This window comes from Nicotiana tabacum, chromosome 6 (genome assembly GCF_000715075.1).
Source record: "Nicotiana tabacum cultivar K326 chromosome 6, ASM71507v2, whole genome shotgun sequence".
Lineage (NCBI taxonomy): Eukaryota > Viridiplantae > Streptophyta > Magnoliopsida > Solanales > Solanaceae > Nicotiana > Nicotiana tabacum.
The window spans coordinates 126,464,959-126,537,047 of NC_134085.1; the positions used below are offsets into that span (position 1 = coordinate 126,464,959).

Here is a 72,089-nt window from a genome sequence, read left to right on the forward strand (position 1 = left end):
AGTCATAAGATCATCTTCCATGAGGATGAGCTACCACCTGAGGGGCTGAATCACAATCGAACATTGCATATTGCGGTGTAATTTGAAGACATATTCATTTCCAGGGTCTTGGTTGATGGAGGTTCAACCCTAAATATTTGTCCATTGGACACTCTGAAAAGGTTGAAAAAAGGTTTCCATGAAATACCGGTAGGAAGCATGAACATGAAAGCTTTCGATGGGTCCCAAAGGGCCACAATTGGGGAAATCAACCTTTGCTTGCAGATTGGGCCAACTTGGTTCGATGTCGAATTTCAGGTACTCAACATATCAGCCTTATATAACCTTCTGTTGGGCCGATCGTGGATCCATGCCACTGGAGTCGTGCCCTCCACACTATATCAAGCCGTGAAGTTTGAATGGTACCGCCAGGAGGTAATCATCCACGGAGATAGAAGTAACCCCATCTACACTAGTCAAACCATCCTGGCCATTGGACATAGAAGAAGGCTAGGAGGGGAAACCTATCATCACATTGAACGTGTCAATGCCGTTGAGAAGGATAAGTGGTAGAGTAACAAAATAGAAAGCATACTAGTATGGTCTAGATATGAACCAGACAAAGGGTTGGGAAAGAACATTCAAGGTATCACTAAATCGATACAGCTGAAAAATCATGGTACCACCTTTGGACTCGGATACCAGTACATATGGAAAGAGTATAGGGATCGGTTGCCTCCATGGCGTGGACCATATTACCCTCTTAAGAAGTCGGTGCCACGTCTGGAACAAGCTTTTCACAAGGCTAATACGATATGGGGGACCACAGAAGAGGAAGCACTAGCTGGTTTGAAGAATTTGTTCTTGGAGGATGAAGACATGGATTGTAGTGCCATAATAGAGGAGGAGGAGGAAGTAGGCCTCACTATTCAGACCATGAAAAAGGGAGTTGTTCTCAAAAACTGGATGAGGTTAATCCCTGCCTCCCCACCTACATGAGGCTAATCCCTGCCTCCCCACCTGCATGAGTCTTATCCTTGCCCCCATAATTGCATGTGGCTAATCCCTGCCTCCCTACTTGCATGAGGCTAATCCTTGCCTCCCTATTTTTTCATGAGGCTAATCATTGTCTCCCTATTTGCATGAGGCTAATCTTTCCCTCTATACCTGTATGAGGCTAATACTTGCCTCCCTACTTGCATGAGGCTAATACTTGCCTCCATACCTGCATGAGGCTAATCCCTGCCTCCCTACCTGCATGAGACTAATCCTTGCCTCCATACTTGTATGAGACTAATCTTTTCCTCCATACCTGCATGAGATTAATTCTTGCCTCCATACTTGCATGAGGCTAATCCTTGCTTCCATATCTGTATGAGGCTAATTCCTGCCTCCGCATTCGCATGGGACTAAGCACTGTCCCTTTTCGCACAAATATGGCTCTATTTTACTATCTATTTGTTTTTCAATCGGGCTAAGCTCTGCCCTCCATTTCACAAAACTAAGCCTTGTCTTGTTAACATCATATTATTGCATATCATGGGCTAAAACATAAATCTATCCGGAGGCATCATAGTCTAAAGGCATCATCCTCATAGCCGGAAGACATCGTGTCATAGCCTGAGGATCTCTCAATTTGCATATCATTATTCAAAGGCATCATGATTCGGAGGCAATATTTTTCATGGCCCAAGAACATCATTTCATGGCCTGCGAATCCCTCACTAAACAATTCATGGCCCAGGACGTCATGGTCCAAGGACGTCATCTTTAACCGTCCAAAGATAACCTTCATGGTACGAAGGGAATCTGCATCATGTTTAAATTTTCGCAAATACATGTCTGTAGCATCTTTTATCTACAGGTAACCAATAAGCAACCACTGTCCTTGCAGGAGCGATCTCGCTCCAGTTCCTTCAATTGTTCTGAACCTTAACCGCTCACCATAGCCTCTTTAGCACCTCATGTCCATTCTTGCAACAATTCCAAAGCATCTCGCCGGTTATAATAGGCCATCATTTCTTTACCCGAAAACTCTTTCATCCTTCCCGGGTAAAGAGGGACAACTGTTGATCTCCAATTTTTTCCTATATATTTTTATAGACATATATACTTTTAAAATAGCATATATAGGCATATATAAGCATGCACGGGGTATTTATAATTTTTCCTATAATTTTAAAGGTTTTAAAATGATTTAATTCTTTCCCTTTTACTTATAAAATTTTCATTAATTATCCTCCAAATTATTTTGTGGTAATTTAACCATCTAAATCCTATATTTATGCCAAAATAGTGCTTAAGTATTGTTAGCGCATTTTTATAATTGCATTTTCATTTTTAAGCTAATTTGCATATAATTGCAACACTAGCCCTATTAAGGCACAATTATGTTATTAATGTATAAAATGATCCTCTATATTTTTAAAATATTGAATAGCTATTTTAAATCATGTCACAAAATTATTTTTAAAAATCATTTATCATTTATTATAAGTTATATAGGGTTAAATTCGCTATTTAAAACTTAGCCAAATTGTATTTCAATTTTAGCCTCAATTCAACCCAATTTTAGATTAAACCACCCGACCCAAGCCCTAAATACACCTACCCAACCCAGAACCCATCAGATCTTGGTCGTTGATCTGAAAGATTAACAGCCAGTATTTGTTCTTTCCTTTCTAATTCCAAATTACCCCTAACCCAAAATCACTTTTCTACATCCGCCGCCCTAAGATCCTCCTCTCCCAAAACACTCTCGACCTAACCCTAATCTTCAACCGCTGACCTCCTGTCTCTGGTCATCTCCGGCGACCTCTCATCGTCTCTTAAGCCTCTAATGGTTTCTCTCATGCCATGCTTGCCTTCTCTAAGGTCTTCAAGGGACCAGGGCCATGCCGACTTGCATCTAGGGTTCATCCCCTACCTGTTCATGGATATTCCAGTGTGATTTCAAGCAAAAGCATTCAATATTTGCTACGATCCTTGGATTGCTGGACAAGTTTCTTCCTCTCTATATGGGTTCTTTCGAAACCCTAATTTCTTTTCTATACCTCGGACGATTTGAGTTTGTTTCTTGAATGATTTACACTATCCTCAAGGTTCTTTACAAGAATCATGTGATTTCAAGTGTTTTTCGTCTTCTCCTAAAACTAAGGTTTTCAGAACTTCTTTTTAAAACCTTGTTTAACTAATTCTTTGTGTTTAAACTTCTATTTGTTGCATATTTTGATTGATTCTATGAGTCTCCTACATCTTTAACTCATCTATGTTGAAATCCCTAATTTTAAAGGGTTCTTCATTTGGTTCTATATATTAGCATGACTGACCGATTCTCATTTTTGAGTTTCTATGATTTCTCATGACTGTCTCTCCTTGATATGATTCTACTGAGTTTATTAGACTAACTTACACTGATTCTATGTGTTTGTGTTCATCTTGGTTGTTCAAGCTTTGCCTCTTTCTCATTGAATCAGTATTGTTTAAACTTTCATGCTTGCTAGAGTTAAATGTCGACTCTTGACTATCCATGTCTTACTTTATTTATATGCTGAACACTGATCCATGACTTTCTCTTTGATTGAATTTTAATTCCATGTTTCTTGGTTTGATTTGAAAACTTTCCTTTAAACCTTCGATTCTTTCTGTTTAAACTTGGCTTATTTGCTTATTCATGGAAACCTATGTTATTTTCTTTAAATTAGTGTTACCTCGAGTCCTTGATTCACTGATTTGATATGGTAATACCTATATGCTGATTATTTCCATATTTTTGCAACCTTATTTAGTTCTCTTACCTTATTTGATTAACCGTGTTATTTACTAATTCTTCACTAACTGTTTCCTTAGTTGAACGTTTGTGTATTTACCCCTAATTGTCTACTATGTACCTAAGTCTTACTTGATTTTCTTTACTTAAATATGTCCTGCTCTTTACCGTTGGTAAATTACCCCATAATTACGGTAAGACTTGCTAATTTTGTGCCTGACTGATTCTGTGGCTTCCTTAATTATTGAAGGCTGATTTCTTTTACCTTACTTTACTTTACTCTCAATTACTATATATACTCTTCTCTATTCTCACTTCCTGACATAGAGATTAGTTCAATAACTCTCTTTTACACTTAAAGGCTCTCTGCTCTTTCTTGTTACTTGCTGCTTCTACTGAACTAGCTGACTGTAAGCCAATGCTAGTTATTGCACTACACCTGCTCTCTACTCTGTGTTTGCTCTCCTTAACTGGTATGTCCTAATTCAATTTCAAGTCCAAACCCCTATGTGTTCTATTATTGCTTTAGTTCATTGATTTCTAGCCATTTTCTGCTCACTACTTGGATGTTCAATGTGTAACTAGCATGTCTAAATCATTGTTTCACCTAGCATGCCTAAACTACACTGCTTAATCACTAGCTATATGAATTCTGTCCTGTTAACTTATGATTAGTATGTCTAAGGAACTGCCTATTTCTTTATCCAGATTCCTCAACCTGAGTTGTCCTATGTATATCAACATGTTTTGATCAATCTGTTTACTTAGGTTTAGGTTTAGTCTATTTTGCTAAGTTGCCTAATATCTCTAGGTAACTCTGTTTCTATGTTTAATTTATCCAAGTGTAATATGTTTCACATGGTTGTTTTGTGATTCATGCTCTATGTCCCTACTTCCAGTTGTATGACTAATTCCTTAAAACTCTAGAAAGCTTCTGTGCTCCTGTTGTTATGTGCTTCACTAAGACATTGATGTGTTCTGTATGTCCCCAATTCCCACTACCCCTATGTGAATTCTGTTGTTAAGTGATGTTGGACCTGTTTGTTCTGTAGCCAGCTTGTTTGCTTGCTGATTTTTGTAAAAATGTTTACATTATTTTCAAACTGTTTTACTACTGATCAGTCCTTATTTTCAAAAAACTTATTTACTTATTGAATCAATCCAGTACTGTTTTCTTGTCAAAACCTTTTCAAAACTATGTCGACCACTCCCTCTTTACTCCTAAGTCCCTAAGGTTATTCCCTCTCTAGTGTGTGTACTGCCTTGGGATCTTTCTGAGATCCCTCTAAACTCTGGCACACTGAGGCTAGCCCTTCCACATTTCACTTACTCAATCCCTGTTACGGAAAGTCTAGGTGTGAGCACTGCCCGGGATCCTTGAGATCTTTAGGGAACTCTGATGCACCTAGATAATGATATTGTCTATGGAATTTGGCATTTGAGGCCATTGGAGGCTTGGAAAAATCATTTGGGCCTGTGTCAGGCTCCCTATAGTGTAACTTCTTATTTTATTTTATCTACTTATGTAATTCACTCATTTTGTTTGTAATAATTATTTGTAAACGAATATTGGGGTGATTAGTAAAAAGGGGTGGTTAGTTACATATTTGTAAGTAATATGGGTAGAAACCATGCCTATAGGGTTTTATACTTGCTATGTCTGTTGTACCATGCTAGAAACCATGCCTATAGAATGTGATCAAGTACAGTTTCTGTTACAACGGGTATTTGTTCTCATTAGATATCATGCCTATAAGTTTCTAACATAAGTTCTTAACAATTAGATACCATGTTTATAGTGAACAAAATCAGAAATTCTACCTATAGAATAAAATTAATAAGTCAGTTCAATTCATGTTAGTTTACTTCGAAACTGGCCTAATCAATGGTTTGTTTTCCTTAAATGAATTCTTTCAAATACTGCCTTCACTATCACTAGACAGCATGCATATAGGAACTCAAGAGTCCGTATTAAAACTGTTCACTGTTTTACTACATCATACATATTTATCATAGGACATCATTGTTCTACGTTAGGCAAGCCTATAGGGCATTTTCAAATCCTGCAACTCTAAAACTGCATTTCTGCTAATTAAAGTTGTTCATATTTAACAGGTTTAATTAGTAGGCAAGTTAAGTGGATCCTTCATATATTGGCTTTATAACCCCTGCTCACTTAGATATCAGGTTCTAGGATTTGTTCTCTTTGAATGTTGTTTGAAGACGTGCATTTATGTGGTATGTTTGAGGAGGTAACTGTAAGCCTCTAGTTTGCTTTATATGCAGTCCTAACTGTTCTTGCATGTCACCTAGAATTTTCTCTTTTTAAAACACCTTAGGGGTTAGCTAGAACTGCCTAAGTGTAGAGGTCCAAAAATACCTCCAGGACCACAAAGAAGGGACATGTAATGCACGCATACAACATTGTCAAGGTTATTAGAACGCTTTAGGCTATGATCAAGGGGAGGGACTTGGGTAGAACAGGATATGATGACTACATGCTAATGTCACGTGTAGCCCCTCATTGAGGAGTGTTTACCGGGCATTGCGTGGGGTGATCCTGTAGGCTAACTAATGTAGGACCCCTCTTCCCAAATCCCCTTCGCTTAAAAAACTTTACTTTCTTTTTATGCACACAACTTGTCCAAATTCTATGTCTTATTATTTGAGTCATACAATGCCCAACATGCTTTACTTATTTGTTTCAAGTACTTGTTCGTTAAAGAACTAATTCACAAGTGTAAGTTCGGTTGGGACCCACAGTTGTGAACTAAGAGGGGTGCCTAACACCTTCCCCTCAAGGTTATCTCGAGCCCTTACCAAAAAATCTAAGATAACGCAAACCAATCCAAGAGTTATTCACTCTAGGTGCCCTAACGCACCATAATTCGTTAGGTGGAGACTCTTCAAAATACCCACTTCCCAAAAGGAAATGAGTTACTACCCCCATAAATGTCGAAACCCGAACCTTTCTTGCCCGTAAAAAAGGGAAGGAAAAAGGGGGCGCGACAGACATCAGGGTGTCACTAGTTATAAGCATCTACTACAACTGTCTAATAACATCAAAGCCAATATGGTCGGGAAAATCACAAGAATACATAAGGAAGAATAAGGAGGGAGAAAAGCAGGGTAGCGATCGCCAGGCAGCTACCTTGCTAACTCCGATGAACCGGCCACCGAGCTCAAAAATACCTGGATCTGCACACAAAGTGCAGGGAGTAATGTGAGTATGCCAATTCAGTAAGTAATAAAAGTAAATAAAGTCTAAGCAGTAAGAAATCACATAAACCACATCATGGCACCACAAAAGATACCGTATGTTTCCAAAACAGGATAAAAATCAAATCATCTCGTTCAACTCCCATTTCGGGAAAATCCTTTGAAAATGCCTTTCTAATAGTTTTCAGTGGAAGTTCAGTGAAATTTATAGTGAAAGTGATGGAAATCATAATCGGCCCTTCGGCCAAAACAAAATTCGTATACAGCCCCTCGGGCAAACAGAAATTCATAACCATTTCGTAACTTAAAAAAAATCTCAGTGGAGGCAATAAGCCAAATCAGTGACTAAATTCCGAACACCTTGTAAAAACTTCGGTTTAAAGGAAAGTTGTTTAAAAACATTTGTTTAGCATTTTCAATAGAGGCTCGGTCTAAAGATGAGTGAAAACGGTAATTAAATCAACATATTCAATAGAAACTCACTTTAAGGAGGAGTGAAACCAGTAAGTTCATAAACAGGCCCCTCAGGCAAAGCATCACTCGTATACAGGTATATATAGCCCCTCGGGCAAACCTCTTAGTCACTCATAACTCAACGTTTATCAATTAGTGCTCACACTCAGCACTCACGCTCAATAGTTACCATATAATAACCGCTGCAGCGTGCAGCCTGATCCATATATCGATGCGGCGTGCAGTCCGATCTATATATATAGTCAATTGCGCTCACTGGGGGTGTGCAGACTCTAGAGGGGCTCCTACAGCCCAAACGCTATATCGCTGCGGCGTGCAGCCCGATCCAACATATCGCTGCGGTGTGCAGCCCGATCCATATATATATATATATATATATATATATATATATATATATATATATATATATATATATATATATATATATATAGTGTGTGTGTGTGTGCAGCCCGATCCATAAATATATAATCCTCACAACCAGGCCATCGGCCTCTCTCAGTCATTAACCTCACAATCAGACCCTCAGTCTATCTCAGTCATCAATCTCACAATCACGTCTTCAGCCTCTCTCAGCCATCAACCTCAGAAGTCACTTGGACTATCAGTAAAATTGGGCATTGCGCTCAAATATCATTTATAGTGCCATAATTTAGTAAATAAGACTGAGTTAGGAAATTACAAAAATGTAGCATGACTGAGTAAAAGTATTATGTCAAAATAGTGAGGAAAAGTAGTAAACGTCCCATAAGGGTCCAAAACAATTGGCACGAGGCCCAAACATAGCATTTAGCCCAAAACATGATAATAACAAACAGTTTTCAATCAAATACGCAGTTAAACACTCATATGGAACGGACTAAGTCACAATCCCCATGCTCATCATCTAGCATGTGCGTCACCTCAAAAATGGCACAACGATGTGAAATCTGGGGTTTCAAACCCTTAGGACAGCATTTACAATCATTACTTACTTCTATCTGGTCCAAACTCTAGCCCGCGATACCTTTGCCTCTCAAATCAGTCTTCAATTGCTCCGAATCTAACCAAAATTAGTTCCACATCATTAATACACGCTAAAGGAACAAAGCCCAAGCGAAAATAATTGAATTAACTCAAAAATCCTGAAATTGGCCAAACTTGGCCCCCGTTCCCACGTCTCAGAATCCGATAAAAATTACATCAATAGATTCTTCATCCTCCCACGAGTCTATACATACCAAGAACATCAAAATCGGACCTCAAATGGCCCCACAAATTCCCAATTTACACTCTCCAAATTCAAGACCTAATTCCCCAATTTTAGGCTTTAATTTCCACATATTCATGTTTAAACAAGTAAGAATCAACATAGGATCGAGTATTGAGTTCAAAAATATTACCTCCAAGTGTTTCCCTTTGATTCCCTCTTCAATTCTTCTCAAAAAGATCCAAAATCGCTCAAATATGGTGAAAGTTAGACCCAAAATCGCGGACAATGGCTATTTAAACATTCTGCCCAGGCCAAAAATTCCTTCTTCGCGAACATGGTCAAGGCCTCGCATTCGTGAAGCACAAATAATTCACAGCTCAAATTTCCTCTTACGCGAACGTGAACACAACCTCGCGAACGCGATGCTCAATCAGACTCAACCTTCGCGAACGCGGGACTAACATCGCGAATGTGAAGGGAAACTGGCCTACCTCACTCAACATCTCTTTGCGAACGCATGAGACCTCTCGTGAACGCGAAGAGCAAAACTCTGCAACACTGATCTAACGAAATCTGCAACTTTCAAAACAAGAATTTGATCCGTTTAACCACTCGAAACTCACCCGAGGCCCTCGGGACCTCAACCAAACATGCCAACATATCCCATAACCTCATTCAAACTTGTTCTAACCTTCAGAACACTCAAAACAACATCAAAACACCAAAATCACATCGGATTCAAGCCTAAAAATTCCAAGAACTTCCAAATTCCGCTTTCGATCAAAAAGTTTACCAAACCTCGTCCGAATGACCTAAAATTTTGCACACACATCACAAATGACACAACGGACCTACTCCAACTTCCGGAATTCCATTTATACCCATATATCAAAATCTCACCTATTAACCGGAAAACGCCAAAATTCCAATTTCGTCAATTCAAGCCTAACTCTATTTCGGACCTTCAAAACACATTGCGACTTCTCCTAAATCCCAAATCAACTAACGGAGCTAACCAAATCATAAAAATTCCAATCCGAGGTCATCTACTAACAAGTCAAATCTTGGTCAAACCTTTCAAATTTTAAGCTTCCAACTGAGAATTGTTTTTCAAAATTCATTCTGGTTACCCTGAAAATCAAAACCGACGGTTTACATAAGTCATAATACACCAAATGAGGCTAGTCATACCCGAGAACTGGCGAACGATGTGCAAAAGCTAAAAATGACCGGTCGGGTCATTACATCCATGAACTTCCTTCATGATTAAATTCTGGATTTAAGGTAAGTATTTTACTTTATTTTTCTCTTTTAAATGCTTGAAATTCTATAATTTAATTTTAAATACAAGTAAAGACGATAAATTTTAATTGTAACTCTAATAGAGTTAGTAAGAAATTATAACCACTCGAAGTGGTAAAATTTCTCTGTCATGCCATGATCAAATTCATGAATGATTGTGGGCAAAAAGTAGAAACCCGTCCCATTGAATTTGCTTCATTCTCATTCCCTTAAGAGAATGTGGTAGAAATATGTAATAAGTTTGAAAGAAGACAAAATTATTACCGTAAAGGTATCAATAGTTGGGGATGTGGTAATAGACAAAATTATAATCGTCATCGTCGTGGTAATGAGAATAATAAGGATTCTCAAAATAATCTTTCACTCTATGAAAGTAATGTTTGTCATCTATTTGACATGAGATTTTGTAAATCACATATAGATTGTTTATGGTCCATTCATGATGTGAATGTGATAACATGTGATTTATGAATACATATTCATTCTTGGAAGAATATGAACGTGCTAGTGGTAGTGAATATACTATACTCACCTCTAGAAGGAGGTTTGAGATGATATAAGAAAATAATGTCATTATTATAGCATGAATGGTCATTGGTCACGTACCTATTGTATGCCAAAATATTTTGGCAATGTGATTATTAAAGGGCAACAGTAATGCAAGGAATAGATCTTGTATAGAATTCTGATCATGACCATAATGGTAAAATTTTCTCTTTAAAAGAGATATTCACCATATGGATGTTGATGAATATGTGGTAGCACCAAATTAATTGAGAGCTTTGGAAGAGCCAAATATTACTATTTTGGAGGAATACAATTGATTATCATGTCAATTTATTATGTCATAGTAAGTCTCAAAGAAACTTAATTGAGTTTCTAAAGTATTCGCGAAAGCGGTTGGTTATATTAAGACTATAAATAAAGGAAAGATTTAATATATTCTATTACTACAACTTGTAGCAGGGTAATATGCATGTGAAAAGTTACCCACTTTTTTCTCCAGTTTGTACAATACAAATAAAAGAATACCACAATAAACTGAATGTTTATTGATATAAAAACACATATCATGATAAACTTGGAGTTTTTTAATTGCGCATATCATGATGTAAACCTGAAATTTACTAATACAGACAATTTTATCAAGCATGGCCTATTGAGAAATCTTGATTTAAGTATAATATGAAAAAATAAAAGAGAATTCACATGGGAAAATATTAAAAAATTAGAAAGTTCTTTACGAATTCTCTTATGTTACTTGTTCTCATTAAATAATAGACCAACTAAAATTGGGACTGAATCCCATGAATGCTGAAAATATCAAAGGTGAATATGGGCTCATTCACCTGCCATGTATACCACATAAGATGCATCTATGAGATGGTCACATGTGCGATTATTATTAACCAGCAACCTGATATTTGCGAGGTAACTTGCTCAATAATTTAATTTAGAGCATAATTTTCAAATTTTCTATTCAAAACAGTTCATCTTGATAAGTTGGTTACATCATAGTTGGTTTAGCAAAATAATTTATTGAGTGCCTCCACCTAATAGCTAAACTATTGCTTATGAGAATAAAACTATGTATATCAATTTAATATACGTTATATACGAAACTATTACTTAAAATTACTATTTTACCATTAATGAGATAATTTATAGCCACATAAATATTTATGACTTGTTTTAAACTACAAATTTTATATTAAAAAAATATATAATTTGGAGTCTAATGAAACTGTGTCACATAAGGAAGAGTAAGTAAAAATGAGTATGTATGCTAACGTTTGACTTGACATCTACCGGTACGTTGAATTCCCAAAGTGTCACAACCCAAGTTCTCCCTCCGTGAACTGTCGTAATGGCACCTAGTCTCTATGACTAGGTAAGCCTAACAAATTGCGGAAAAAGGAAATAAAATACAAAACTAGCAAGTTACGGATAAATCATAAAAAAGAGTTTAAAATGCCGCTCGGCATATACAATACACACTCTCAAAACTGAATTAAAAACTCCCAAAACCCAGAATCTCAAGAAATCACAAGATATAAAAGAACTACATAGTTTTCTAACTCCAGAATGTCTAACCAAAAGTAAATAAAAGAAGTCTAAAGCTAAAGGGAAGAATAGAGAGGGACTTCTGGGTCTACGGACGCGGCAGATATACCTCGAAGTCTCTGATATTGGTCGCCTCACTGATAGAACGGTTGAGCAGAAGAACCTAGATTTGCACACGAAAAACATGTGCACGAAAGGGCATGAGTACACCACACCGGTACCCAGTAAGTGCCAAGCCTAACCTCGGTCGAGTAGTGACGAGGAAGGTCAGGGCCCTATTGGTTTTATATATATATATATATATATATATATATATATATATATATATATATATATATATATATATATATATATATAACAAGGTAAAATAGTATGAAGTGCGACAGTATAATTAAAAATACTAACAGTCAATAAAGAGCAAAATCATAGACAAAATATACTCAGTACACAGAGATAGCAACAAGGGATCTCCCAGGATATCGTCCCGTAGTCCCAAACGTAAATGTGCAGAGGATCTCCCGGGATATCGTCCTATAGTCCGAATCATAAATATGCAGGGGAATCTCCCGGAATACCAATCCATAGTCCCAAAGTAAATATCTAGTACAGGGGAATCTCCTGAGCGACGTCCCATAGTCCCAAATGTAACCGTGCAGGGGATCTCCCGGAATACCGATCCATAGTCCTAAAGTAAACATGTATGGGGATCTCCCAGAATACCGATCTATAGTCCCAAAGTTAACATACAGGGGGATCTCCTGGGATATCGTCCTGTAGTCCCAAAGTAAACACAAAACAGTCTCAAGAAAGAATCTACAGTTCTATTCGAGAATAAACAGGAATTCTACTCTGAACATGCTGCACGGAATACAAGTAAGCAGTTAAAGCAGGTAAGACAATTAGATCACATAAGCATGTTTTTTCTAAACTAAACAAGAGTCTTCATGTACAAGTATTGCTCAATTACAAGAAAACATAGATATTTACTTAATGAAAACGGGGTTTTTCAACAATTAGCATGTGTATACACTCGTCACCTCATGTACACGGCACTCATATAATAACAGTACCAAAATCCTAAGCGGAGTTCCTCCACACAAGGTTAAGCAAGCCACTTACCTCGAACCGGCTCAAAATCAATACGAAATCACGCTCTTGCCACGAGTATCAAACTCCGAGTGGCCCAAATCTAATCAAATAAATTTCATAATGTAAATATAACTACAAACAACGGATTTAGCTAAAGGAATCAAAGCTAAGATAAGAAAGTAGAAAAATGCCAAAAAATCCTCTCTGGGCCCATATCTCGGAATTGGGTAAAATTACGGATTATGGACACCCATTCACTTACGAGCACACTCGAACAAAAATCATCAAAATCCGACGCCAAAATCTCCTTCAAAACTCAGATTTTAAGTTGGGGAACTTTTCCTCATTTCTCATAATTTTTCACCCCAAATCCGAAATTAAATGACAAAACTAAGATTAGATTAATGGAATACAACTAGAAAGGGATTAGGAATTGTTACCCACTGATTTTCTCTTCAAAACTCTCTCAAAATTGCCTTCTCCCGAGCTAAATATCAAATTTGATGTTATGAACTTCAAACCCTCGAAATTTCTATATCTTTCCAGCGATTACCGCATCTGTGATCAGGGGGGACGCACTTGCGGTCCCGCACCTGCGGAAACGGCATCGCAGGTGCAAAATTCACTTAACCAGGCTGGGGACGCATCTGCGGTCACTTAGCCGCATTTGCGGTTCCATATTTATGGTCACCCAGCCGCACCTGTGGTTCTTGAAGCCCTGGCTTATTTCCGCTTCTGCGTTCATCAAGCCGTTTCTGTGGTGCCGCACCTGTGGTCTCACATATGCAAGTGCGGTTATGACATGTTCAGCAATATCAGAAAATGCCTAAGTCAAAATCCAATTCCGTTAAGCATCTGAAACTCACCTGAGGCCCTCGAGACCTCAACCAAGCATGCCAATCAATCCTAAAACATCATACAAACGTAGTCCAACCCTCAAATCACATCAAACAAGGCTAAAACAACAAAATACCCTCAAATCTAGGCCTAATGAACTTGAAATCTCAAGAATTCTACAACCGATGCCGAAAATAACCAAACCATGTCCAATTGATCCCATATTTTGCACACAAGTCACATTCAACACTACGGAGCTATTATATCTTTTGGAATCGGATTCTGACCCCGATATCAAAATCTCGCTGTCGATCCGGAAACTTTAAAAATTCAACTTTCGGTATTTCAAGCCTAAATAAGCTACGGACCTCCAAAACACAATCCAAACATGCCCCTAAGCCCGAAATCACCTTACGAAGCTAATGGAATCGACAGAATTCCATTCTGAGGCCGTCTTCATACTGTTCCGACTACGGTCCAAATTTTAAAGTTTAAGCTCTCATTTAGGGACTAAGTGTCCCAAAACACTCTGAAACTCAAAATTAATCCTCTCGGCAACTCACAATAGCAGAAACAAACACGGGGAAAGCAGTTAATAGGGGATCAGGGGTGTTAATTCTCAAAATGACCGGCCGGGTCGTTACATCCTCCCACTCTTAAAACATTCATTCATCCTCGAACAAGCATAGAGACATACCTTATGTAGTGAAAAGATGAGGGTAACGACTGTGCATATCCTACTCGGTCTCCAAAGTCGCCTCCTCAACCAGCTGACCCCGCCACTTAACCTTCACTGATGCAATATTCTTTGACCTCAGCTTTCGAACCTGCATGTCCAATATCGCCACTGGCTCCTCAACATAAGATAGATCCTTGTCCGACTCGACTAAACTTAAATCCAACACGTGTGATGGATCATCATGATACCTCCGGAGTATCGAGACATGAAAAACTGGATGAACTCCTGCCAAGCTGGGAAGTAAGGCAAGCTCATAAGCAACCTCCCTAACACGTCATAATACCTCAAAAGGTCCAATAAACCTCGGACTCAATTTCCCCTTCTTCCCAAATCTCATAACGCCTTTCATAGGCGAGACCCAAAGCAAGACCCATTCTCCAACCATATAGAAAACATCACGAACCTTCCTGTCCGCATAACTTTTCTATCTTGACTGGGCTGTGTGAAGTCTATCCTGAATCACCTTAACCTTCTCTAAGGCATCCTGAACCAAGTTTGTGCCCAATAATCTAGCCTCACCCGGCTCAAACCAACCTACTAGGGATCTATACCGCCTACCATACAAAGCCTCATACGGTGCCATCTGAATGCTGGACTGATAACTATTGTTGTAGGCAAACTCCGCCAGTGGAAAGAACTAATCCCAAAAACCTCCAAACTCCATCACACATGGACGAAGCATATTCTCAGAAATCTGAATAGTGCGCTGGGACTGTCCGTCCGTCTAGGGGTAAAATGTTGTGCTCAACTCCACACGAGTACCCAACTCATGCTATACGACCCTCCAGAACCGTGATGTGAACTGAGTACATCTATCTAAAATGATGGAAATTGGAATACCATGCAGACGAAAAATCTCCCGGATATAAATCTCCGCCAACTGCTCCGAAGAATAGGTAGTACAGACAGGAATGAAATGCGCGGACTTTGTCAGCCGATCCACAATCACCCAAATGGCATCGAACTTCCTCAAAGTCTGTGGGAGTCCAACTACGAAGTCCATGGTGATCCGCTCCCACTTCCACTCCGGAATCTCTATCTGCTGAAGCAAACCGCCCCATCTCTGGTGCTCATACTTCACCTGCTGACAATTGAGGCACCGAGCTACAAACCCAACTATATATTTCTTCATCCGCATCCACCAATAGTGTTGTCTCAAATCCTGGTACATCTTCGTGGCACTGGGATGGATGGAATACCGCGAACTATGGGCCTCCTCTAGAATCAACTCCCAAAGCCCATCAATATTGGTACACATACCCGACCATGGATCCTCAATACCCTGTCATCACCAATGGTCACATCTCTCGCATCACCATGCAGAACCTTGTCCTTGAGAACGAGCAAATGAGGGTCATCATATTGACACTCTCTGATACGATCAAATAAGGAAGACCGATAAATCACACAAGCTAGAACCTGACTGGGCTCCAAAAGATCCAATCTCACAAACTGGATGGCTAAGGCCTGAACATCCATCGCCATGGGCCTCTCCGCTGCTGGTAAATAAGCCAAACTCCCCAAACTCTTCGCCTAGTAACTCAAAACATCCGCCACCACATTGGCCTTGCCCGGGTGATACAAGATAGTGATATCATAGTCCTTCAGTAGATCTAACCAACTCTTCTGGCGCAAATTAAGGTCCTTCTGCTTGAACATATGCTGCAAAATCTGGTGATCAGTATGAATCTCACAAGGCACACCGTACAAATAATGGTGCTAGATCTTCAAGGCGTGAACAATGGTAGCTAATTTGAGATAATGGACAGGATAATTCTTCTCATATACCATCAACTATCTGGACACGTAGGCAATCACCCTGCCGTCCTGCATCAACACCGCTCCAAGGCCAATCCTGGAAGCATCACAATAGATAGTATAAGACCCTGAACCACTAGGCAATATCAATATTGGGGATGTAGTCAAAGCTGTCTTGAGCTTCTGGAAGCTCTCTTCACACTCTTTCGTCCACTAGAACGGAGCACCATTCTGGGTCATCCTTGTCATATGTGTTGCAATAGATGAAAATCCCTCAACAAATCGACGATAATAACTCGCCAAGCCAAGAAAACTACGGATCTCTGTAGTTGAGGATGGTCTGGGCCAACTCTGCACTGCTTCTACTTTCTTCATATCAACCTTGATCCCTTCACTCAATAACATGTGACCTAAGAATGCCATGGAATCCAACCAAAACTCACATTTTGAGAACTTTGCATATAATTTCTTTTCTTTCAAAGTTCGAACCACTATACTAAGGTGCTACTCATGATCTTCCCAACTCCGGGAGTATACTAGAATGTCATCAATAAAGATAATGACGAACGAGTCAAGATATGGCTAGAACACGATGTGCATCAAATGTATAAAGGTTGCTGGGGCATTGGTCATCCCAAATGACAAAACAAGGAACTCGTAATGACCATACCGAGTCCTAAAAGTAGTCTTTAGGATATCTGGCTCCCAAATCTTCAACTGATGGTAACCTAAATGCAAGTCAATCTAAGAAAACAGTCAAGCCCCTGTAACTGGTCAAACATATCATCAATATGAGGTAAAGGATACCAGTTCTTCACCGTAACTTTGTTCAACTTGCGATAATCAATGCACATAAACCATCATTTTTCTTCACAAACAAGACAAGAGCACCCCAACTCCTTCAACTCAAGAGGAGTCATACGAGAAGGAGGAATAGAAATGGGTTGAGTGCCCGACAACAAATCAATGCCGAAATCGATATCTCTGTCGGGTGGCATACCCGGAAGATCAGTTGGAAACACATCAGGAAAATCCCTCATTACTAGGACTGAATCAACTATAGGGGTATCAATACTGACATCTCTCACATAAGCTAGATACGCATCACACCCCTTCTCAACCATTCGCTAAGCCTTAAGGAATAAAATAACTCTACTGGGAGTGTGATCTAAGGTACCCCTCCACTCTACTCACGGTACACCTGGCATAGCCAAAGTCACGGTTTTGGAGTTACAATCAAGAATAGCATAATGGGGCGACAACCAATCCATGCCCAAGATAACATCAAAATCTACCATGCTGAGCAATAATAAATCGACTCTGGTCTCAAACCACTAAGAGCAATCAAACATGACCGGTAAACGCGATCCACAACAAGAGAATCTCCCATAGGAGTAGAAACATAAACAAGGGAACTCAAAGAATCCCGAGATATGCCCAAATGCGCGGTAAAATAAGAGGACACATGAGAATAAGTGGATCCTGGATCGAATAAAACTGATGCATCTCTATGACAAACCAGGACAATACCTGTGATGATAGAATCGGAGGTGAAAACCTCAGTATGGGCAGGAAGTCATAGTATCTGGCCTAGCCTCCCCTTTTAGGGCGACCTCTACCTCCCCAACCTCTACCACTAGCTGACTGGGCAGGTGGGGCAGCAACTGGTGCTATGATCATAGCCTGGGAACTCTGCGGAGCATGCTCTGGCTGAGAAGTCTGTGGAGGTGCACCCCTTCTAAGTATGGGGCAATCCCTCACCATATGGCGTGTGTCACCTAACTCAAAACAAGCTCTTGGAGGACGTGGCGGTTGTGACTGGCTCGGGCCAAGTCTGCTGGACTGACCACTGAAGCACCCCGTGTAGGAGGCGTACTAGATACTAGAGGTGCATAATAAGGCTCTTGAGGTCTAGGAGGAGCTGGAACACCACTGGCTGCTAGAAGAGCTGAACGAATAGGGTGACTCATATAACCCCTACTATGACGAGCTGTAGCTGGGGAATAGGCACTAGAATAATGGCTCAACTCTCGAGACCTCTTGGCCTCGCTCTCTTCTCCATCCCGAGCATGCATACCCTCTACTCTCCTAGCAATGCTCACCACCTGCTAATAAGAAATATCTATCTCCAACTCCCTAGCCATGCTAGACGTGATGTTGGGAATGAGCCCCTCAGTAAACCGACAAACTGTCTCACGAACTGTAGAAACCTAGGCTGGTGCATGCCTAGCCAAGTTAGTGAAACGGTCAGCATACTCTGAAACAGTCATAGTACCCTGACACAAATGCTCAAACTCTGCGCGTCATGCGTCCCTGAGGTTCTGAGGAACATACTCCCTCAAAAACATATCTGAAAACTGGGTCCATGTAACGGAAGCTGCCTCGGCTGGGCTGTCCAACTCATAAGTACGCCACCACTGGTATGCTACTCCTCGAAGTTGGAAGGCAGTGAAAGAAACCCTACTCGATCCTGATATACCTATAGTGCGGAGGATACGGTAGCACTCCTCCAAAACTGTTAAAGCATCATCTGATGCTAGACCACTAAATATAGGAGGCTTTTACTTCTTGAACCTATCAAGCCTCCGCTGCTAATCCTTTGAAGTTGTTGCCATATCCTCGGGCTGAACTGGGACTACAGGCGGTACCGGTATAACCTCAAGGATCTGATCAACCTGGACCCACTACTCATGAGTGCAGGCGGCGGGAGTCTATGCTCCACCCCGGCCTGAGATGTGGCTGCGACAATGGGAATCAGCCCTACTTGATCTAGAGTGGTGTACATGCTTACGAATTGTGCAAGGGTCTCCTGAAGAGCTGGGATAGTAGTAGCAGTAGGCGTATCAGGTTCCTAGGCTCCGGCTGGAGCTGCTGGTGGCTCCTCTGTGGCAGCTTGCACGGGAGTTCTGGCTGCACAACGTGCGCATCCTCAGCCTCTACCCCGGCCTCGACTTCTGGCGGCTCTAGCAGGAGGTGCGAGTGCCTGGTCATCTCCGGTAGCACGTGTCCTCACCATCTGTGAGAGAATAAAAGACAGAGGTTTAGAATTTTGATATCAAAAATCTCGCACGACAAGAAAAACAAATGAAGTGGAATTTTCCTAACAGATATATAGCCTCTTGTAGATAAGTACAGACGTCTCAGTACCGATCCACGAGACTCTAATAAACCGGCTTGTGATTCATGAATCTAGAGCTCTGATACCACTTATCACGAACCAAGTTCTCCCTTCGTGAACTATCGTGACGACACCTAGTCTCTACGACTAGGTAAGCCTAACAAATTGCGGAAAAAGGAAATGAAATGCAAAACTAGCAAGTTGCGGGTAAATCATAATAAAAGAGTTTAAAATGCTGCTCGGCATATACAATACACACTCTGAAAACTGAATTTAAATATCCCAAAACTCGGAATCTCATGAAATCACAAGCTATAGAAGAACTCCATAGTGTTCTAACTCTAGAATGTCTAGTCGAAAGTAAATACAGGAAGTCTAAAGCTAAAGGGAAGAATAGAGAGGGACTTCTGGGTCTGCGGACACGGAAAATATACCTCGAAGTCTCTAATATCTCCCACTTCACTAATAGAACGACTGAGCAGAAGAACCTAGATCTACACACGAAAAACTTGTGCAAGAAAGGGCATGAGTACACCACAGCAGTACCTAGTAAGTGCCAAATATATATATATATATATATATATATATATATATATATATATATATATATATATATATATATATATATATATATATATATATATATATATATATATATATATATATATATATATATATATATATATATATATATATATATATATATATATATATATATATATATATATATATATATATATACGACAGTATAATTAAAAATACTAACAGTCCGAATCATAGACAGAGCAAAATCATAGACAAAATATACTCAGTACACAGAGATAGCAACAAGGGATCTCCCAGGATATCGTCCCGTAGTCCCAAACGTAAATGTGTAGAGGATCTCCCGGGATATTGTCCCGTAGTCCGAATCATAAATAGGCAGGGGAATCTCTCTAAATACCAATCCGTAATCCCAAAGTAAATATCTAGTACAGAGGAATCTCCCGGATGTCATCCCGTAGTACAAAATGTAAACGTGTAAGGGGATATCTCGAAATACCGATCTGTAGTCCCAAAGTAAACATGCAGGGGGATCTCCCAAAATACCGATCTGTAGTCCCAAAGTAAACGTACAGAGGGATCTCCCAGGATATCATCTCGTAGTCCCAAAGTAAACACACAACAGTCTTAAAAAAGAATCTACAGTTTTATTCAAGAATAAATGGGAATTCTACTTTGAACATGTTGCACAGAATACAAGTAAGAAGTTAAAGAATTTAAGACAATTAGATCACATAAACATGCTTTTCCTAAACTAAACAAGAGGCTTCAAGTACAAGTATCGCTGAATTACAAGAAAACATAGATATTTACTTAATGATAATGGGGTTTTCAACAATTAGCACATGTACACACTCGTCACCTCACGTACACGGCACTCATATAATAACAGTACCAAAATCCTAAGGGGAGTTCCCCCACACAAGTTTAGGCAAGCCACTTACCTCGAACCGGCTCAAAATCACGCTCTTGCTAGGAGTATCCAACTCCGAGTGGCCCAAATCTAATCAAATAAGTTCATAATTAAATATAACTACAAACAACGGATTTAGCTAAAGGAATCGAAGCTAAGATAAGAAAGTAGAAAAACACCCAAAAATCCTCTCCGGACCCACATCTCAAAATCGGGTAAAATTATGGATTATGGACACCCATTCACTTACGAGCACACTCGAACAAAAATCATCAAAATCCAACACCAAAATCTCCCTCTAAACTCAGATTTTAAGTTGGGGAACTTTTCCTCATTTCTCCTAATTTTTGAAACCAAATCCGAAATTAAATGACAAAACTAAGATTAGATTAATAGAATACAACTAGAAAGGGATTAGGAATCATTACTCACTAATTTCCTCTTCAAAACTTGTTACACCCCAAGTTTTCATACGTGAGAGTACATCGTAAGTCATTGATGTAAGCTCGGAAATGAGATTCTATTTGGAATCAAATAAAGTAAGTTAATAATATTACCTTGGAGGTTACAAATATTTAAGATCATGAATAACGATTACCAAGAGGGTTGGAAATCTTAGAAGCTAAACCAATTGAAGAAAATAAGTTTCGTCGAAAGTCGACAAGTTTCGAATGTTATAACATGTACTTTGGGGTGAGACTAGGGTTATTAACATGATAAGGAGGTTATTCTATGAGTTATTTTAGTCGTATGATATTCATTTTCTACATTTTGAAGGCAAGCAAGTTGTGGAACAAGAGTTGGCAAAGGTCATCACAAGTTACATTCATAAATTTGCTGAAATTTAGGTCAAATATATCTGAGAATTTCTCCAAATATACTTGGAATAATGGGGTGTTCTACCTACCAAATTGAAGGTATACGAGTCTAGTTTCTAACGCATTAAACCATTTGTCAATACGACATCGGAGTAGAGAGATATTCGCATTTTCGCGAGACCGCGCAAGCAGCTCCCAATGGGACCCACTTAGGCGGTGGTTGACCTACTTCAATTTATAAACGATTTGGACGCCTATTTTTGCTCATTTTTCAACTAAAGTTCGTCTCCAAACTTCTCCTAACCCTCCTAAACATATATCACAAGGGTTTGAAGTGATTCCAAAGTGATTACACCATATTTCAACATCAAAACTTAGTTCTAGTGAAGAACAACACCTCTTTGAGATTGTGTTGTCATTCAGGATTGTTGTGGGCTGTATTTGGATGAAATTCCAAGTTGTTGCTGCTGTATAAGGTGAGTATAACAATCTACTAATTGTGCTTAAGCTTGCTTGTATGTTGGTTAAGTTGTTAGGATGATAAACTATAAGATAATACTTGGACTAGCTTAAGTCACTTCTATGGTGTTGTATTGCTATTAAGGGTTGTTGTAAAATGAATATAACTTGGATTTTGACTTGAAGTTACTGTAGGAGGTATGTATATTGTGTTCTTGCTTGTGCCTAAGGTTATCTTGATATTGATTAAGTTAAATGGATGGGCTAGACCTGAACTAGTGAATAAAGTTGCTAGTTGGGGATAGTTGAAGTTGTGGATTATTTTCGTTGTTATAAATATATGGTATAAGTCTGGAATCATTGATTAATGACTTCATTATCAAGTTAATGATACTTTTAGGTTGAAGTAAGAAGTCTATAAGGATTGATAAGGGGTATACGGATTCCAATCGGAGTTTGCCGCTCGTCGTAATGTAGTTGTGACTTGTTGTGGTTATATGGTGTCTTGATATTGATAATTATGTATTGATGGATTGCTCTGGTCATTGTTGTTGGTATATGGTATTGGAGGAGGCCCTTGTTACAATGGAGATGCTGCCCAAATTTACGTAAACGAGCTACTAGCTTAAGTTATAGACTTAGCCTTTGCTCAGCACTGATTTTGAATCTCCTTATACTATGATAGATTGAGTTGACTTGTTTGAAGAGTTGCTTGGAAGGGATTAAGGACTCAACGGGTTTAAGGTATGTTAAGGCACTTTCTTCTTTCTTTTGGCATGGTCTAAAATGAAATGAACATAAACGATACGCTATTTCATAATGACTCTACTCCTAGCAACTAAGGTTGTCCATGTTGTTCTTTCCTTATAAAATTATTCTAAACAAGTGTGTATGATCCTTAAATCCTACTAAGGTTCATATTGATGGTAGGGATGTCCATAATATTCTTAAGTCACTCCAAAAGGTTTAGAAGATGATTCCATGAGTCTAGCATGCATTATATATAGTATCTATTTTACTCTACCGAGTCGCGTTATAGTCGGCCGGGTACGACACCTATTGTGCAACCACTGATCAGTTGGGTTTATCGAGCTCCACGTGGCCGGGTACGATTCTACCGAACCTTATAATGGTCGGGTACGCTTTTACCGAGTCCTCTTTGAGGCCGGGTACGATATGATGATGATGCCCACAGAGGCGAATGTTTTAAAAAGTTTATGTATATATATGTATTATGCATTTCATATCAGTAACCCCCAGAGGCACTCTGATGTTACAGGTTGTATCCCGATTGATAGGTTGACAGTCCTCCTAGTAGGCTATCAGCTCAGCGAAGGTGTTGGTGCACTCCACTTGCTCCGGAGTTGCCTATTTGGTCAGTATGCTTTGGATATGTATTGATTGATATGGCGGGGCCCTGTCCCGACCTTTATGATTTTATGTACTCTTAGAGGCTTGTAGACATATGTCAGGTGTATGGATAATTGTATGGCCTTGTCGGCCTATGTTTCGAGTTTACTAATGGTCATGTCGGCCTTATAGGCCCGTATGTCACATATATTAGTTTGTATATCATGTTGGGTCTTCATATGTTGACTATTCCCTTATGTTTTATTCTTGTTATCTCAGGACGAGTTTTCTAGCTCATTTACTCATGATAACATGATAAGAAAGATATGTTACGTTGGTACTCGGTTGAGTAAGGCACCGGGTGCCCGTCGCGGCCCTTCGGTTTGGGTCGTGACAGAAGTGGTATCAGAGCAGTTCTGTCCTAGGGAGTCTACAAGCCATGTCTAGTAGAGTCTTGTTTATGGGTGTGTTGTGCACCACACTTATAAGCAGGAGGCTACAGGGCATTTAGGTCTGTCACTCTTTCTTCTTACTCTAGATCGTGCAGTAGAGCTCAGTTGTAAGAATTCAAACTCCTAAATTCGACTTTAGTCATAATACAACGATACCTACTTCCACAAAGATAGTTGGTAAGAGATTACATGTGGATGTGAAAGAGTTGAGTCAGAGGAACTCGATTTCACATCATACTTATGATGAGTAAATATGAGATCTTCAACAGATCGTGTGTGTACTAAGATGTGTATGCTTCTTAATAAGGAGCCTTAAGGCAAGGATATCTATTCACGAATATGGTGAAAATCTATGAGGGATTCAGAAGCTAGATACAAGTTTCAACAAGTAAAAGAAGTAAGGTGAAGAGGGGTACAAGGCACCCAGATAATGAAGATTATCAATATTTTCAAATCAGGAAGAGAAATATAAGCATTTTGGTACCTTCATCAATGACAGAGGTAAGTACAATTGGCCACACCCATCTCAGTTATGTTCTATGGGAGCTAACAGATATTATTTAAGAGAAAAATGGGATATCAGGATCCAGTTGGAGTTAGAGTAACCCAAAAATTGTGGATAGGTTGTTATTATTAACCAATGTTTCCGAATGATGGTACAAATGTGGTAAAAGATATCCTTCTAAGACACCCAGATGGTGAACTCTAGAGTAGTACAATCAGATACGAATACTGGAATATTCAAAAATTTTAGAATATAGGCAGTGGGATCCTAGAAGGGACAAATATTTACCTTAGTATGAATCTAGCCCCGAGTAAAAAAAAAAGAATGTTAGGCATTCTAATGAGATGAAGCTAGGGGAGCTTATAGGGAAAGACCTTTTTGTTGAAGTTTTCAGAATAAAGTGATAGACAAAAAGAATATTATCCGGAGAATAAGAAGAAAATAAATGAAGCATCATGAGTAAGATGTGATATAGGGGTGATAACAGTAAATCAAAATATGACACGATGACAGAGTCTATAGTCAAAGTGAAGGAAAATACAAGAGGTGACAAGACTTAAGGCAATAAAAGAGTATAAGCCATAAAATCATATTTTTATTTCGAGAAATGAGTTGGTGACTTCAACGTGATTACCAGGAGGAAAGGTTAGACCCCAGAGTAATAAAAATCAGTATGGGCTGGTGAACAAGATAAAACCGAACATGAATTAGGGCCCGGAGGATTTGATAATGGTCGACATCGTGAGAATTTCAAAGATCGTGCTCCAAACAATAATAGAATAGACAACAGACGAATAACCTTTAAAGGTTATTTAGGAAGTCGCTTACCTAAAGCAAGCACTCTGAGCAGAGTTAATCTTAAGGGACTAAATGTGCCAGTTACCGTAGGTGTCACCTTCGTGCGTAAGAAATTTAGTTATCCCTGGTACAAAAGGTTACCATAAGGTGATTAAGGTTCATTGATAATGTGAAAAGACGCCGAATATGAAAAGGTAAAACAAGTATAGGTAGATCGTCGTAGTACTAAATCTTAGTACTCCCCTGAAGGGGGGAATATGGTGTGATATGGTATTAAGTCGGAGTTAAGCGGTTCAGTTAACTATGGAATGGTAAAGGAAGAATGTGGTAAAAAGGAGAAAGGGATGATGTTGCATTTATTCAGTTCCTGCAGATATGCTGCGAATCCAGAACATTATACAAGCACGACACCGGGGAGAGGCAGTAAAAGTTTCCTGCCAGGATGTTATTGATAAATAAGTATGAATGGACATTTGATACATCTGGAGCTAGTGGTGAGAGATAAGTTAAGACAAAGGATATATCCCAAGAGGGATTATGCAGAATAAATAAATAAATAAATATATATATATATATATATATATATATATATATATATATATATATATATGAGAATGGACCAACAAATAATTAGTAGTTGATTTAGGAAGAGCCCAGTTATGGCTAGACAAGAGGTCACGGATAAATCAATAGATCATGCAAGATAAATGTAGTGAACTGCAGCATAATGAATTTAGTCTCGCAGATACAAGATCGCAATCATTTGAAAAAAATTCAGATAGGAATTGAGGCAATTAAAGGTACCACTTTTAAAGGTTTATGAAAATAAGAGAGAGTGTCACTAAGGAGACAATAAAAATTTGAGCTTAGAAGTAACCCTACGAGCACAAAGGCATAAATTTATGTAACTAAGGATTATTATAGGCAAGTAAGAATAACGAAAATTACCTTCGGGTGTACGATATATAAAGCTCGCAACTTTACAAGAGCCAGAAGGTCTCCCTAAGTACTACAATGAAAGACTAGTTGAGGAAATAAGGAAGAAGGTTTCCACCTAAGCATAGTGAGCTAGAGAGTAAATGATCCTGTAACAACAGTCTCACTACAATATTGTATACACTCCATAAGAAAGTGGCACCTATCATGGCTAATGAATGGTAAAAAAGAAGCTATCAAAGGTGATGTTTGAGATCATATAAGGTACAAGAAATTATAGTATTCGTGGGCAAAAAGGACAAGCCAAGTATTCATGCAACAAGTGATAGAACGACCATCAAAAGTAATTGCTTACATTTAAGGACAACTGAGAAGGCACAAAAGGAAATTTATGGTGCTATCAAGTTAAAGGAAGATTGGGAGTAGTATAAATAGATCGGTGTAGGTCCTAAGGTAAAGTATTGTAGAGCAACAAGGTTTTAGGTAGATAGGAGTAAGGATATGAAAAGATGAGTGAGAAGGTGACGAGAATATGTATGTCCTCGGGATTAAACCCATCAAAACAAGGGAGCTGATGATTTCCATATGAATAAAAAACTCTATACAGCCTGAATGAACCCAGAGGAGTCTAAGACTAGGTGCATTTAGAAGAGATGGAATGTTGCCCTGGCGGTAGAATAAGGGTGTAATTGTGATAGATAAGAGGATGATTCTTAGGCCTTTGATTGAGTAATGATTTAACGAGAAAGGGATTTCATTAATTGCACGGATTAGAATACCCCCATAAGATGAATCGCGTTGGGATGCAATGAAATATGGTTATTGAAGTATAGTATTATCCCTAGGTGGATCAGGAAAATCACTTCAGATGTTCCCCAATAAGATGTGAGCCCTAGTGACAGTGTATTACGTAAGAGGTTGCAAGTTATCAGTGATAGATTATAGATCAACATTAAGGTGAATAAACAATAGATGGGTACAAGTTCCAAAGTATGAGATGAGATTTGTTTGTTATTCTTAAGATGAATAAAAATGAGGAAGCACTAAAGGACTTAGATTTATACATATAGGATAAGCAGCGAGAGAGTAACCTGGAGTTGGGTAGCAAGTCTCGGTAATTATAAAACGAAGTAAGTTTTATGGTATAGTATAACCTGCCTAGATGTAGTAAATCCATAAGGATAGATATGCAAGGCTATGAAACAAGAGATAGCAATAGTCTTAAGTTCGATAAAGTACCAAGCGAAAGACATCAATACACCTATAGATGCCTAGAGGGACAGCTTTTCATAATTCTGTATATGTTCATACGGTGAGGCTTATAGATTGGCTAAAAGATGGAGGAAAAAGGGAAGACGAGTCGCTAGGCACTCATATAAGGACACAGTCGTACATACTGCATGATATAAGGTAGCAAATGTTACGATGTTGGAAAAATTCCGACCACATGTCATGGCGTGACAAAGAGGCCTAAAAGGGGGGAATGCCCAAACGTTTGGATTTATTCACAAAACTGTTGCTTAGATGGCAAGATGAACATTAAAGTATTCGTAAGAGCCATAGTTTATGAAATTGATAAGTGCATCAGTCAACATTCGAGGACGAATGTTCCAAAGGGGGAATGATGTTACACCCCAAGTTTTCATACGTGAGAGTACATCGTAAGTCATTGATGTAAGCTCGGAAATGAGATTCTATTTGGAATCAAATAAAGTAAGTTAATAATGTTACCTTGGAGGTTACAAATATTTAAGATCATGAATAACGATTACCAAGAGGGTTGGAAATCTTAGAAGCTAAACCAATTGAAGAAAATAAGTTTCGTCGAAAGTCGACAAGTTTCGAATGTTATAACATGTACTTTGGGGTGAGACTAGGGTTATTAACATGATAAGGAGGTTATTCTATGAGTTATTTTAGTCGTATTATATTCATTTTCTACATTTTGAAGGCAAGCAAGTTGTGGAACAAGAGTTGGCAAAGGTCATCACAAGTTACATTCATAAATTTGCTGAAATTTAGGTCAAATGTATCTGAGAATTTCTCCAAATATACTTGGAATAATAGGGTGTTCTACCTACTAAATTGAAGATCTACGAGTCTAGTTTCTAAAGCATTAAACCATTTGTTAATACGACATCGGAGTAGAGAGATATTCGCATTTTCGCGAGACCGCGCAAGCAGCTCCCAATGGGACCCACTTAGGCGGTGGTTGACCTACTTCAATTTATAAACGATTTGGACGCCTATTTTTGCTCATTTTTCAACTAAAGTTCGTCTCCAAACTTCTCCTAACCCTCCTAAACATATATCACAAGGGTTTGAAGTGATTCCAAAGTGATTACACCATATTTCAACATCAAAACTTAGTTCTAGTGAAGAACAACACCTCTTTGAGGTTGTGTTGTCATTGAGGATTGTTGTGGGCTGTATTTGGATGAAATTCCAAGTTGTTGCTGCTGTATAAGGTGAGTATAACAACCTACTAATTGTGCTTAAGCTTGCTTGTATGTTGGTTACGTTGTTAGGATGATAAACTATAAGATAATACTTGGACTAGCTTAAGTCACTTCTATGGTGTTGTATTGCTATTAAGGGTTGTTGTAAAATGAATATAACTTGGATTTTGACTTGAAGTTACTGTAGGAGGTATGTATATTGTGTTCTTGCTTGTGCCTAAGGTTATCTTGATATTGATTAAGTTAAATGGATGGGCTAGACCTGAACTAGTGAATAAAGTTGCTAGTTGGGGATAGTTGAAGTTGTGGATTATTTTCGTTGTTATAAATATATGGTATAAGTCTGGAATCATTGATTAATAACTTCATTATCAAGTTAATGATACTTTTAGGTTGAAGTAAGAAGTCTATAAGGATTGATAAGGGGTATACGGATTCCAATCGGAGTTTGCCGCTCGTCGTAATGTAGTTGTGACTTGTTGTGGTTATATGGTGTCTTGATATTGATAATTATGTATTGATGGATTGCTCTGGTCATTGTTGTTGGTATATGGTATTGGAGGAGGCCCTTGTTACAATGGAGATGCTGCCCAAATTTACATAAACGAGCTACTAGCTTAAGTTATAGACTTAGCCTTTGCTCAGCACTGATTTTGAATCTCCTTATACTATGATAGATTGAGTTGACTTGTTTGAAGAGTTGCTTGGAAGGGATTAAGGACTCAACTGGTTTAAGGTATGTTAAGGCACTTTCTTCTTTCTTTTAGCATGGTCTAAAATGAAATGAACATAAACGATACGCTATTTCATAATGACTCTACTCCTAGCAACTAAGGTTGTCCATGTTGTTCTTTCCTTATAAAATTATTCTAAACAAGTGTGTATGATCCTTAAATCCTACTAAGGTTCATATTGATGGTAGGGATGTCCATAATATTCTTAAGTCACTCCAAAAGGTTTAGAAGATGATTCCATGAGTCTAGCATGCATTATATATGGTATCTATTTTACTCTACCGAGCCGCGCTATAGTCGGCCGGGTACGACATCTATTGTGCAACCACTGATCAGTTGGGTTTATCGAGCTCCACGTGGCCGGGTATGATTCTACCGAACCTTATAATGGTCGGGTACGCTTTTACCGAGTCCTCTTTGAGGCCGGGTACGATATGATGATGATGCCCACAGAGGCGAATGTTTTAAAAAGTTTATGTATATATATGTATTATGCATTTCATATCAGTAACCCCCAGAGGCACTCTGATGTTACAGGTTGTATCTCCTTTATCTCTCTCTTTACATTACTGTTCTTGTTTATGCTTTCCTGCCTAACATACTCGGTACTTTATTCGTACTAACGTCCCTTTCGCCTGGGGACGCTGCATTTCATGCCCGCAGGTCCCGATTGATAGGTTGACAGTCCTCCTAGTAGGCTATCAGCTCAGCGAAGGTGTTGGTGCACTCCACTTGCTCCGGAGTTGCCTATTTGGTCAGTATGCTTTGGATATGTATTGATTGATATGGCGGGGCCCTGTCCCGACCTTTATGATTTTATGTACTCTTAGAGGCTTGTAGACATATGTCAGGTGTATGGATAATTGTATGGCCTTGTCGGCCTATGTTTCGAGTTTACTAATGGTCATGTCGGCCTTATAGGCCCGTATGTCACATATATTAGTTTGTATATCATGTTGGGTCTTCATATGTTGACTATTCCCTTATGTTTTATTCTTGTTATCTCAGGACGAGTTTTCTAGCTCATTTACTCATGATAACATGATAAGAAAGATATGTTACGTTGGTACTCGGTTGAGTAAGGCACCGGGTGCCCGTCGCGGCCCTTCGGTTTGGGTCGTGACAAAACTCTCTCAAAATCGTCTTCTCTTGAGCTAAAAATGAAATTTGATGTTATGAACTTCAAACCCTTGAAATTTATATATCTGCCCAGCGATTACCGCATTTGTGGTCAGGGGGTATGCACTTGCAGTCGTGCACAAGCGAAAAAGGCATCGCATGTGCGAAATTCACTTAACTGGGCTTGGGGACGCATATGCGGTCCCTTAGTCGCATCTGTGGTTCCGCATTTGCGGTCACCCAGCCGCACTTGTGGTTCCTGAAGCCCTGACCTATTTCCGCTCCTGCGTTCAACAAGCCACTTCTGCGGCGCCGCACCTGTTGTCCCATATATATAGGTGCGATTATGAAAGGTTCAGCAATGTCAGAAAATGTCTAAGTCCAAATCCAATTCTGTTAAGCATCCCAAACTCACCCAAGGCCCCCGATACCTCAACCAAACATGACAACCAATCCTAAACATCATACGAACTTAGTCCAATCCTCAAATCACATAAAACAACGCTAAAACCACGAATCACCCTCCAATCTAAGCCTAATGAACTTGAAATCTCAAGAATTCTACAACTGATGCCGAAACCAACCAAACCATGTCCAATTGACCCCATATTTTGTACACAAGTCACATTCAACACTACAGAGCTATTCCAACTTTCGGAATCGGATTCCGGCCCCAATATCAAAAGCTCACTATCGATCGAGAAACTTCAAAAATTCAACTTTAGGCATTTCAAGCCTAAATAAGCTACGGACCTCCAAAACACAATCCGAACACGCCCGTAAGCCCGAAATCACCCTACAGAGCTAACAGAATCGACGAAATTCCATTCTGAGGTCGTCTTCACACTTTTCCGGCTACAGTCCAAATATTAAAGCTTAAGCTCTCATTTAGGGACTAAGTTCCCCAAAACACTCCGAAACTCAAACCGAATACTCCCGGCAAGTTACAATAGTAGAAAAGAATATGAGAAAAGTAGTTAATAGGTGATCGGGATATTAATTCTTAAAACAACCGATCAGGTCGTTATACCATGATTCACTAGTAAAATTGGTGGTGTAATTTAGGAGTAATATAGATGCAACACGAATTAAATATAATTATTTTATTTGTTTTTAATTGTAACACCATGTACATTTGAACTAGGTATGGATTGTTAAATGGGAAATAATTAGATATTTTATACATATGAAGTCCTATCGGGATAAGTATAGGTGAAAATAGTTGTTTCAAAATCAAGATAGAAAGTGAGGTGAATAAGATTCGACAAAAGCGACTAAGTTTGTAGAAGGTCCGTCTTCCAGCAGGGTTTAGTTAAACAGTGTAAGGAATTTGGGAAAACTCGAAACATGAAAGTTGTAGGCCTTTGAAATGCTTTCCAACGATATATTGTGGATCCCAAATGGAGCTCTTTGCAAAATGTTATGCCCGTTTTATAGAACAGTGTGTAACTACCGCGTTCGGTCGCGTTTGACCGCGACCGTGGTCGTGAGGCAGTGCTCCAGCTATTTACCGTGGTTGAGACCGCGGTCAAGCCTACTAGGACGCATTGGATTACTTGGGAAGTCGTTTTGCTAGCCCTATTTCGTCCCCCCACTGCCACAAAACATAAAAACTTGCTCTAGAAAGGAAAACTCTCAAAAACCTAACTCCTTAAGGGCCCCTCCACCACCCAAGGTAAGTTCAAATGGTGATTCTAGGTTAATTTCAATTTTCCAACATCTTATTAACATGGTTAAACCCTCCATATCATTAGATATTCGATGTGGACATCATTGTTGAGAGAAGGAACCCTAGAACTCGAATTCAAAGGGATTGAACTTCAAAAAGGTAATGTCTTCACCCTCTAATTGATTCTAACATTGGATTAATGATTATAGACTCTAGTTCATGAGTTATGAATTTATGGGTTTAATAGAAGAGTATGAACGATTATAGGTTTGGGATGTTGATTATTGATGATTAGTTAAAGGTGTTGTTTACCTTATGGGTGAAAAAGAATAATGTTGATTATAACCATTTGAGACTTTAGAATTTATCTAGGAGCAAGAGAATGGGTTATTGGGTGTAGAGACACTATTATAAGGACTATGAAGCTTTATTCTCACCAAGTATTTTAGAAAATGCCTAAGTGACCAAAACATTTGTATTATTGCTAATATAAAATTTGTTTGACTTGTACTGATATAGATTGAATTTGAAAGGGTTGGCGAACGTTGTATTACGCTAAAGAGTAGGAAGTTAAGGTATGTGAGGCTAACTCTCTATGTTTGGGAATGTTAATGATTCTCCCTACACTACGTTTCTTTTACGACGTTGCTAATTGCCTCAGAAATATAATTTAGCCTAGTTCTTTGAATAGTTGTAGAACTTCTATTCATTAGCTTCATAACTCGTTCATGACTTTCATTATGAACGTTGTGAGCTCAGTGTGTATTCAATATAGACTTGGGTTTTACGCTCCCGAGTTTTAGTATAGATTACTCAATATGCCATAAATAGTTAAAGTTTCAATATTTATAATCAGTTCAAGAATACATCTCTCAGCCTAGTCCTATTCAGTATTCCAGTATTATGTAACTCAATGTGATCCAGTATTCCAGTATCATGTAACTCAGTGTGATTCAGTATTCCACTATCATGTATTGCAGTATGATTCTCAGTTCATGATTCTAAATCCCTAAATGTTGAACACCTGTATTTGGGCCTGAGGTTGCAGTTTATGTTTTATGCATCTTTGGGCCCGAGGCCGCATTTTAATCTTTATGCATCTTTGGGCCCGAGGCCGCAGTTATGTATACGTATACTTGGGCCCGAGGTCGTAGTTGTACACATATATTTATTGGGCCTAAGGCCGCAGTTTAATATTCAGATAAACAAGTTGTTCATCATTTAGAAGAGGGAGTATTCATATTCTCACTTCATTGTTAAGTTCAATTATTAGTTATCAGCTCAGTTATCAGTTATCATTTCAGTTTCAGTTTCAATAATTATCATTTCAGTTATCAATTATCAATTCTCATCTATCAGCTTAGTTTCAGTTTCAGCATTTATAATTCTTTCTTTCAGTTTCTTTACATACCAATGCAATTCAAATGTACTAACGTCCTTTTTTTCTGGGGCCTGCATCTTACAATGTAGGTAATGATTTACAGGTTGATGATTTAGAGCGCTAGGACTCTCGTATCAGCTATTTGATGATCCCCCGTTCTTTCGAGGAATTATAATTATCTTATAGTCTTCAGTATTTTCAGACAATCAATGTTTTCAGTACTTCATTAGAGGCTTCATTGACTAGAGTAACAGTTTGACAGAGTCTCGGGCTTTTCATGTTAAGCTATGTTGGCTACCAATATGTTTCAGAATTGTATTAGTATTTCCGCACTTTGATTTATATCATTCAGACTTTCAGTGTATGTGTTAGTTTATCTTTCGTATTTAGTATGTTATGATATCACATGTTGATTTATCCTGCCAGTTGGTTCGCTCGGTCACATGTAGTCAGGCACCGAGTTCTGTGTTACGTCCAGGCCCAGGTTCGGGGCGTGACAAAGCTTGGTATCAGAGCACTAGGTTCAAGAGTCCTAGGGAGTCTATGAAGCCATGTCCAGTAGAGTTTCTTTTATATGTGTGTGATGACCACTCATATAAACGGTTAACTACCAAGACATTCAGGATTGTCTCTTTTCTTTCTTCTCTAGATCGTGCCATGAAACTTAGAGCAATTGGTAATCTTCTCTTCTTATCGAATTCCAAACGTATTGGATGCCCAAGCGACGCGCAAGAGAAACCTAAAGTCCTAGAGAGGATAATTACCCATTGGGGTATAATTATGGAGTACAACTTAGTAAATATGAGACTTGAGAGGATGTTAAAAGTGGGATGCAATGGATAGTAGTATAGATTAGAGAATAACATTATCAGAAAGTACAAAAGCAGTTATTACATTTTATGGTCATCTGTTTTACTCAGTTATCAGTTATGCAGTCTTTCAGTTAGCAGGTTTATAGTTATCCAGTAAGCCAGTTATTTATTATTCAGTTACCAGATCTCCGATTTTCAGTATATCAAAATTTCTAGAGACTTGTGAGTATACAGTGACGCATATGGATGCTCAAAGAAAATGTAAGTTACAGTGATAATAGCAAAATCTTCGCATGTTTTAGGGATTAAGACCCAAGACTCACCGGATGGTGCATGAAGTGATTTATCAGATATGTATGGCAGTGTATCCATATGTCAGACCCCACGATGTGTTAGGTTAAGAATTCAACCGTAATGGGCATAGAATTGATCACTGTAGTTTTGGACAGAAAGAGCCTAAGGGAAATATAACTAAGAATAATACGATGTACAAAATGAGAACCAAGAGTAGACAATATTGAATTTTAGGGAATGATTTTAAGTTGTTTATATTTATACAAATCAGAACTAGAAGTACCACGTTAGTAAGTTACTATAAGAAGTGGCTATTATTGTGAGATAAAAGATATGACAGTTCCCTTTCAAATGATGTGAATATGTGTTTAGGCCGAAGGTTTATAGTCTGAAGTGATTTTGAAGTATATAGAAAGTTAGGGGTTAGATATTCCAATTTTGTTTAAGAAAGATGAAATTTCCCTAAGTGTGATCCATTGGTGATCCATGTACATAGTTCAAAAAGAGAAAGATAGTATGCTACCATAGAATAGAATCGGATGGTGATGGAAGTTAGAAATAACCTTATGTTTCACTTTAGTTATTCAAAGCAAAGCAAGAAAACATGATGCTAGCAGGTTAGTAAAAGAATCGTAAGTAAGTATTGAGTAGATACTGTGAATTAGCTCAACATGGCTAGTAGAGGCAAGATTTGATTCACTTAGCCATGTTAACTCTAGTGAGTGGATGGAGTTTGAAATACTGAACGTGTGTTAGAACCCAAAGAGTTTAAGTTAAATACAAAGTACAGTGATAGTGGGAAAAAATCAGCTAGGCAGTAAGAAACCCGACTACAGAAGAATAGCCTTTAAGAAGTATGGAAAAAGGGTCTTCCCAAGATTGACATTATGAGCAGAGTTAAATCATTAAGATTGTGTATGATAGTTGTGAATACATTAGCTTTCCATTTATGTAGGTAATATAGTTTTTCCTAGTAAGAAGGATTTCTCAGAAGTTAGTTGGAAGATGAGTCATCATTGACGTAGAGTGCAAAGAATTGCAGAAAATAAGGAAAGTTATTTGGATCCCAACAAAAAAAAAAGAAGGATCCGCAAGTATAAGACCTTTGGTCTAAGGGGTGATGTGAAAACCATCAGTAAGTCCAGATGGCTGAAACTCGAATAGTTAGCATGTGATATGAAAAAAGAAAATCAGTTCGGTAATGAGGGAAAATTGTATAATTACCACAAGGATTATGTCTAGCATGTGTAAGAAACACAAGGTGAGTAGAATGATCACCGAGCTTAGTTATTTATGATAAAGTGGTCACAGAAAAGCTATAAAATCATGCCTAGGTATGTATTATGAGGGTAGTGACATTGCACGAGACTCTAATCTTCGAAGTATAGACTTAGCTCACAATAATTCTATAAATTTTTTCAAGAAGTGCTTAAAAAGATAAAGTGTGGGAATTATAACTTATGATTGAGGTATATAAGAGAACTCTGTGAAAGAAGTTCACCAGCCAAGATAGGAGTTCAACTTCGGATTCCAAAGATGACGGAGTTGTTGTCTAGAACAGGACTCGTTCCTACTTAGTAGCCAAAGTGAAAGAGAAATAGATTGATGATACCTACATATTACAATTAAAGAGGGGATACACAAGCATAAGATGATAGCTTTTGAACAAGGGGAAGATGATGGTACTTTGAGGTACTAAGATGGATTGTGTGTTCCAGACGTAGATGGACTTAAAGAGGGAAGATCATGTTAGGAGCCCATAATTCTAGGTATTCTTTCCATCCAGGTTCCCCAAATATGAATCATGACCAAAGAGATCTATTGGTCGAACAACATGAAAAAGAACATCCCAAACTTTGTGGCCAATTGTCCGAATTGTCAGCAAGTGAAAGTCGAGCAACAGAAAGCCTAGTGTTTTATCACAGAATACACATATTTTGAGTGGAGATGGTAAATATAAAATTTATAACAGGATTATCTTGCTCATTTTAAAAGCATGATTTGATTGGATGATTGTAAATCGACTTACCAAGTCAGCACACTTCTTGCCAAAAACAAAACAAAACTACAGATTCAGCAAAAGATTATACCAAGGTGTACATTCACGAAATCGTTTGATTGCATAGGAATCCGTTGTCCGTCATTACGGACTATGGTGCTCAGTTTAAAATGAACTTTTAGAAGTTATTTGAGAAATGATTAGGCACAAGTTTTTTGTCCTCAGAAATATGGCCAGGCAGAGCACATTGTTCAAATAGTTGAGGATATGTCCTTGATGTTAAGAGTAATTGGGATGATCACATACCTCTCATTGACCTTGCTAATAATAACCTACTACTCTAGTATCAAGATGGAACCATATGAAGCTCTGTATGGGCGAAGGTGTAGATCACCAATTGGTTGGTTCGAAGTTGTAAAAGTGGAGTTATTAGGACCCGATTTGGTCTACCAAACTATAGAGAAATTTAAGTTGATTCAAGAACGTTTGAAGAAAACTTAGAGCCGCTAAAAGTCCTATTCGAGCGTGCGGCATAGGGACCTAGAGTTTCAAGTTGATGATTGGGTGTTTCCGAAAGTGTTGCTTATGAAAAGCGTTATAAGATTTGGGAAGAAGGGGAAGCATAGTCCCTGCTATATTGGGCCATATAAATTCTTGCGAATAATTGGTCAATTAGCTTATGAGTTGGAGTTTCCACCATAATTAGTGATGGTACAACCAGTATTTCACGTGTCATGTCATAACATTCAAGTTTCCAGTACTCAGATACTCATGTCAGTTCGGTAGTCAGATACTCATGTCAGCTCAATACTCAGCTACTCATGTTAGTGCAATACTTAGACATTAATGCTAGCTTAGTACTCAGATTACTCAAATATTCGTGACAGTTCAATATTCATATATCCATGTTAGTTCAGTATTCGCGTATCCATGGCAGACCAATATTCAATCAATGTAGTAGTCATTCAGTTCAGTATCATAGCAGTTCAGTAATCATGTATTCATTCAGTTTAGTATACAAGTGTTAATGAAAGTTCATGTTTCCACCAAACCCATTTAAGGTCCGGAGTTAGCAGAAGTTACAGTCAGGACAATCATTTGAGGACGAATGATCCCAAGGGGGAGATAATGTAATACCCTGTACATTATGACTAGTTGTGGATGTTTTAAATGGGTATAATTAGATATTTTATACATATGAAGTCCTATCGGGATGAGTATGGGTGAAAATAGTTGTTTCAAAATCAAGATGGAAAGTGAGGTGAATAAGATTCGACAAAATCGACTAAGTTTGCAGAAGATCTGTTTTCCAGCAGGGTTTAGTGAAAATGAGTAAGGAATTTGGGAAAACTCAAAGCATAAAAGTTGTTGGCATTTGAAATAGCTTTCCAACGATATATTTTGGAGCCCAAATGGAGCTTTGTGTAAAATGTTATGCCCATTTTACAGAGCAGTGTGTAACCACCATATTTGACCGAGACCGCGGTCGTTAGGCAGTGCTCCAGCTATTTACCGTGGTCGGGACCGCGTTCAGGCCTACTGGGATGCAGTGGATGACTTGGGAAGTCGTTTTTATAGCCCTATTTCATCTCCCCACAGCCGCAAAATATAAAAACTTGCTCTAGAAAGGAAAGCTCTCAAAAACCTAACTACTTAAGGGTCCCTCCACCACCCAAGGTAAGTTCTAATGGTGATTCTAAGTTAATTTCAATTTTCCAACATCTTATTAATATGGGTAAACCCTCCATATCATTAGATATTCGATTGGGATATTACTGTTGAAAGAAGGAACCCTAGAACTCAAATTCAAGGAGATTGAACTTCAAAAAGGTAACGTCTTCACCCTCTAATTGATTCTAACATTGGATTAATGATTATAGACTCTAGTTCATAAGATATGAATTGATGGGTTTGATAGAAAAGTATGAACGATAATAGGTTTGGGGTGTTGATTATTGATTATTGGTTAAAGGTGTTGTTTACCTTATGGGTGATAAACAATAATGTTGATTATAACCATTTGAGACTTTAGAATTTATCTAGGAGCAAGAGAATGGGTTATTGGGTGTAGAGATACCATTATAAGAACTATGAAGCTTTATTCTCACCAAGTGTTTGAGAAAATGTCTAAATGACCAAAACATGAGTATTATTGCTAATATGGAATCCCTCTGACTTGTATTGATATAGATTGAAGGTGAAATGGTTGGTGAATGTTGTATTACGCTCAAGAGCAAGAAGTTAAGGTATGTGAGGCTAACTCTCTATGTTTGAAAATGTTAATGATTCTCCCTTACACTACGTTTCTTTTACGACATATCAATTGCCTCAAAAAAATATAGTTAAGCCTTGTTCCTTGAATAGTTGTCGAGCTTCTATTCTCTAGCTTCATAACTCGTTCATGACTTTCATTCTGAACATTGTGAGCTCAGTGTGTATTCAATATAGACTTGGGTTTGATGCCCCTGAGTCTTAGTGTAGATTACTCAATATGCCATAAACAGTTGAAGTTTCAGTGTTCATAATCAGTTCAAGAATACATGTCTCAGCCTAGTCCTATTCAGTATTCTAGTATTATGTAACTCAGTGTGATCCAATATTCCAGTATCATGTAACTCAGTGTAATTCAGTATTTCACTATCATGTATTGCAGTATGATTCTCAGTTCATGATTTTAAATCCCTGAATGTTGAACACCTGTATTTGGGTCTGAGGCTGCAGTTTATGCTTTATGCATCTTTGGGCCCGAGGTCGCAGTTTATGCTTTATGCATCTTTGGGCCTGAGGCCGTAGTTATGTATACGTATACTTGGGCCCGAGGCCACAGTTGTGCACATATATTTATTGGGCCTGAGGCTGTAGTTTAATATTCAGATAAATAGGTTGTTCATCATTCAGAAGATGGAGTATTCATATTCTTACTTCCTTGTTTAGTTGAATTATTAGTTATCCGTTATCATTTTAGTTTCAATTTCAGTTTCAATAATTATCATTTCAGTTATCAATTATCAATTCTCAGCTATCAACTTAGTTTTTGTTTTAACATTTATAATTCTTTCTTTCAGTTGCTTTACATACCAGTGCAATTCAAATGTACTTTCCCTTTTGCCTGGGGCATGCATCTCACAATGCAGGTAATGATTTACAGGTAGATGATTTAGAGCGCTAGGACTCTCATATCAGTTGTTTGGTGATCCCCAGTTCTTTCGGGGAATTATAATTATCTTATAGTCTTCCGTATTTTGAGACAGTCAATGTTTTCAGTACTTCATTAGAGGCTTTATAGACTAGAGTAACAGTTTGACAGAGTGTCAGGATTTTCATGTTAAGCTATGTTGGCTACAAATATGTTTCAGAATTTTATTAGTATTTCCGCACTTTGATTTATATCATTCAGACTTTCAGTGTATCAACATGTGTTAGTTTTTCTTCCGCATTTAGTATGTTATGATATCACATGTTGATTCAACCAGCCAGTTGGTGCGCTCGGTCATATATAGTCAGGCACCGAGTATCGTGTTACGTCCAGGCCCAGGTTTGGGGCGTGACACAAATGACAAAGATTGGTCAGTGGTAGCCTAAGTAGTCCCGGTACTCCAAATAAAATATACTTCCTTTTTATGTCCCAATTTATGTGTCATATTATTTTATTTTTAGTCTATTTAAAAAGAATGCCATACTTTGTTATTAAGAAAACAATTTCAGTTTAAACTTCCTACTTTATCCTTAATGAAATGACTTATAATCACATATTTTAGAGGTCTTTTTTTCTTAAACTTTATGTCGAGTCAAATAGTGACACATAAATTCTGGTGTACATATTTAAGAAAGGAAGGAAGGATGGAAGAAAGGGGCAGAAACTAGAAACTCTCGCAAGTTCCGCATCAGCCAGCAGAAAACCACACGAGCTAAGACACACTCTAGACTTTAATAACTTCACTTATTCATCTATACAGCTTACTTACCCGTGTCAAAATCCAGCATGTTCCCCTGATGTTCATTTGTGTTATCAAACTATTTAGCTACAATGCTTCACTTATTCATCTACATATAGAAGCGTTCATAATCGTAGTATCCTACTTTTACTATATATTTAGAACCCAAGTTTTCACATTCCGATCCCCAAAAATAGCAAAAATATCAAACTAAACAACTCGCAGAGTATAATATAACACTACTATATATATTAGTATTAGTAACTCTCAAGAATGGATATTTCTCATATCTATTATTGTGACTCACTTCATACAACATCATCATCAATGGCCGAATCATCACCATTGTCTAACAATAGCAGCTCTTGCATTAATAGAGCTGATCTTTCTGAAGAGGAAGTGATGTTAGCTTCGAATAACTCCAAGAAGCGAGCAGGGAGAAAGAAGTTTCAAGAAATCCGACACCCAGTATACAGGGGAGTGAGGAAGAGGAATTCAAACAAATGGGTTTTTGAAGTCAGAGAAACAAATAAAAAATCAAGAATATGGCTTGGAACTTACCCCAGTGCAGATATGGCGGCTAGAGCTCATGACGTGGCGACTATTGCATTAAGGGGTCGTTTTGCTTGCTTGAACTTTGTTGACTCTGTTTGGAAGTTGCCTATTCCTACTTCATCTGACGCTAATGATATTCAGAGAGTGGCGGCGAAGGCTGCCGAGGCTTTCCGCCCATCTGATCAGTCTGAAAGAGTTTCAGGAGAATATCCTGAAATGCTAGAAAGTAATAAGTCTTTTATGGATGAGGAAGCGCTCTTCTGCATGCCGGGATTGCTAACGAATATGGCGGAAGGACTAATGTTACCTCCACCTCACTACGTAAAAGTTGGAGATAATGTGGAAACTGCTGCTGACATGACTCTATGGAGTTATTCTATTTAAATAGTTCTGATTGTTGCTTCTTTCGGACAATCTATGTTCTTCCTAAGTGTTGGGAGTGTATGAACAAATTCTCACATAAAAAGTAAAAAAGAAAAATAAAATATTTATAAGGAGTTGGATACCCTTAATGGTGTGAGACCTTTTCTTTAGGCCTTTTGGAGAAAATCATGCAGGCTTGCCCCAAAGCAGACAATATCATACCATGTTAAAAGTATTTTTGAACCGTTTTAGCCTAACAACTGGTATCAGAACCAATGATTTCACGAGATGAATATAGAGATGGCGTAAGGTCCGGTTTAGTGCATTTGTCCGTCTATGGGCTGGTTCACTACCTTTACCCATAGCTTCAAAGATGTATATATACACAACCTCTCATTGGGTTTCGGTGACCGTAAATACTCGGATCATGTGGGTGACACACAGTTAATCTTCAAATTAACTCATAAACGGCGAAGGGTCATGTGGAACCTAGTTCAAGGGTAGATTGTTGGGAGTGTATTAAATGGAATTTGATCCTTGCTCCTCTAGGTAAATAACTCATCATTCAACAAAGTGCACCATTTAGCCTCTTTGGAGCATGGTGCCAGTAGATAATATTAGATCAACTCTAAAAAATATGTACATAAAATACCTAATTTTGACGAAGAAACCAGGGTTCACGACCCGATATATTTGCCTATAAATTCGCCCGTGCATGGATCTGGTAAAGCTACTTTCATTTCATTCTTCTTCAGCAAAATACATAAGTTACCAGCTAACCTTTGGCCCAAATCCCCTTTACACACTTTCTGTGGACGATAATAACATTACATACGCAACCTTTCTAAAGTGTATCTAGTACACACCTTCTTTGACCAAAACAAGTAAAAAGTATATCTGTGTAATGCACGCGTTTGACTTTAGCCCATTTGAAATTATTAAACCCGACCCATTTATTTTTAACTTAACCCTTATTTACTGCCCTACCCGACCCATCTATCTCTTATCTTCCCCCTCCCCACCCCCACCCCCTAAAACCCCTCATCATCTCTATAGTTGTTTCTTTTCTTCTTCAACTAGAACCCCTAAATGTCAGGCTACTATTAGGGATGAGTCTCCTAATGTCAGTGGTGCTTGGCCTAGAAGAAGCTACTAGTTGGAATTCTTTGGTTATTGATTTTGTTAATTTTGTTTTTGAATTGGTAGAAATGTGCAATTGTTTCTCCTCTGAACCTCAGCAGCCATGGAAGATAAAACCCCTCATCAAAAATATTCTGGCTAAATATCCAAACTTTTCACCGTCCGGAGTAAGCAAAACTCCATTTCCGACAAGCAAAAGACGTAAAAGAAGAGGATTTTACTGTAAAATCCATGGCATTGGAGAAAAGCACAGGAGGAGATATAAAAGACCACGGCGAATAGAAATCACAATTTTGCCCAAGTCGTCCAGTTGGTCCGTTTGCCAGAAGAGGGGTTGGGGATGAAGGTATTAGTGTATATGTTTTTTGTCTTTTCTTTTTGTATTTTGTGTGAAATAATAAAAGGTAGAAAAAGATAAAAAAGAAAAAAAATTATTTAGACCATTGGATCAATTCATTTAAATCTACAGCATTCAAACTATCCTGCAGATTCTCATTTTCACATCTTCACGCACTACTTTTGCGTGAAACTTACTTGATTAAAAGAGATGTGTATTAGATACATTTTAGAAAGATTGCATATGTAATGTTATTATTGTTCACAAAAAATGTGTAAGGGAGATTTGGGCTAAAGGTTAGGTGATAACTTATTTATTTTGCCTTCTTCTTCGGGGTCGAAGTTGATACGAGCTTTTTTTTTTTTTTGCTCGAGGAAGAATCCAAATTTGTAGGTTAGTACAATAATATATAATATTAATATCCAAGATTCCTGTTTCCTAGTCCAGCAGAAGAAAATGAGGGGGAACAACAAGATTCCTATTTCCTAAAACTGTTAGACGTGGTCCACTCGTTTCTTTCATTTCTTGCAAAGGTGGAGCTGCAAATGGTATTAACTGTCAAATGATATTAGAGCGAGTGAATGAGTGGGTGTAGTTCAGTAAGACAATATGGATGGCTTCAAATATTTGAAAGGTCAATTTTCTAACTTTAACCTTCAAACATGAATGCATTCGGCCTCTAATAGGATACAACGGATATTTGTCATTTAGTCCTACAATACAACTCCAAAAGTAACTAATGCTTCACCTTCCACTAACTTCTTCTCAAGAATTTGAATGTGTAGCTTTCAAATGATATTAGAGCGAGTGAATGAGTGGGTGTAGTTCAGTAAGACAATATGGATGGCTTCAAATATTTGAAAGGTCAATTTTCTAACTTTAACCTTCAAACATGAATGCATTCGGCCTCTCCTAGGATACAACGGATATTTGTCATTTAGTCCTACAATACAACTCCAAAAGTAACTAATGCTTCACCTTCCACTAACTTCTTCTCAAGAATTTGAATGTGTAGCTTTCAGCTCATCATTTCTGTTCTTGATCTTGACTTCGAATATTACTTCCTCCTCCTATTTGTTATCACAATGTCAAAATAGCAACATATCATATTGAAGTTATAACCAGAGGCGAATCCAGGATTTAAATTTTTTGGGTTCAATTTTTAAGATTTTTAATATTGAGCCCATTATATATTTAAAGTTATGGGTTCAAATATATTATTTTTACAATTTTAATGAATTTTTACAGATAAATTTCTACTCCACGTTGAAAGTTATGGGTTCAATTGAACCCGTAACTCTCACACTGCATCCGCCTCTAGTTACAACTAGTTTATACACAATATATAATTGAACATCTTACTTTGATTTGACACGTGTTTGACAAGTGGAGTTCAACATGCATGGTGCCCGTTGCTAGAAAATAAACTCCACGCATGTAGGTTAATTAAGATGTATGTTCTTTTTCATCTATTATTTGATATTCAGTAAACCTTCATTTGGTATACTTTATCGTGGAATGGAGATACAATTAGAAGAAGAAAAAAAGAAGATGATTGGGCTAAGAAATGTTAGTTTTTACAAAGATACTTGTAGTTGGAGATTGTGTTTCCAGCAATTTTTTCAAGACACTTGAACCTAGCTACTCAAAACAAATATTTTAAATATATGTGATCGTTGACTAAACTTATATATGTGACATTTGCTTTGCTTAGTTTCATAAAGTGCAAGTGGTTACACACTTTTAAAAATAATATTTACAGAATCATTGTCATTTACTAAGTAATTATCTATAAATCTCATGATAAACATTAATTAGTAATTTGGTAAATATAGTAACTAGTAACATTCTAAAATAAAGTAAAATTCACTAATAACACCAAAAAGAATTTATATTATCGGTGCATATGATTTATATCAAATTATTTTAAACAAACAATTAGTTATGTTTTATCATTTTCAAATCAAAGATTTGTCGGTAGCAGCGTAAGTAATCATGATACTCTAGATAAGATATATTCCAAAAAAGGAAGGAAGGAAGAGAAGCAGAAAGTAGAAAGATTCACAAGTTGCCACATCAGCAAAAACCCACACGAGTCGGACACACACTTAAGACTTGGAATTTACTTTTCAGAAACCAATCCACTTGTCCCATAAAATAGCAGTGCTTAGGATATTTCTAAAAGTATCCAGCCTGTCTCCTTAGAACCCCTCCAATTAACTACCGTGTTCTTTCGTCCGCGTCATCAAACCTTTTAGCTTTATTGCTTCACTTATCATAGCTTACTTCCCCTATATATAGACGCCTACCCTTCATATTGACCAAAAAGAGCTAAACCTCTAACTGAAACAACATCCAACACTACTACTTACACTCTCAATATATATATCGGTGATCAAGAATGAATATCTTTCGAAGCTATTATTCGGACTCACTTACTGAATCTTCATCACTTTCTGATAACAGCAGCTCCCCATGTAATAGAGCTAATCTTTCTGATGGGGAAGTTTTGTTAGCTTTGAATAACCCCAAGAAGCGAGCAGGGAGGAAGAAGTTTCGCGAAACTCGACACCCAGTATACAGGGGAGTGAGGAAGAGGAACTCGGACAAATGGGTTTGTGAAGTCAGACAACCAAATAAAAAATCAAGAATATGGCTTGGAACTTATCCCACTGCAGAAATGGCGGCTAGAGCTCATGACGTGGCGGCAATTGCATTAAGGGGTCGTTCTGCTTGCTTGAACTTCGCAGACTCTGTTTGGAAGTTGCCTGTCCCTGCTTCCGCCGACGCCAAGGATATTCAGAGAGCGGCGGCGGAGGCCGCCGAGGCTTTCCGGCCATCTGAGTCAGAAGCAGTTTCAGGTGACTCATGTGGTGGCAGTGGCACTACTCCTGAAAAGCCAGAAAGTAATCATTGTTTTATGGATGAGGAAGCTCTGTTTTGCATGCCGGGATTGCTAGCGAGTATGGCGGAAGGACTAATGCTACCCCCACCTCACTACGTAGAAGTTGGAGATTATGTGGAAGCTGCTGCTGACATGCATTTATGGAGTTATATTATTTAAATACTTCTGGTTATTGCCTCTTTCGAATAATATATATCATCATTCATAAGTACATATAGTCAATACGCAATCAAGATGCTTGAGGTGAAGTTCCTTCAATTAGGATTTAGGAGCTACTGGTAGTTTCGTACTCAAATATTTGGATGGTACGAATATACAATAGCGTTGTAATTTTGTAACGATGTCGATAGTAATTACGTAGTACTCAGTGTTTTCTCTAAATGCAGAACATTGACCTTAGTTAGCGTCACCAATTTTGTGATAGCTTTGTTGTTTTCATGCCATTGTATTTGAATGAAATAAGTGGCCCACTAATTAATCTAGGATCTATTTCATATGTTTTGGAGTATTCATCAATATTTTTCACCTTCCAAGATTATTATATAAACTTTGACTACTATTTGAAAACTGTACTTGTTATTTTGCCACTTTTGATATTTATAAAAGTAACTTCTAAGTACTTTTTGTAGTTAAAGTTCTAATTTATGAACCTGTTTGACCGGGCACAGAGATTAAGAAAAAATGAAGACTTTTGAAATTTGTGATCTTAAACAAGTTAAAAAGGAGCCCAGAGTATTTGTATGGTTATAAAAGCTTATCATTAAGGATAGAATTATAAGTTTAAGCTAAATTGTTACCAAATTTAGAAAGGGATCATTTTTTTTGGAACAGACCAAAAAAGAAATAGGTTCACATAAACTGAAACAAATGGAGTAATTCTTTTTATCCCGATCTTAAGCGAAAATTATGCGAACTTCTGAATTTAAACTACTTACAGAGTGAAGACTCCGAAACTTAAATAGTGCCCTTTTGGGCAAAAAATACTTTTCTACTATTAAAAAAAAAAATGTTACATAAGTATATAAAATGCATTATAATACTGCGTTTTACTTTAACGGAAAGTTAGCCGTTAAAGTTAAACACAGTACTATACTGCGATTTATTAAAAAAATAATTTTTTTAACGAAAACGCAGTACAATACTGCGTTTCCCTCAAATGCAGTATTGTACTGCGTTTTCCAATTAAAATTGGGCCCACCTTATAACTCTGCCATAAATGCCTATATTCAATTAAAGGAAAACGCAGTACAATACTGCGTTTAAGGGAAACGCAGTATTGTACTGTGTTTTCCTTTAATAAAATATAGGGGCCCTTCTTCTTCCCCAAGACGACGACTCCATTAAAAAAGCTCTCCCTCCTCACTGCTGGTCCCCCCCCCTCAAATTAAAAAAAAATTTGGGCCTCACTTGTCACCCAAAAAGCAAAGAGTGTAGGTCCCGCACACAACACAAGCTTTGGATTCCTTCTTTCGGGTTCAAAAATTCGATTTGAATCTATTTCAAAAAACTTAAATCGAGGTATTTCGATTTTGTTTATGTCGAAACTCGTATAGTACATGCATATTTGTATCGTTGAATGTGTTTCCATGTTAATTTGTGTTATGTTTGTGTTTAAATTTGTATCTTATTTATACCCGGATTGATTTATTAGCTTTGGGACAAAAACTAGTTAAAATGTGATAAATAATTTTTATTGTTAATGTTATGTTTTTATTTGCTTAAATAATAAATATTATTTATTTAGTTTGTTGTCCATATGTATGTTATGTTTGTTGTTTTTATATGTAATAGTGGTCTTTTAGCGTAGTAAAATATAGAGCCTTTTAGCGTAGTAAAATATAGAGCGTAGTAAAATATATAGCATTTTAGCGTAGTAAGATGTAGAGCCTTTTAGCGTAGAGTCTCTGTAATTTAAGTATGTAGTAACTGGAACTCATAGATAATTACTCAGTCCAATTCAATAATTAATTATTTAATTTATTAAATTAAAAGAGTTGTAAAAATGCTGAAATTGACACGCATAATAAATAAGGATAACTTGGTGCTACCGGGCCTCAAATATCGAGCCTGTAACCCATACATAATTACTCAGTCCAATTTTAAAAATAATTATTTAATTCCTTAAACTAACAAAATTCTAAAAATATTGAAATTGATACACATAATAATTAAGGATAACTTGGTGCTACCATGCCTCAAATATCGAGTCTCGAACCCATACATAATTATTCAGTCCAATTCAATAATTTTTAATTTAATTCCTTAAACTAACAAAATTCTAAAAATATTAAAATTGACACGCATAATAATTAAGGATAACTTGGTGCTACCAGGCCTCAAATATCGAGCCTGAAACCCATAGATAATTACTCAGTCAAATTTTAAAAATAATTATTTAATTTATTAAACAAACAAAATTCTAAAAATATTGAAATTAATACACATAATAATTAAGGATAACTTGGTGCTACCGGACCTCAAATATCGAGCCTAGAACCCATGGATAATTACTCAGTCCAATTTAAAAATAATTATTTAATTTATTAAACTAACAAAATTCTAAAAATGTTGAAATTGACACGCATAATAATTAAGGATAACTTGGTGCTACCAGGCCTCAAATATCGAGACTGGAACCTATAGATAATTACTCAGTCCAATTTTAAAAATAATTATTTAATTTATTAAACAAACAAAATTCTAAAAATATTGAAATTGACACACATAATAATTAAGGATAACTTGGTACTACCGGACCTCAAATATCGAGCCTGAAACTCACAAATAATTACTAAGTCCAATTTTAAAAATAATTATTTAATTTATTAAACTAAGAAAATTCTAAAAATGTTGAAATTGACACACATATTAACTAAGGATAACTTGGTGCTACCAGGCCTCAAATATAGAGTCTGGAACCCATAGATAATTACTCATTCCAATTTTAAAAATAATTATTTAATTTATTAAATTAACACACACAATGAATTTTCTTTAAATTATAGTAGACGACATGGACTTTTCGCATGCGCATCCTTGACCAGCCGAGGATCAGCTATTAGTGTTGCAGGGCGACCATAGGTCCTCCTTTGTATGGGAGGGACATCTATTAGATCAGCCTCTCTGCGCCAGGAGACCTGACGATTTGTGGGACTTCATGACGCATCATCATTTCCATGCCCGTGTAGTCGCGTGCCTACAGGCTATGGGCTTCTATACGATTTTTCGAATTGGGCGGGTGCAGCTTGATTGGTCTCTCATCACGGCCTTGGTAGAGCGGTGGCGACCGGAGACGCACACTTTTCACTTGCCCACTGGAGAGGCCACCATCACGCTGGAGGATGTTCAGGTTTTGTACTGGCTACGCGTAGATGGACGGGTCGTTGCACTGCCCCAATACATTAGATCCATGACGCGTGGACAGTATTCCGCCACCACCTTCATTTACCCAGGAGGCCACTATTCAGCTGTATACGTCATGGTACCGTTGTCACACCCTACTGATGATCGGGAACCCTGTTCATGTACTTGGCGAGCGCTACAGACCATACGCCGGGAGGCACGAAGCACTGGTATGTTTTTGTGGCTTATTAATATCTTATATTTGTGATATAGCGTTATTTAATTAATATCTTAAGTGTTTCACAAGTTATTGGGCATCACCTGGTCTACCAGTTGGGACAGGAGATGCAGCAACATACCAACAATGCTGCACTCGTTGAGTATGGCCGGCAGGTGGCAGATCTGGCTCGTCGGACCCTGTTCCAAGCGAGAGATAGCACGAGGTTGGATCATGAGGCTCAGTGTGCGGCGCTAGAGGACTACCATCGGGGTAGGGCTATCCCACGAGGCAGGGGTAGGGCACGAGGGAGGGGTGCCCCACGAGGCAGGGGTGCCCCACGGGGTCGCAGGGGACGGCGAGGAGGTGGTCCCTAGCAAGGGGGCATTGAGGCACCTGTCGACCCACCTGTTGAGGGACATGATGAGGATTTTGGAGATGAGGATCTTGGAGATGATCAGCCGGGTTATATACCTCAGGTAGATAAGCCTTCCAGCAGCATGCCGTCGTACAACTTTCAGCTATCTCTGCCAGCATCGCAGGTCACCTCGTCAGGAACATTGTTGATCACGGGTACATTCGACGAGGATATAGACCAGTACTTTGCAGTCCCATCTACCCCAGCTGAGGATCGGCCGACCCGGGACATGGATGGCGGGTGCAGGTTGAGTTATGCCTCAACCCCGGCGGTTGATGCGGATCTACCACAGGCGCAGGTATGTTTGTATTACTGTAAAATTTCAATTTGTTTTCTTTTCCTTAATGAGCTGCCATTAATTAATTTTTAACTTTCTTATGAAGGCTTCATCCCAGCCCATCTTTGAGGCTACTACATGCTTTGCTGAGGACACCACAGATGCATATACTCAGGAGGCCGACGAGAACACGGTAAGAAAATATTTTTTGACTTAACACGTACAATACTAATATACTTTTTCACATGATAAGCTTAGTACTTGTTTTGTAGGTTGCTGACGGCCCGACGGCCTCTTCTACCGATCCTGCCAGCTGTGGTGTCGATGCTGCTGCACATCCTCACATAAAGAGGCGGCTTGGTGATGATGATCCAAATAGTGTACCCGGGCGACAAAGGATGCGACTCAGGCCAGCAGCAGCACTGAAGCACACAGGCTGCGAGACACATTGATTTACGTATGTTTTTACTTTGTGTAAATAATATATTATGTAAATAATGGTAACAATTATGTTTTAGAAATAATTTTATTTTAACTGCATTTGAACAATAATTTTACTTTAACAGTACAACACAAACACAAACCTTGCAAACCTAACACAAAAACAAACAGTAGAACTAATGAAAACACTTGACAAAGGAAACATAAAGATACACTACACCGCTCAACACGTACATGCCATTGTTTAGTCACTACCACCTAGTATTCTCTGCTCCAACCACTTGAGCTGGTCTTCCAGCTTTTTTTTCTATTCTTCCACCTCCTTGAGCTTTTCCTTCAACTCCGCAATTTCTTGCTTGGATTGGCATTCTCTGTCCCACTGCCTCGTACACACATTATGAAGATGATACAACTTGTCTTTGTAGTATTCCTGCTCACATGGTTCATCAATCCACACCTTAAAATTGCATGTAGGTACGTCGGGTTGCCTATAAAACTTGTTCATACATGCCCAGTAGCGGCGTCCAGCTTCTTCTCAACAATCGTACATCATGCTTTTGGTTCTGCAGTCGTACCTTGGGCAATAAAGGGGTTATTGAGACATTTCTTAAAGAGAAACTTTGGTTTTATGGAAATATTTTTTATAGGTTGTTGTTAAGCACAGAAAATAACTAGAATGCGCTCGTTATTTATAGGCAAGATTTCACATAAAACGTAGTATTATACCACGCTTTACATACACATAAAACGTAGTATTATACCATGCTTTATATATTAAGTTTTTTTGCAAGAAAACGGCCTTGTCACATGGTTTTCAGCTTTTTCAGAACGACAAGACAACTCAAAAAAACGTAGTATTATACCGCGCTTTACATATAATTTTTTTTTTAATTTTTAGATTGGTCTTCCTTAGTAACACCAATAAGTTGAATATTTGAACAATTCTATGAAGAATGATTGATAAGAAGAAGACAGAAGTATGAACGGAAGTTTGATGAAAGTATTGAATGGATTTTCATAAAATTGAAACGCCTTTAAATAAGGCAAGTCCGAGTCTGGGGTGCAGAATTGTTTTATGTAAAATGCAGTACACTACCCCGTTTTATGTATTTGAATTATTGTTATGTCAGTTATCTGCAGAACACTTATTGGTGGGCTCAAAAATCATAGTAAAATGCAGTATAATAATACGTTTCAGTGTAAAATGCAGTACAATTAATTCTCTACAGTCCTGTAGAAGTGGGCCCAAATATTATAGGGAAACGCACTGCATTTTACACTAAAAATTAATTCTCTACAGTCCTGCAGAAGTGGGTCCAAATATTATAGGAAAACGCAGTACAATACTGCGTTTAAGTTAAATGCAGTATTGTACTGCGTTTTCCTAAAAAAAATAATTTTTTAATAAAACGCAGTATAGTACTGCATTTAAACTTTAACGGCTAACTTTCTATTAAAGTAAAATACAGTATTATACTGCGTTTTATGTATTTATATATTTTTTTTAACAGTAAAAACATATTTTGTGCCAATTTTGGCACTATTTAAGTTTGGGACTCGCAGAGTGAAAGTGAACAACTGGAAGCCACTCTCCTCGTAATTAACTAAAAGTTCACTAAAGTACAAAGCGTCTCCTAACGTTATCTGTTAGGAGACCTTAAAAGTCGTTGATTTACAACCAAAGAATATTGTCGTTGATGGGACCTACATAGTCCATAGGAGCCTAAAATATACATGGACGACAACCAAGGAAGCCTATGTACGCCCCGAGAGAACAATGTTTTATTTTGGGTGTTGGTACAACTTACACCAATGGTATAAGACTCATTTTTGTCTTACAAATTTGTGGACCCCAATTTTATACTGAGATGTGCGATTTACTGCAGACCAACACAATCAGTACAAGAACCCAGGTTTAAGGAATATAGGGTTGCTAGTATCACAGAATCTTGTCTTGGAGATTCCAAATACATGAATTTCACTACTAAATCCTGATAGCATGGCATGGAATGACACCTCATTTACGAGGATTTGAAATCATCTTATAATAATGTACAACAAATAATAGCATATGCACTGTAATATATTTCGAAATTTTATATCAAATGATAAAATTTCAAGAAAGTAAAGCAGCCAATCAAATGCGGCTTTTTCATGCTTCAATCTGATTGGCCGGAAAGAGTTTGTTCTCATCACAATTCTTTTCTTCCACAACTATAAATCGGGTTTTTATAACTTAGAGAAGACACCAGAAAAATCATAACAAGAAGCAGAGAGAACTCGTGGATCAAACGCCGCAAATCTCTCTACAACCTTCAAGTTTCAAGCAATCAATTTCACGTAAAAGAAATCAAGTTGAAGATCAAGAATGAAATCAAATGTAAGACGTTAAATATCAAGATTACTTGTTCTCAACATAATTAATGTTTGTGGAGATAGTTAAGACTTTCTTGGTGATAGATCAAATTCAAATTCAGGATGGCCCCCCTGAGTTTATTTTATTTATTATTGGAAAGAAAATCAGAGGAATCAAAGAGATTATAACAGTCAAATTATTTGAAATAAAATACTTAAGTATTGCAATATTTTCGATGTCGGTTATTTTCTTGATGCAAATTTTATTGTCTATCGGCGGATATAGTAAAAAGTGGAGAAAGAGGTTTGGGACATTGGGATATCCTGGAATTGATTTAATGGAGAAATTGGAGAGAAAATTGATATGGATAGATACGTTTTAAGTGGGAGAGAATCTTAAGAGAGATATCCTTTTAGGTGAGAGAGAATCTTAAGAGAGATTATAGGATATGAAAGTTGTACATAGTTTAATTAAAAAGGGTAAGATTTTAAAATAAATTGTATTATATATAATTTTGTAAAAGTAATTGTAGGGAATTTAAATAAGTCTTAAAAATATTTAAATCCTAAACCCGTAAACTTCAAAACCTAGCCCCGCCTCTAGTTGGATAAAATACATGATTACATACTTCTAAAGGTGAGTGAACATGAAGACTTCAATAAATATCTAATATCCACTAATATGCTCTAAAAGATCAGCGAGACATGGAGCTGATTCAAGAAAGATTCTAACAAGTCGATTCACTAAGATATGATTTTTCAGTCTTAGAAGTATTACTGAAAATTCATACGCAGCCTAATAAGCAAGAAGATTAGTTATTCAGTACATATGATGACTGACGGGCGCAAAATCAAGCTCGCTAATCAAAGATAGTGTAGATTATGTATCATCTCCACATGAATTAGAATTAAATAATGCTCTAGTAATTTCTGGCTTAAATGTTATTCAGGATGATGAACATGTGATTTGAAATGATTATGAACTAAAATTAACTATTAAAATATAAGCAATTAACAATTGATCATGAAAAGGCAAGAGTAGAGCAAGACATAAATAATCAATGAGAGAAATAAGGGTCGTGACAAGATAGGTGCAAGATAGCTATTCAGGATCTAACTCTAGTTCAATTCACTCTAATATTTTGATGATTCTCACGAATTCACTCGATGATTTGTTCAACCGTATAGCCAAGAGTCCTCTCTCGAATTGTAACGACCTGACTGGTCATTTTGAGCAATTGCACTCCGTTCAGCTATTTGAAGTATGGAGTAGCTTCATATAATGCATTGTGATTGTTTGAATCATTGGTTTTGGTTTTCAGGTGTTTCAAAATTTCGTTGGAAGGATGAGTTTCATGATTTAAGCTTTAAGTTGGAATAGTTGACCAAGTTGGACTTTAGTATTTGATCTGGGATCAATATTTTGATGATTATGTTAGGTCCGAATGGTAATTTTGGACTTGGGCGTATGCATAAAATTTCATTTGGATATTTCTAGAAGTTTTTGACACTAATTGGTGAAAGTGAACAATTTGAAGGTTTGTTATAATTACATCTAAGCCTTCTACCATACTAGTTGGTGAAATTTATATTCTTCTTTTCTAATTGCTGTCATAATTTCTATGCCTTTTACCTAGTCTGTTACCGTTGTCCATATGTACGGCCTTGTTCATTACTTCTTCTTGTGTGTCTCCCACTATATCATTTTGTTATTGTCGTTTCTTTTACCTAGTGGGTAATGTTATACGCATCTTCGGTAAGGAAGAGATAAATATACGAAGGGTATTGCCGTCCGAGTTGATTTGATCAACAAATATATATTGGGTGGGAATGAGATAAGTGCACGAAGGTATTACCGTGCCATTCGATTTGATATCTTGAATATATTCCTCATACCAGGAAAATTATGAATTTACTATGGTGATTTCTCATAGTAATCATTTACTGACTCACATAGTTGTTTAATTGTAACGTTATCAGTTATGATATATAACTGTTTCTATTGTTAGTCTACTGCAGAAGTTATAACATTGAATATCTTCTCAATTAAAAATCCTCATCACTACTTCGACGAGGTAGACAATATACTTACTGAGTACATGGGGTCGGTTGTACTCATATTATACATCTGCACCTTGCGTGCAAGTTTTGGATGCTAATATTGCGGTGTATGGCAAAAACTGGCATTGAAGATATACCTGCATTCCGGTTATAGCTGCCACTTGTTCTTGGTAGCTTTAGAATCTTTAATATGTTCTCGTGTATTAGCTTACCTAACGGGTTGGGTTAGGTGCCATCACGACTGGTCGGATTTTTTAAGGCCTCGAGTAGGTTAATATAGGATTAAGACGACCTCATTTCAGTATTTTGAGTGCTTGAGTAGGTCCGTAACGTGTTTTACGATTGAAATAAATATATGGTATGCGTCCGGGAGGTTCCGGATGAGTTTCAGGGTGGTTTCATATTATTTAGGTGAAGTTTAGGTTTTGCTGATGCTGGTACTTCGCAATTGCGAACTTCGCATTTGCGAACATTTGGTCGCAATTGCAAACACAACAATTGCGAACCTGTGGTCGCAATTGCAAAGTTTCAGTCACAAATGCGATATCTGTAGCTGGGTTAAAAGTTGGAACTTCGGGATTTTAGCTCATTCTTTCATATTTTGAACTCTAGCCTCAATTTTGGGCGATTCTGGAGGAGTTCTTCACGAGTTTGATTTGGGTAAGTGTTCTTCATCCGAAGTTGATTATATTTCATGATTTCGTACTTATTTCATCATTAATGAGTGAATTGAATGGAAGAAATTGAGAAATTTGTTAAATCTTTCAAAAATAAGAATTTAGGATTTGGAGGTCGAGTTGATGTCAGAATTTGGTAAATTTTGTATGGTTAGACTCGTGGTTGAATTTGAATGTATTAGTTTTGTCGAATTCTGAGACGTGGGCCTCACATTGACTGTTGGTTGACTTCGGAGTTATAATTATTAATTCAGCCTTTATTATTTGGAATTAATTCTTTAGGCAATAATTGATGTAATTGAGTTTCTTTTAGCTAGTTTCGAGCCATTCGGAGGATGATTTGAGCAGGATTGAACTTCCAGTGTATCGAATTGGCTTGTTTGAGATAAGTGTTTTGCCTAACTTGTTGAGGGAATTTGTCATAACACAATTTCATTTTAGGCCGTGATGATGCCTAGCACCCTTGCTAGGAAAGCCAACACTAAAAAATATAGTAATTTTCCATTTTAATAGGGTTTTCAGTAAATAACTTCCTTAGTTAAATTTTTTTTAATAAATAACGTATTTAAAATAATTTGAACAAAGGCAGCTAAATGCAGTCATAGCCATAGAAAAATATCACGACCCTAAAACCGAACCCGGTCGTGATGACGCCTCTCATGAAGACAAGGCCAACCGACACTTTCCCATTTTAGTTTTAATCAGTTAAACATTAAGAATTAAGTCTAACTCGGCCAGGGGTAAGAATTGATCGCACTGCCCTCCAAAGTAAATCACACATGCTATGAGCATTTCCTCCAAGATCTGAACTGTCCGCTCCGACTGCCCGTCAGTCTGTGGATGAAATGCGGTGTTGAGCTCTACACGGGTCCCCAACTCACTCTGTACGGCTCCGCAAAAATGCGAAATGATTTGAGGGCCTCTATTTGATATGATGCAAACAGGCAGACTATGCAACCAAACTATCTCCTGAATATAAATCTGGGCCAACCTCTCTGAAGTATAAGTAGTTGCAACTAGAATGAAGTGTACTGACTTGGTCAACCTATCAACAATGAACCAAACTATATCGAACTTCTGCAAGGTCCGCAGCAACCCAACTACGAAGTCCATAGTAATGCACTCCCATTTCCACTCCGGTATACTCATTTGCTGGAGTAGGCCACCTGGCCTCTGGTGCTCGTACTTAACCTGTTGGCAATGTAGGCACCTAGATACATACTCAACTATGTATTTCTTCATCCACTGCCACTAGAAATGCTGTCTCAGGTTGTGATACATCTTCGTAGCACCTGGATGAATGGAATACCGAGAACTGTGTGCATTCTCTATAATCCTCCCTCTCAAGCCATCGACATTAGGAACACATAGACGACCATGGAGTCGCAGAACACCATCCTTGACGATAGAAATCTCCTTGGCACTACCCTGTAGTACCTTATCTTTGAGAACCATCAAATGCGGATCATCAAACTATCGAGCCTTGATCTGCTCTATTAGTGAAGACTACACAACGCCGTATGCAAAAACTTGGCCGGGCTTTGAAATACCCAACCTCACAAGTCTGTTAGCCAAGGACTGAATGTCCAAAGCTAGTAGTCTCTCCTCTACTGAAATAAATGCCAATCCACCCATACTCTCTGCCTTTCTACTAAAGGCATACGCGACCACATTCGCCTTGACTGGATGATAAAGAATAGAGATATCATAATCCTTTAGCAACTCAATCCATCTATGCTGCCTCAAATTGAGATTCCTTTACTTGAACAAATACTACAAGCTGCGATGATTAGTGTAAAACTCACATGATAACCCATAAAGATAATGCCTCCAGATCTTAAGAGCACGAACAATCGCAACTAACTTTATATCGTGCACAGGGTAATTCTTCTTATGAATCTTCAGCTAACGTGAAGCATATGCAATGACTCACCCCTCCCGCATCAATACACAACCCAAGCCAATGCGTGAAGCATCATAATACACTGTATACATTCCCGAACCAGAAGGCAACACTAGAACCGGTGCTGTAGTCAAACCTGTCTTGAGCTTTTGGCGATTTTGGAGGAGTTCTTCATGAGTTTGATTTGGGTACGCGTTCTTCATCCGAAGTTGATTATATTTCATGATTCCATACTTATTTTCATCATTAATTAGTGAATTGAATGGAAGAAACTGAGAAATTTGTAAAATCTTTGTAGAATTACATTTGCCAGAGTTAATCATGCTCGGGGGTAAATTATATGATTTATTGTACTTTGTAGAATTATGTGACACTCTTTTTTCATGTCTTCTTTGAATTCTAGATTTCTATGAATATGAAATTAAATGCTAGAAACCATGATTTAACTTATTATAATTTGATTAAAAATCTGACGATTTTTTGTGAAAATTATTGATGTGCTAAATCCGGTCGTTATTATAATCAATCACAAATACATAGCTGCGACTGTTATTCTTGAGATTTTGAATTCTATACTTGAGTTGAAGATCATTTTTGAGACTTATTGAATTACTTGAATAATAAAGTACTTGAGGTTTATTAAATTGTTATTGGCTTGAAAGCCGTGATTGATGTTCCATTTGGAACATTCGTTTAAACACTCTCCTTGATGTTATTTATGCTTCCTGCCTTGATTGTTAATGATATACATGTGCTTGGTAAGGAAGAGTGTAAAGCACAAAGGGTGATGTTGTGCCATTTCACACACATTATCATGTTAGAGACAGTGTAAAGCACGAAGGGTGATGCCATTCCATTTTAGTTATATTATTATATAAGGAAAAATATAACGCACAAAGGGTGGTGCCATGACATTCATATGCATTAATATACACGAAGGATAATGCTGTGCCATTTCATTTATATTATCATGTGAGGATGAGAGTAAAAGAACGAAGCGTGATGTCGTGCCATTTTTTTATATTATCATATGATCATGGCACGAAGGGTGTTTCCGTACAGGCGAGGATGAGAGACATACATTATATTGCGATATCTCTTCGTTGTGTATACATTCATGCCTTTATCTTGCGCTGTTATTGTGCACCTATGTTTTCTGTGTGACTTTTCGTCGTTGTTCTGTCTGTGTCCTCTACCACAATTTTTGTTGTGTTATCCATGCCTTCTATTTGTTCAACTCGCAAATATTATGATTTTCTTCTTGTTTGTAATATTTTCATCTAAGCCTTCTACCATGCTAGCTAGTTAAATTTATATTCTTCTTTCCTAGTTGCTACATAGTTTCTATGCCTTCTACCTAGTCTGTTACCGTTGTCCATATGTACGACCTTGTTCATTACTGCTTCGTATGTGTCTCCCACTGTATCATTTTGTTATTGCCATTTCTTTTTACCTAGTAGGTACTGTTATACGTATGTCCGGTAAGGAAGAGATAAATGCACGAAGGGTGTTGTCGTGCCAGTTGATTTTATCTACAAATATATATTGGGTGGGAATAAGATGAGTACAAAAAGGTATTACCATGCCATTCAATTTGATACCTTGAATATATTCCTCATACCAGGAAAATTATGAATTTACTATTGTGATTTTTCCTAGTAATCGTTTACTACCTCGCATAGTTGTTTAATTGTACCCTTATTGTTATGCCCCACAGTATTATGTCGATGTTACACTCCGCAATATTATATTACAACGATGTTACGCCCCGCAGTATTACGTCGATGTTACGCTCTGCAGTATTATATCACGACAATGTTACACTTTGTAGTATTGTACGTTGAATTTGTCGTAAGATAATTGACATTAATTCAAGGACAAGATTATTTGGAGATTATAAGTATTATCCTATTTCAAACAAGTGATAAGCAAATTCGTGAAAGTGAAAGGGTGAGCAAATCGAAGAAAATGAGTTTCGTCGAAGTTTGACAATTTGGGATAAGATACGGTCCAAGCTATAATACCTCATATATATGGACTAGTGTTATACAAGGTACCAGATGACCATGATAGTAAGATGTATAAAGTGCGTTAAAAGTGAGTAGTATTTTAAGTAATTTGAGATGATTCTTAATTATGTGGATAATTAGGTAATTAATGAATTTTAGTGGGAGATTAATTAAAAAAGAATAAAGTTAAATCCCCTAACATGGCAGCCAATGAAAGCTAAAGAAATGATTCTTGAATTATATAACAACATGGCACATTTAGAATACTAAGTGGCTACGTCATCAAATTAGTGGGGCTTACCAACTAACACTTTTAAAGAATTCATTTGAAACTCTGAGTCTTTGGATGCTAAGCTTGCGGACGAAACTTCAAAATTTCATTTGAAACTCCAAGTCTTTGGATATTAAGCTTGTTTAAGTGAAGGATGGAAATCCAAGAATTCATTTGAAACTTTCTAATGCAATAAAGCGTGAAATTTGTAATTCTAAGAGAGCACAATACAATCTTTCTCAAGAACATATGAATTTTTCCCTACTTCAATCTGCCGTTACATATTGGCACAATTGACGTGTGTTCAAAGTATTGTCAAGAGAATCAGCTCAGGTATGTTAAGGATATCCGTTTTTTTCTTTTGGCATGATCCATACGATGCAAACGAAACGAGCTAATGCACAACTTCCATAAATGACTCTATTCTTAGAAATACTAGAGATGCTTATGTTCTTGATTTTCCAGTGTCCTATTATTCTATCATCTGCTCATGGGTCTTAGAAAATACATAAGTTTACAAAGTTTACTTCATGACATTAATTAAAGGCATAATGGTCTTATGGCGTTACGAGAGATTTTAATGACATACTTCTCATGTATTGCATTTATTTATACATGTACATTGATCCATGACTAGATGGTATTATATACACGTTTATGTATATATGTATACGTATATGAGATATGGGAAAAGGTTACGGGGTTATATACACACCACCACCTGATCAGCTGGTATACATTGATGATTTTACCCAAAGTAGCGGAGATGATGTGATGGGATGCCTTCAGAGGCTTGATGATGTTATGAATGCATATACCTATACGTGGTATGACATTTATACGCATATGCATGACATTATAATATTAAATGATTCGCAGAGCTATTCAGACATACATGTTAGGTCTTTTACTCCATGTTTCTCTTATGTCTATTATTTACTAATTTTCATTCCTTACATACTCCGTAATTATTTGTACTAACGTTCCTTTTTCCTTGGGATTCTGTGTTTCATGCCCACAGGCCCCATCTAGATAGGTCGAGAGTCCTCCAAGTAGGCTATCAGCTCAGCAGAAGGTGTTGGTGCTCTCCATTTGCTCGGGAGTTGCTTATTTGGTCAGTATGATTTGGATGTGTATTAATTAGTATGGCGGGGCCCTATCCCAACCTTTATGGTATGGATCTACTCTTAGAGGCTTGCAGACATATGTCATGTATATGAAAGATAGTATGGCCTTGTCGCCCTATATTCAGTGTACGAGTGATCATTTTGGCCTTATAGGCTCGTATGTCATGTATAAATTTTTATATCAGGTTGAGTCATCCTATATTGAGTATTTCCTTATATTTATTATGTTTAGCCAATGACGGCCCGTTTGGCCTATTTGCCGATGATAGTATGATGAGAAAGATATGTAATGTTGGTACTCAGTTGAGTAAGGCACCGTGCCCATCGCGCCCCATCTATTTGGGTTGTGACAAAAGTGGTATTAGAGCAGTTCTATCCTAGGGAATCTATAAGCCGCGTCTAGTAGAGTCTAGTTTATGCGTGTATTGTGCACCACACTTATAAGCAGGAGGCTATAGGGCATTTAGGACTATCACTCTTTCTTCTTACTCTAGATCGTGTGGTAGAGCTCACTTCTAAGAATTCAAACTCCTAAATTATATTTTATTTATAATACAATGATACCTATATCCATAAAGATAGTTGGTAAGGGATTGCATGTGGTTGTGGAAGGGTTGGGTCAGAGGAACTCGATTTTGCATGATTCTTATGATGAGTAAATATAGGGTCTTCAATGGAACATGTGGGTACTAAGACATGTAAGCTTCTTGATAAGGAGCCTTAAGGCAAAAATATCTATCCACCCATATAGTGAAAAGTAACAAGATATTCAAAAGTTAGGTACAAGCTTCAACAAGTAAAAGGAGAAAGGTGATCAAGGGTACGAGGTACCCAGTTAATGAAGATTATCGATATTTACAATTTAGGCAGAGAAATATAAGCACTTTGAGTTACCTTCAACAGTAATATATGTATGTACAACTGGCCACACCCATCTCAGTTATGCCCTATGAGAGCTAACAACTATGGTTTGAGGGAAGGAAGAGATATCAGGATCCCGCTGGGGTTAGAGTAACCTAAAATGGTGGATAGATTATTTGTGTCAGTTGACATTTCCAAAGGACATTGCAAATGTGCTAATAGATCTCCTTGTGAGACACCCAGATGGTGCACACTAGAATTGTACAACTAGATATGAATACTAGAGCGTTCAAGAAAAAGAATTACAAAGACAGGCACTGGAATCCTTGAAGGGATCTGGAATCCTTAAAGGGATAAATGTTACCTTAGTGTGGCTCCCGTCCCTTTGTGGCTCCCGTCCCTAGTATAGCAAGAATGTTTGGCAACCCGAACAACCAGGGGATGGAGAAAGAGGAGCTAAAAGCAAACAAATGTCTTGTTGAAGTTTTCAGAAGAAGGTGATAGATAGAAATGTTAGCAGGGAAATAAAAAGAGAGTTAATGAAGCATTATAAGTAAGATGTGATACATGGATAACAATGGTAGATCAAAAAAACATGACAGTATTACGGAGTCTATAGTCAAGGGAAGGAAAAGATGAAAGGTGACAGGCCTTGAGATAACAAAAGAGTATATGCCATAAAGTCATATCCTCATTTCGAGAAATAAGTTCGTGACTCTAAAGTGATTACTAAAAGGAAAAGCTAGACCTCCAAAGTAATAGAAATCAGTATGGGTTGGTGAACAAGATAAACTAAACATGGATTAGGGATTGAGTAATTTGATAATAATCGGCATCATGAGAATTTCATAGTGCGTTCCGGCGATAATAGAATGGATGACAGAAGAATAACCTTTAAAGATCATTCAGGAAGACGCTTCCCTAAAAGAAAGCAATGTGAGCAAAGTTAAGCTTAAGGGACTATGTGTGCCAGTTACACTACGTGTCACCCTCGTGGGTAAGGATTTTTGTTATCCTTTGATACAGAAGGATTACCGCAAGGCGAGTAAGGGCCATCGATGATGTGAGAAGATGCCAAAGATAAAGAGGTAAAATATCTACAGGTAGATCCTCATGGCTAAATCTTAGTACTCCCCTAAAAGGGGGAATATGGAGTGATGTGGCATTAAGTCAGAATTAAATGGTTCTAGTAATTATGGAATGGTAAAGGAAGAATGCGATAAAAATGAGAAAGGGATGAGATTGCACTTATTTAAATCCTACAGATATGCTACGATTCAAGAACATTATGCAAACATAGCGTCAAGGAGAGGAAGTAAGGGTTCCCACCCGAGATGTTATTGATAGATAAGGAGCCAGTGCGAGACGTAAGTTAAGACAAAAGAAATAACCTAAGAAAGATTACACAAAATATTGATATGAGAATGGGCCAATGAGTAGCTAGTAGTTGATTTAGGAAGAGCCTAGTTATGGCTAGATAAGAGGATACCGATAAATCAATAGATCGTGCAATATAAACAAAGTAAACCCCAACATGGGGAATTCGGTCTTGTGGATATGACATCGTGGCCTTGAGAAATATTCAGATAGGAGTTGGGGTAGTTAAAGATACCGTATGAGCGTTATAAAAATAAAAGAGAGTCCCATTGGGAAGACAGTCAAAACTATAGTTCAGAAGAAACCGTACGAGCATATGAGCATGGAGGTAAGTAACTAAGCATAATTATAGGTGAGTACGAACATCAAAGATTCTATTAGGTATATGATGTAATAAGCTTGCAGCTTTACAAGAGTCAAAGGGTCTTCCCTAAGTACTACAATGAAAGACTAGCTAAGGAAATAAGGAAGAAGGCTTCAACCTAAACATAGTAACTTGAAGAAGAAATGGTCTTGTAATAGCAGTACCACTACAACATTATATGCACTCCATAAAAAAGTGGTCCAAAACCTATCATGGCTAATGAGCGGGAAGTGAAACCAAAAGTAATGGTCGAAATCATATGAGTTGCACCAAAAATAATTCCGGCATGTATGGGAACTAAGATAAGCTAAGTATGCACGGAACAAGGGGGCAGAAAGACTAGGAAAAGTAATTGCTTATGTTTAAAGAAAGTTGAGATGAAATTGAAGGAATTATTCGATCAATGATCCAGAATTAGTTATGTTATGAATGCACTTAAGATTTTAGAGTACTATCCATGCATTATATATATTGACATTCATACATCAATAGAAGACTTCAGTATAAGTTAAAAGAAAATTGAGCCCAAGGAATAAATAAAGGATTGAATTGTTAGATGATGGTAACACGGATAATCGATAATGTCTATGAAAGGATAAACTAATACTAATACCAGGAGCCGCAGATCGGAAGATAGCTTAAGCGTACATAAAGGCTGATTAGAAGGAGAAGGAAACTAAAGAGTTACATCAACTAAGTAAATCAGGAGTCTGATTATTAGACCCAGAAAATTATAGAAATCGTGATTGAGAAAGTTGCAGAATCACTCTTAATATCAGAGGTACAAGAGAGATGGTACAACAACTATATTCTATAACGGCTCTACGATAAAGCCCGTTGGAAGAGTACCAGCCTCATAAGAAGTCAGTATGAAGCTCCCACCGGATTGTGTATGCACCAGAGGTGCAAGTATTACAATAGAGCTTCACATTGTGGAGGTGAATTATACCTATGTGCAAGGGAGGTTATGAAAGGGATAGAAGAGGTGAAGCGATATTTTAATGTAAGTAAGGTAAAGGTGAACAATGTACGATATACTCAGGTGTAGAAGATTGTGAATAATCCATACTTTACATAGAGGGCTAGAAGCATTGGGATTCAGTATCCAGGGAATACAGCAGTGCAATTAGTGGCATATCTTCCGGCCTATGGTTTATAGATATTGAGAGCTCTAGTTAAAAGTGTAAAGAAGAGTTTGAGACGATGTGATGTCTCGCTTGATATTTCAAAATAACATATGGAAATCTACTGTGCAAGCAAATTGAATGAAAGTTGTGAGTAGTACAAATAGATATGTGTAGGTCACAAGCTAAAGTATGGTAAAGTGACAAGATTTTAGGAAGACAAGAGTAAGGATAAGAAAGGGCGAGTGAGAAGGTGATGATAATGGATAAGTCCTCAGGATTAAGCCCATGAAAACAAGAGAGATGATGGTTTCTCTAATTTATAGAAATCTTGGTATAGCCTGAATGAACTCAAATGAGTCTAAGACTAGTAGCATTTAGAAGAGATGGAATGTTGTCCTGGTAGTAGAATGAAGATGTACTTGTGATAGATGAAGGATGTCGTTTGGGCCTGCGATTGATTAATGATTTCATGAATTGTACAGGATTAAAATACCCACGTAATGTAAATCACATTGGGATGGTTTGAAATACGATTATGGAAGTATAGTATCGTATCACACCCAGGTGGATCAGGAAAATCACTTCAAATGTTCCACGTTGCAACGTAAGCCCTACTGATTACGTAAGAGGTTTCAAGTTATCAGTGGTAGGTTGTAGATAAATATTGAGGTGAATCAACAATGGATGAAAAAAAGTCATAAAGTATGAGATGAGATTAGGCCGTCATTCTTAAGATAAACAGTAATGAGGAAGTATTAAAGGACATAGATTTATACATATGGGATAAGCAACGAAAGTAACCTGGAGTTTGGTAGCAGACCTCAGTAACGATAAATCAAGGTAAGAGTTATGGTATAGTATGACCTACTTAGATGTAGTGAAGATATGCAGATAGACAACCGGGCATATGAAATAAGATATAGCAATATTCATAAGTTCGACAAAGTACCGAGCGAAGAACTTCAGTATACCTATAGATTCCCAGAGGGACATCTTGTCAAGCTCTTTATATATTTACAAAGTGAGTCCTAGAGATGGGCTACAAACTGGATTAAAAAGGAGAGAAGAGTCGTATAGGTGCACTTACAAGGAAAAAGTCATACAGGCTACATGACAGAAGATAGCAACAATTATGAGATTGGAAGGATTCCGACTACAAGTTGTGGTGTGAGAAAGTGGCCTAAATGGGGGATGCCCTGGACTTTGGATTTATTCACAGAACAGTTGCCTAGATGACAAGAAGAGTACTAATGTATTCGCAAGAACTATAGGTTATAATAATGATAAATGCATCAGTCAACATTCGAGGACAAATGTTCCAATGGGGGGGAATGATGTTACGCCCAACAGTATTACGTTAATGTTACACTCCATAGTATTATATTATGATGATATTATGCCCCATAGTATTATGTCGATGTTATGCTCTGTAGTATTATATTACGACGATGTTACACCCTGAAGTATTGTACGTTGAATTTGTCGTAAGATAATTAAAATCTGTTCAAGGACAAGATTATTTGGAGATTATGAGTATTATGCTATTTCAAATAAGTGATAAGCAAATTCTTGAAAGTGAGAGGGTAAGAGAATCAAAGAAAATGAGGTTCGTCGAAGTTTTACATTTTGGGATAAGATACGGTCCAAGCTATAATACCCTGTATTTATGGACTAGTGCCATACAAGGTACCGCATGACCATGACAGTAAGATGTATAAAGTGTGTTAAAAGTGAGTAGTATTTTAAGTAATTTGAAATAATTTTTAATTATGTGTATAATTGGGTAATTAATGAATTTTAGTGGGAGATTAATTAAATTCTTTTGGATAAAGTTAAAGCCCCTAACGTGGCAGCCAATGAAAGCTAAAGAAATGACCCTTGAATTATATAGCAACATGGCACATTTAGAAGACTAAGTGGCTAAGTCATCAAATTTGTGGGGCTTACCAACTAATACTTTTAAAGAATTCATTTGAAACTCCAAGTCTTTGGATGCTAAGCTTGCAAATGAAACTCCAAAATTTCATTTGAAACTCCAAGTCTTTGGATATTAAGCTTGTTTAAGTGACGGATGGAACTCCAAGAATTCATTTGAAACTTTCTAATGCGATAAAGCGTGAAATTTGCGATTCTAAGATAGCACAGTACAATCTTTCTCAAGAACATTATATGGATTTTTCCCTACTTCAATCTGCCGTTACATATTGTCGCAGTTGACGTGTGTTCGAAGGATTGTCAAGAGAATCGACTTAGGTATGTTAAGGATATCCCTTCTTTTCTTTTGGCATGATCCATACAATACAAACAAAACGGGCAAATGCACAACTTCCATAAATGACTCTATTCTTCGAAATACTAGAGATGCCTATGTTTTTAATTTTCACGTGTCCTATTATTCTATCATCTGTTCATGGGTCTTAGAAAATATGTAAGTTTACAAAGTTTACTTCATGGCATTAATCAAAGGCATAATGGTCTTATGGCGTTCCAAGAGATTTTAATGACGTACTTCTCATGTATTGCATTCATTTATACATGTTCATTGACGCATGACTAGATGGCATTATATACGCGTATATGTATATATGTATGTATGTATATGTATATGGGATATGGGAAAAGGTTACGACGTTATATACGCACCACCACCTGATCAACTGGTATACGTTGATGATTTTGCCCATAATGGCCAAGATTATATGATGAGATGCCTTCAGAGGCTTGAAGATGTTATGAACGCATGTACCTATGCACAGTATGACATTTATACGCATATGTATGACATTATAATATTAAATGATTCGCAGAGCTATTCAGACATACATGTTGAGTCTTTTACTCCATGTTTCTCTCATGTCTATTATTTACTAATTTTCATTCCTTACATACTCGTTACATTATTTGTACTGACGTCTCTTTTTCCTGGGGATGCTGCGTTTCATGCCCATAGGCCCCGTCTAGATAGGTCGAGAGTCCTCCAAGTAGGCTATCAGCTCAGCGGAAGGTGTTGGTTCGCTCCATTTGCTCCAGAGTTGCTTATTTGGTCAGTATGATTGGACACATATTGATTGGTATGTCGGGACCCTGTCCCGGCCTTATGACATTTATGTACTCTTAGAGGCTTGTAGACATATGTCATGTACATGAATGATTGTATGGCCTTGTCGGCCTATGTTCAGTGTACTGGTGGTCATTTTGGCCTATAGGCCAGTATGTCATATGTATAAGTTGGTATTCCCTCATGATTTACTCCGGTTCATTTACCTATGATAGAATGATACGAAAGATATATTACGTTGGTACTAGGTTGAGTAAGGTACCGGGTGCCCATCGCGGCCCATCGGTTTGGGTTGTGACAAAAGTGGTATCAGAGCAGTTTTGTCCTAGAGAGTCTACAAGCCGTATCTAGTAGAACCTTGTTTATGGGTGTGTCGTGCACCACACTTATAAGCAGGAGTCTACAGGGCATTTAGGACTGTCACTCTTTCTTTTTACTCTAGATCATGTGGTAGAGCTCACTTATAAGAATTCAAACTCCCAGACTATATTTTATTCATATTACAATGATACCTATATCTAGAAAGATAGTTGGTAAGAGATTGCATGTGGCTGTGGAAAGGTTGGGTCAGAGGAACTCAATTTTGCATGATTCTTATGATGAGTAAATATAAGGTCTTCAGCAGAACATGTGAGTAATAAGACGTGTAAGCTTCTTGATAAGGAGCCTTAAGGCAAAAATATCTATTCACCCATATGGTGAAAAGTAATGAGAGATTCAGAAGGTAGGTACAAGTTTCAACAAGTAAAAGATGCAAGGTGAGAAGGGTACGAGGTACCCAGTTAATGAAGATTATCAGTATTTACAATTCAGGCAGAGAAATATAAGTATTTTGAGTTACCTTCAACAGTAATATATGTATGTACAATTGGCCACACCCATCTTAGTTATGTCCTATGGGAGCTAACAAATATGGTTTGAGGTAAAGGCGGGATATCAGGATCCCGTTGGGATTCGAGTAACCTAAACTTGTGGATGGATTGTTTGCGTCAGTTGTCATTTCCAAAGGACATTGCAAATGTGCTAATAGATCTCCTTGTGAGACACGTAGATGGTGCATACTAGAATGGTACAACTAGATATGAATATTAGAGTGTTCAAGAAATTTTTTTACAAAGACATGTCGAGAGTCCTCCAAGTAGGCTATCATCTTAGCGGAAGGTGTTGGTGCGCTCCATTTGCTCCAGAGTTACTTATTTAGTCAGTATAATTTGGACGTGTATTGATTAGTATTGTGGGGCCCTGTCCCGACCTTTATGGTATTGATCTACTCTTAGAGGCTTGTAGACATATGTCATGTGTATGAAAGATAGTATGGCCTTGCCGGCCTATGTTCAGTGCACGAGTGATCATTTTGGCCTTATAGGGCTATGTCATGTATAAGTTTTTATATCAGGTTGGGTCGTCCTATATTGAGTATTCCCTTATGTTTATTTTGGTTAGCCTATGATGGCCTGTTTGGCCCATTTGCCAATGATAGTATGATGAGAACGATATGTAATGTTGGCACTCAGTTGAGTAAGACACCGAGTGCCCGTCACAGCCTATCGGTTTGGGCCGTGACACTTATCTGTTATATTCTATAACTATTTCTATGCTAGTCTATTGTACAGGTTATAATGATGAATACCTTTTAAACTAAAAATCCTCATCACTACTTTGACGAGGTTAGATAATATACTTACTGAGTACATGGGGTCGGTTGTACTGATACTATACTTCTGCACCTTGCATGCAGGTTTTGGATGCTGATGTTGCAGTGTATGGCGGGAACTGGCATAGAAGATGTACCTACATTCCAGTTATATCTGCTACTTGTTCTTGGTAGATTTGGAATCTTTAATATATTCTCGTGTATTAGCTTACCTAACGGGTTGGGTTAGGTGCCATCACGATTGGTCAGATTTTTTGAGGCCGTCGAGTAAGTCCGTGTTATGTTTTTGAACTTGTTAGTATGAGTTGACGGGGTCCCGATGGGCTTGGGTGTATTTTGGATCATTGGTTGAGAGACTAGTTAAGTTATTTAATTTGGAGTTTTACCATGGTCAATATCGGATCTAGACGACCTTTTTTCGGTGTTTTGAGTGCTCGAGCAGATCCGTAGCGTGTTTTACGTCTGAAATGTATATAACAGGTTGGGTTAGGTGCCGTCACGACTGGTCGGATTTTGTGTCGTGGCAAGATTAAATCTGAACTCTACAAGGTAAACTAATATAACGCACTGTGAAGGTATGCAAGAATACGTTAATGCACTAGTCTTTAGGAAAATGTCTAAGAATATTCTCCTAACTTGATTTAAGCAACAATTTAACAAACTTTTTTGATTATTTAGAAAAATCACTAAATTAAACAAAAAAAATTAATGCAAATATAATCACCTAAAATATTCCTCTTTCGATCAACACTTCGATGAATAGAATTGCAATCAATTTTAAACTCCATAAACGAATTCATGCAAAATAACTAGAGTTAAAATCCACAAATATTAATCAAAACACCATATCTGTTAAACCTAAAAGTAAAACACTCCATAATCATGGAGAAAGCCAACACAAATAAAGTTAAAAATAGGAAAACATCAATCCAACGATACAATCCAAACACCCGTATTGAATTGATGGAAGGATGATGAAATCTTGTATCTTGAAGTCTCCAAAAGTTCCCTAGTAAACCAATCCTCTAAAAATCATATTTTTAATGTATTTATACCATGTAGGAATGTGCCTGGACAAAACTACTCATTCCAAGTTGCAGTGGGGAAAGTTAGGCACTATTTTGTACTAAAGCCGCCGCACACATGAAATTTTTCAGAGAGCTAATTTTTTTCACTTTGTAGGAATTATTCACTAGCGCCCCGTGGCGCGGTAGTGAATTTTTTTAGAGTAGGAATTTTTCTTAATTTTTGACATCTAAACTTGGTCCTCGACCCCCCCCCCCCAACACAATCCCGGTTTTGTTCCTTGGGATTTTACTCAGAATTCAAAGCTCCCAATCATCTAACTTAGCTCCAAAATCACTGCTCAAGCGAAATCACCTCCAACAAAGTATAATACACATAATAAGTACGAAATACTAGCAATTATGCTCAAATACAATCAAAGTGTAGCAATTAGAGTGCAAAATGTAGCTAAAACGTGAGTTTCTAGCCTACCATCAATACCCCACACTTAAACCGTTACTCGTCCTCGAGCAATCAAACAACACTTCACATAGAGATGACATTTTCATCAAATAACTTCCCTAACTCATCATGCCAAGAATATTTAAAGCAGACTAAGCACCATATCATAACATTCTAGCCTCAAGACTCAACTCATAAGCACCACATATTTTTTAAAATCTGCTCACTTACTCTAAAACAGAGGCCAAAACATTATCTTTCCTTTGCAAATCATGTGCCCTCACACACAGATAGAGAATAGTTCCACACACAATAAAATTCAAGAAAAAATAGGAACTTAAGATAGAAAGAATTCACTCACTCTCAGAAATAAGATTCATGTACCACAGAAGACGTACCATAGGCTTTTCCATAGTGTAATACCTACTAATTTGAGTTTATTAAGTCAAAGATCAGGTAGGACTTAATTTGGTTGTAATGTAAGCTGAAGGACGGGTAGAATACAATTTGGATAATAGCGGCTACACCTCCCTAAGTAGTTTAATATATATATATATATATATATATATATATATATATATATATATATATATATATATATATATATATATATATATATATGTTCAAAATATGTTCCGAATACTCTTATAATATTATGTTGTTCTTCAGGAGCGTGTTCAAAGCATGAGTCATGTATTAAACTGTTGTGACTTCAAGTCACATTCAAATGGAAGTTGTTATGCCAAATACAACTCTCTTTTTTTCTTTCTAAGTTCTGATTTATTTTTTTCCAAGAAAATTCACTTTGTTTTTCAATTCCTTACACGTGGCTCTCATAATTTTTCAAATAGTGCATCTTTCTCTATTTTTCTCAATTTCACTCATCTACTCAATCATACCTCCACTTAGATTTTAACAAGATCATAACAAATTCAAGTTCTCAAAAGAGGTAAAAGGTTCAAACATATAGTCAATTCAAACAAAGGGGTTAGGCTTGTAGTGTGATTGCCAAAGAAATTGGATTACAGGCTCAAGAGGGCCAACTAAGACATACAACAATTAGGTTGGTA

General features: G+C 37.6%; 2 protein-coding genes across 2 annotated transcripts; both read left to right on the top strand.

Annotated features, from left to right (window-relative positions):
- The first annotated feature begins 41,034 nt into the window (after positions 1-41,034).
- On the top strand, positions 41,035-41,652 carry LOC107824583 (dehydration-responsive element-binding protein 1D-like). The gene has a single exon (XM_016651385.1). It carries the CDS (start codon positions 41,041-41,043, stop codon positions 41,650-41,652), a length of 612 nt encoding a protein of 203 aa, XP_016506871.1. The 5' UTR covers positions 41,035-41,040.
- A 3,772-nt stretch (positions 41,653-45,424) lies between these two features.
- LOC107824584 (dehydration-responsive element-binding protein 1E-like) lies at positions 45,425-46,517 on the top strand. The gene has a single exon (XM_016651386.2). The coding sequence runs from the start codon at positions 45,510-45,512 to the stop codon at positions 46,170-46,172; it is 663 nt and encodes a 220-aa protein (XP_016506872.1). The 5' UTR covers positions 45,425-45,509; the 3' UTR covers positions 46,173-46,517.
- The last annotated feature ends 25,572 nt before the right edge of the window (positions 46,518-72,089 follow it).

Excerpts from the sequence above, each read along its gene's own strand:
- LOC107824583 (XM_016651385.1), top strand. The coding sequence starts at position 41,041 with ATGGCCGAATCATCACCATTGTCTAACAATAGCAGCTCTTGCATTAAT.
- LOC107824584 (XM_016651386.2), top strand. The coding sequence starts at position 45,510 with ATGAATATCTTTCGAAGCTATTATTCGGACTCACTTACTGAATCTTCA.